The sequence below is a fragment of the Vicia villosa genome, linkage group LG6, assembly GCF_029867415.1.
Source record: "Vicia villosa cultivar HV-30 ecotype Madison, WI linkage group LG6, Vvil1.0, whole genome shotgun sequence".
NCBI classification, from domain to species: Eukaryota; Viridiplantae; Streptophyta; class Magnoliopsida; order Fabales; family Fabaceae; genus Vicia; species Vicia villosa.
In genome coordinates this window covers 80,169,440-80,240,973 of record NC_081185.1, presented here as the reverse complement: position 1 = coordinate 80,240,973, position 71,534 = coordinate 80,169,440, and the positions used below count along the sequence as shown (strand labels likewise).

Sequence of the window (71,534 nt, the reverse complement as noted above, 5' to 3'; positions counted from 1 at the left end):
TATTTTCCAGCTTCTGTGTATATCCGCAAGAGATATGATATAGTTAATTTCAAACAGAAGGAGGGAGAATCACTTGGAGATGCGTATAAAAGATTCAAGCGGTTGTTGGTTGCATGTCCTACTCATAACATGGATGCAACCGAGCAAATGCAGAATTTTGTGAATGGTGTTAAGCTTAAGACTAAACAATTAATTGACACAGCTGCTGGTGGTTCAACAAATTTTAAAACAGCCACTGAGATAAAGAAGATCATTGATGCTATTGCAGCAAACGAACACTTAGAGCTGTATGACCGCAGTGTAAATCAACCAGAAGGGTTAGTTGATTTGAAGTTGACGAATCAAGTTGTTAAGATGGAAGAGCAGATCGCAGCTGAAGTTGAGCGCAGATTAAAACAAATGGCTCTTGAAAAACAAACGGTGGCTCAAATTCAACCTGCACAACCGACTCAAGCAGTGAATTGTGAAATATGTGGGGGACCTCACTTTGCCGTACATTGTGTGGTCACAGCTCAGCAGGTGGAAGAAATCAATTTTTTGAAGCAGAACAACCCTTACTCTAATACTTACAATCCAGGGTGGAAGAATCATCCAAATTTCTCCTGAAAGGATCAACAAGGGAATGTTCCAAAACAAGGGGTGATTCCTTATCAAAATCAGCCACAACAACAACAGCAGTATCGATCACCGCAACAACAACCGTATCAACAACCTTATCAACAAGCTCAACAACAATTCCAACAACAAGGGCCAAGAAAAGCAGATTGGGAGATCGCCATTGAAAAAATGGCTGCTCAAGGCTCTCAATTTCAAGAAGAAACAAGAAGTAATTTTCGGAATACTGGAGCTTCAATTAAAAACCTTGAAATTCAGATGAGTCAAATAGCACAACAATTGGCAAATCCTCAACAACAGGGTGCTCTACCTAGTACCACAGTTACGAATCCCAAAGATCACAATAATGTGAGTGCTATAGTAACAAGAAGTGGAAAAGCGAAGGAATTTGTGGAGGAGAACGCTGAAGAAGAAGAACCATTGCTTGAAGTAGATGTAGAAATAAAAGAGAATGAAGCACAAGTGGAAGACTTGGGTGTGTTGGAACCAACAACTAAAGGGAAGACTAGTGAACAAAAACCGGAAATCAAATTACCCTTTCCAACAAGAAATAAGAAGAAAGGACAGCACGAGAAAAACTTTCAAAAATTCTTGGAAATGTTTAAGAAACTTGAGTTGAACATACCATTCCTGGAGGCGTTAGAACAAATGCCTACCTATGCCAAGTTCATGAAAGATATAATCTCCAAGAAAAGGACAATCGATTGTGATCCGATTATTCTAACTGAAACTTGTAGTGCTATTTTGCAGGGTATGAAGATTCCGGTGAAGAAGAAAGACCGAGGCTCTGTAACTATTCCTTGTACTATTGGAGATAGATCATTTAAAAAGGCTCTTATTGACTTAGGAGCAAGTGTTAGCCTTATGCCACTGTTCATCTACAGGAGATTGGGAATTGGTAAAGTTCAAGATACAAGAATGACACTCCAATTTGCCGATCATTCCGTATAAAGACCTTACGGGATAGTAGAAGATGTGCTTGTAAAAATAGACAAGTTTGTGTTTCCAGTAGATTTTGTAATTTTAGAGATGCCAGAAGATGAATAAATCCCGATCATTTTGGGGAGACCATTCTTAGAGACCGGGAGATGTTTGATAGACATAGAAGAGGGCACGATGACCTTGAAGGTGTATGATGAAGAGTTAAAAATTGATGTGCGAAACACCATGAAATACAAGGATGATGTTGCTACTAGTCAACATATTGAGGTGATTGATCAAATTGTTCACAATGAGAATGCTTTGAAGTCACAACAATTACCTTTAGAAAGAGTGTTGAGTTTATCAATTTTCAACGAAACTGAAGAGGGTGACGAAGAAGAGATAGAAGTGTTGAATATGATGGAGGCAAAACCTTTCTTTAAAAGTTCTCGACAAAATCGGTGGGAGGATTTAAGGCAACCATTAGTAGAGGAAAAGAAAGATGAACCAAAGAAGGAGGCTGAATTGAAACAACTACCGGAGAACCTCAAATATGTCTTCCTAGACACAGAAAACAAATGTCCGGCTATCATAAGTTCACACCTTGAAGTTATCCAAGAGAGCAAACTTGTTGAAGTTCTGAAAAAGCACAAAGGGGCCATGGGATGGTCGATTGACGATTTGAAAGGTATTAGTCCTACGGTTTGCATGCATAAAATTCTCATGGAGGATGATCACAAACCGGTAGTCCAACCTCAACGGAGGTTGAATCCAGTAATGAAGGAAGTAGTCAGAAAAGAAGTGGTGAAACTATTAGATGCGGGAATGATCTATCCTATATCTGATAGTGCTTGGGTGAGTCCTGTACATGTAGTACCGAAAAAGGGAGGAACTACAGTGATAAAAAATGAGAAAAATGAGTTAATCCCTACAAGGACAGTAACAGGATGGAGAGTTTGCATCGATTACAGAAGGCTAAATTTGGCGACAAGAAAAGACCACTTCCCGTTACCTTTCATAGACCAAATGCTGGAGAGGTTAGCAGGTCATGATTACTATTGTTTCCTTGATGGTTATTCGGGATATAATCAAATAGCGGTCGCACCAGAAGATCAAGAAAAGACGGCTTTCACTTGCCCGTTTGGTATTTTTGCCTATAGAAGGATGCCATTCGGGTTATGTAATGCTCCAGCTACTTTTCAGAGATGTATGCAAGCCATCTTTGAGGATATGCTTGAAAAGCATATGGAAGTATTCATGGATGACTTCTCAGTGTTTGGTAAGTCTTTTGATAATTGTTTAAATAATCTTGCTCTTGTGTTAGACAGATGTCAACAGACAAACTTGATCCTCAACTGGGAGAAGTGTCACTTCATGGTGCGTGAAGGTATAGTTTTGGGTCACAAAATTTCCCACAAGGGAATAGAAGTTGACCAAGCAAAAATAGAAGTCATATCAAGGCTGCCACCACCAATGAATGAGAAAGGTATTCGAAGTTTCTTAGGGCATGCGGGTTTCTACCGCCGGTTCATAAGAGACTTTTCTAAAATAGCCAAACCCTTAACTACTCTATTGGTTAAGGATAGAGCCTTTAACTTTGATAATGATTGTGCCGTAGCATTTGAAACAATTAAGAAAAAAATTAGTTTCGGCACCAATTGTTGTAGCCCCAGATTGGTCTCTTCCTTTCGAGATCATGTGTGATGCAAGTGACATTGCAGTAGGGGCAGTTCTAGGACAGCGTAGGGACAAATTGTTGCATGTTATTTACTACGCTAGTCATGTTTTAAACCCTGCACAGATAAATTACGCAACAACTGAAAAAGAGTTGCTAGCTGTTGTTTATGCCTTTGATAAATTCAGGCAATATCTGTTGGGTTCCAAAGTTATTGTTTACACTGACCATGCTGCTTTGAAGTATCTTTTTGCCAAACAGGATTCAAAGCCAAGGCTTCTGAGATGGATCTTACTCCTTCATGAGTTCGATGTGGAGATTCGTGATAAAAAAGGGCGTGAAAACACAGTCGCAGACCATCTTTCTCGAATGTCACCTATCGAGGAAACAGAGGAAAAACGTCCAATAAAGGATGAATTCGCAGATGAACATATCCTTGCTGTTGTTGGTGCACCTTGGTTTGCCGATTATGCAAATTATCTGGTAGGTGGGGTAATTCCAGAAGATTTTGATTCTAACCGCAAGAAAAAGTTTCTACATGATTGCAGGTTCTACTTATGGGATGACCCCTTCCTATACAAGAAAGGGATAGATGGGTTGGTCAGACGGTGCGTACCAGAGGAGGAACAACGGGATGTACTAAAAGCATGCCATGACTCAGACTATGGGGGACACTTTAGTGGAGATAGAACTGCTGCGAAAGTCTTACAATCTGGGTTATACTGGCCGACCTTATTCAAGGATGCTCACCATGTTGTTCGAGAATGTGACAGATGTCAAAGAACAGGTAACATCTCAAAGCGAAATCAGATGCCTCAGAATGCTATGTTGGAAGTGGAACTGTTCGACTTATGGGGGATTGATTTTATGGGACCGTTCCCACCATCCTTCGGGAAGAATTACATCTTGGTGGCAGTTGACTACGTATCAAAATGGGTGGAAGCTGTAGCCTTACCCACCAATGATGCGAAAGTGGTGGTGACTTTTCTCAAGCATAACATCTTCTCTAGGTTTGGAGTACCCAGAGCACTAATCAGTGATGAAGGTACTCACTTCTTAAATAAAATAATGGAGAATTTGTTGAAAAAATACAATGTGAAACACAAGATCGCCACCCCATATCATCCTCAAACAAGTGGGCAAGTCGAGGTTTCTAACAGGCAAATAAAACAAATTCTGGAAAAAACTGTTAGTGCCTCTCGCAAAGACTGGTCGACCAAGTTAGATGACGCTCTCTGGGCATACAGAGCAGCTTACAAGACTCCTATAGGTATGTCTCCATATCAATTGGTGTATGGGAAGGCATGTCACCTTCCACTCGAACTCGAGCACAAAGCGTTTTGGGCCACCAAACTCCTAAATTGTGATCTCCTGAAAGCCGGTGAAGCTCGAACAACTCAACTTCATGAGTTGGAAGAGTTTCGAAATCAAGCATACGAGAATGCCAAAACATACAAGGAACAAACAAAGAAATGGCATGATCAGAGGATTCAGAAAAAGGAACTGCGAGAAGGTCAATTGGTATTGCTGTTTAACTCCCGGTTGAAACTATTCCCCGGAAAGTTAAAGTCACGATGGTCAGGACCATTCCTAATTCACAAAGTATTCCCTCATGGAGCAATAGAATTAAAAAATCAAACAAACGGGGATACATTTAAAGTGAATGGACAGCGTGTGAAGCCGTATTATCAAGGACAAGAAAGTGGTCTGATTCACAGTGTTAGTCTTACAGGATAAGATGAACGATCGTCGAGCCAAGCGACGTTAAACGAAGCGCTTCGTGGGAGGCAACCCACGGATTTTCCTAACGTATTCTCGTTGTTTTATTTTATATGTGTTTTGTTTCTTTTTAATGTTTCAGGAAAAGCTGATCCTAGTGGTGGTCACAAAGTGAGGAAAAACAAGGAAAAATGAAGGAGAAAATTTTTTTTTTTGTGAAGTGGAACCAGGGGTGCAACACGGGTGGCCGTGTTGTGGAACACGGGCCGTGTTGCCCCAGGCGAAAAAAAAAGAGGAGAAAGAGTGAAAACAGTGGAGCAACACGGGTGGCCGTGTTACACAACCCGGGCCGTGTTGCGTCTACTGGGAGGAAGAATTTTTTTAAAAAAAAAACAGTGAGGCAACACGGGTGGCCGTGTTGCGCAACACGGGCCGTGTTGCCTGTGCGTGAATTTTTTTTCAAATTTTTTTAAATGGGCCCATGGACCCCACCCATCCCACCACTCTTCTATCCAATCAGAATCACTCTCTCTCCTTATATCCCTATTTTCTTTTTATTTTATTCTTCCTTTTTCTCATAAACCCTCTTCTTCAACCTCTCTCTGCCTTACAAAAACCTAAAACTCCATTAACCCCCATCACTAAAGCTTCCAACTTCTCCCTCTACACTACTCAAAACCCCTATCCGCCTTCACAAAAGTCGTTCCACTCCTCACGCTCTTCAACCCTACGGTGACTTTTTCTTCTAATTCTTAAATTTTTCGTTTTGTATTTTTGTTTGCTCTCTTTCTTGTAGGTACTCATCATGCCACCAAAGAAAAGAACCAACACGGGTAAGCAAGTTTCCGAATCTGCAGGCACTCGCAAAAGGCCGGTCCGCCAATCCAACCCGCATGACATTCTCTTTGAGGACCCTAAGCATCACCAAAGATATTTGAACCATGTCAAGCGGAAGCTCATCCCCACAAGGTATATCTGTGAAAACACTATGAATACCCTAGGCATTAAAATCGATATTGATAGGCTATTTCATTCTGTGGGTATGCTGGAATTTATGTATATGGAGGCACCATCCTATGAACGCCTCACTCTTGAGTTTCTAAGCACCATAGAGTTTCATTTAGAAAGAAAGTGGAACGGGGCTATTAAGTACTTCTTTGGTACTCTTAAGTTCCGCTTGTTTAACCAAGCTCATGAGTTAACAGTAGAGGAGTTAGGGGGTATCCTCAAATTGCCCATCTATGGACCAGGGGCTGTTCCGGATGAATTCCCGGGACAACAATTTTGGGGCGATATCACAGGATTGGAGGCGTATGTCGCCGCGAGTGCTAAGTCCTCATGGATTCAGAATCCATGTATTCGCTATGCCCAGAAGGGCCTTGCATACACTGTATTTGGCCGGGGTGATAGTCATGGCGTTGCGACCATGAGGGAACTCTTTTTCCTCTATGCAATGCTTCACCATGATGTGCTTAATGCCGCCGCTTTCGTGGCTGATTTTTTAGGCAAGGTAGGTCGTGCCTCGTCGGGAGGAATTTCTGTGGGTGGTCTCATCACCCAAATTGCGGTTCATTTTGGTTACAAAGAATTATTGGACACTGACACTCCTATTGCAGGTAAAACTAAGATTGATATGGAATCTCTTATTCATCAATCCATGATTACTATTTCTAATGGTGGCTATTGGTTGACAAGCAGAAGTCGTTTCTTGTTTGAATTACCTGACCCGGCAAAAGCCAGCTCGTCTAATCGTGCTAACTGGCTTTACACTAATGTCGCTCCGGAAGGAGACGACCAAGATGTTGATTTTGATGCAGGTAATCAAGGAGACGGCGAGGACCCGACTCACCATCAGTTTCCACAGGAGCCATCTCATTTTGATACCTATGGTTCAGGATCCTCTTCTATGGCTCCGAATCAATGGGAATGGGTCCAATCTGAAATTGGGCACCTGCGAACTGAGCAAACAAGGCAGGGAGAAGAGCAGACCCATCAAGGAAAAAAGATCACTGATATGCACGAGATGATGCAACGTTTGATGTTGCAATTTCCACCCCCTCCTCAGTAGGTCCGGTATGTACCTCTCATGCTTGTGCAAAAACATTGCGGACAATGTTTCGTTCAGGTGTGGGGGGAGTTCTTTTATCGCTTTCAGTATTTTCTTTTCATTTTCATTTTGATATCGTATCTCTTTTGAATTTGTCAGTATTTTTGATAGTTTGTGTGTAGCTATGGCATGTCAGTGCAGGATGCTGAAATTGTTAGCAGGAAAAGTGGTGAGAATTTGAGATAGTGAACCGAATCGCACCTCGCAATGGTGAAAGGAACCCCCAAAAGGTTGGTACTGTTGATTTCAATGATCGGACGCACTTTCAAGAATTGGACCCAATGATAGACTTGCAGACTCGGAGAGGTGATAAAGTGTACCAAGCAAGAAGTGTCTTCGGACCCTGTGAGCTTGACCAAACATGGTGAGGATCATAAAAAGCCAAATACAAAATCATCATGAGAGTTGTCAGGTATGCCATCGTCACTCTTGATTTGTGTAAGTTTTTGTTGAAATTTCTAATGCACATGTTTACACACTGAGGCACTTGTTTGTTTTACACCTGAGCCTTTCAAGCCAACCTTTTCACGTTATCCCTTGTTAACCCCGTTTGAGCCATATAGCCTTTTGTTTGTTTAATACATGCATGAATTAACCCATAACCCAAATACTTCCTTACCCTGCTTAGATAAGAGTTGTTATTGTTGCAAGCTGTGAAACAATTTAAGTTTGGGGTCGGTACACCGAAATCAGAAGAATAGATAAGTACATAAGAACCAAAAAAAAAAAAGAAAAAAAAAAAGAGAGAAAAAGAAATGAAAAATTACAAAAAGGGAGCACTTATCTATAGAAGAAACTGATCTGAGAATAACGATGCGCAAGAAAAGAGATATTCAAAGTAAGATATGCGTAGTCAGTCAAAGATCTTAAGAAACGGTGTCCGACATTTGTGATTGTGAACTTCATACTAACACAGTGAGCGAGATAATAACTCTGATTCTAAGCCAAAAACCTCTAGTTCTCCCGTTTGTTTGTTCATCCCACCTTGTCCCTTAGCCCCGTTACAACCTTAAAAGACCTCTAAAAGTGTGTCGTGTGCGCATGAGATGAAGATAAATGTTATACAAATCTATGAGTTGACTGTGCATGCCTTGATCATTGAGTGCAAACACTTTAACCTGAGAGTTTTGGTGAGAGTGTGAATAAGCTTACAGGTAAAGAGACACCGCAATGTGGAAGTATAACGGAGTCACTATATTTGGGGAAGAAGGAAATCATTGAAAGTTCAAGAAAAGGGAAGTGCGAAAAATCTCAGCAGTACTGTGGTAAGGTATCTGTGAATAAGTTGGGGGGGCCTTACTTGTTTATCGAGCATCGCTTGAGGACAAGCAATGAAATAAGTTTGGGGTTGTGATCGGTCACGATTCTCACTATGTCTTTGTCACTTTCCTGATGATAATCCAGGTATTTTGCACTGCTTAATGTCATAGTATAGTCTTTTTAAGCTGTTTAAGTAAGTTGGTTTGTTTTTGCAAGTTTTATCCGTTTGTTAGTTTTCGAGTTTATTTTCCCATTTTATGCGTTGGTTTGGTTGTTTAATGGTATTTCAGATCTAGGAGATTCTTCACTCGACACCAGTGCAAGAAATGTCGGAGGTAGAGCGCAAGACAAAGAAGAAAGGATAAAATCAGTGGTGCAACACGGGCGCCCGTGTTGAGTAACACGACCCGTGTTGCTGGGAGTGTAAGCAAGAAGGAAAAGTGGAAAAGCAGTGGTGCAACACGGGCACCCGTGTTGCCTAACACGACCCGTGTTGCTGCTACTGAGTGCAAGAATTATTTTTAGAGGAGCCAGAGGACCAACACGGGCACCCGTGTTGCCCAACACGACCCGTGTTGGCTTGCTACGCTGATTTTCATGTTTTTATGCTTTTTACTCAAAAAGAGATCCAGAAGGGCGTTTTGGTACTTTCCGACTTAAAAAGAAGGGTTTGCAATATATAGTGAAGGATGGAGAAGAGAAGGGGTATCTTTTACACAACCAAAGGAATTGAGTCTGAAGCAGAGCAACGTATGAGATTATTGGAGAAGGAAGATCATTCATGAGCAAGAGCAATTGAAGATCACAAATTCTCCAATTATCTGTAATGTTTAACTTTGATACTTTTGAATTTCTTTTGAACAATATGAGTAGCTAAACCCCCCAATGCTAGGGGGGTGTCCCTGATTTGGTTTGTAATAACTTTTGATATTCTGATTTGATCGACTTCATGTTTATGTTATTCAATTCAATTTTATACTGTTTTTAATGCCTTCTTTATCGGACCAATAAAGATTGTTCTATGATTAACAATTTGCCGGCTCGCAATTGTTAGGGTTTGTATTCAATTGAACCATAGTAGATATCACCTAGGAATAGGGATACCCTATGGTCACTAAGAATTCTTGATAGAAAACAAGCTTGGTTTTATCTGTTAGCTCTAAGGACTTAGTTTTATAGATGAAAAACCAAAGGTTTGCCCAATAAGGATTTAGGGGCAAACACTCTAAAGATTTAGTAATTGAATATCATGAACTTGTTGAAGAGATCTCAAATAAGAATTCAGGGTTATTACAGAGCAAATTACCCACCTTACCTTGGCATTTACTCATATCAGTGAAAAAGGCTTAAATTTACTTTCTGCTATTTTTATTTTAAATTTAGAAATTATAACTCAATCAAAAACACCCGTTGACTTTTTATTTAATTGAATAATTATAAAACTTATATTCAAACGCAGTCCTCGAGATCGATACTTGGTTTTTAACCTTTTATTACTACTTCGTAAAAATAGTACACTTGCTATTTTTCCGATCAAGTTTTTGGCGCCGTTGCCGGGGACTGCCAAATATAAGTTAAATAATAATTCAATTGAAATTTTGTTGCTCTGCAACCAAAATTTTATTTTCTGTTATTTGAATTGCTCATACTAATATTCATCTAATCTTTGTATGCGAGGTAAGGCCTCAGCTGAACTTCTTTTTGACGCAGAACCAGAAAGATTATTTCGAGCAAGACGCCGAGAAGCTAAACAAAGAGAACTGGAAGCAAAAGAAGAACCGCTGATAGTTTCAGATCCCGAAACAGAGAAGACTCATTCAATACATTCTGAGGATTCAGATTCTGAACCTGAAGCTATGGCCGAAGACCCACCTCCTGTGGAAAGGCTTTTAGGTGATTATGGAAGAGCAAATGCACCTCTTGGCCGGATGACAATTGTTAACCAACCGGTCAATGTTGCCCATTTTCAGCTACACCCGGCAACAATAAGACAACTCGAAAAGAAACCGTTCTCTAGAAGAATCAATGAAGATGCAAATAAGCACTTACAAAGGTTTCTTACTATGACAACGTCATTAAAGATAGAGGGGCATTCTGAAGAGGCCAAGAAATTGGTGATGTTTCCATTTACACTGTCAGACGATGCTGAAGAGTGGTTTTACTCTTTACCTGCTGGAAGTATCACAACTTGGCAACAAATGGAGACAACATTTCTGAATGAATATTTTCCAGCTTCTGTGTATATCCGCAAGAGATATGATATAGTTAATTTCAAACAGAAGGAGGGAGAATCACTTGGAGATGCGTATAAAAGATTCAAGCGGTTGTTGGTTGCATGTCCTACTCATAACATGGATGCAACCGAGCAAATGCAGAATTTTGTGAATGGTGTTAAGATTAAGACTAAACAATTAATTGACACAGCTGCTGGTGGTTCAACAAATTTTAAAACAGCCACTGAGATAAAGAAGATCATTGATGCTATTGCAGCAAACGAACACTTAGAGCTGTATGACCGCAGTGTAAATCAACCAGAAGGGTTAGTTGATTTGAAGTTGACGAATCAAGTTGTTAAGATGGAAGAGCAGATCGCAGCTGAAGTTGAGCGCAGATTAAAACAAATGGCTCTTGAAAAACAAACGGTGGCTCAAATTCAACCTGCACAACCGACTCAAGCAGTGAATTGTGAAATATGTGGGGGACCTCACTTTGCCGTACATTGTGTGGTCACAGCTCAGCAGGTGGAAGAAATCAATTTTTTGAAGCAGAACAACCCTTACTCTAATACTTACAATCCAGGGTGGAAGAATCATCCAAATTTCTCCTGAAAGGATCAACAAGGGAATGTTCCAAAACAAGGGGTGATTCCTTATCAAAATCAGCCACAACAACAACAGCAGTATCGATCACCGCAACAACAACCGTATCAACAACCTTATCAACAAGCTCAACAACAATTCCAACAACAAGGGCCAAGAAAAGCAGATTGGGAGATCGCCATTGAAAAAATGGCTGCTCAAGGCTCTCAATTTCAAGAAGAAACAAGAAGTAATTTTCGGAATACTGGAGCTTCAATTAAAAACCTTGAAATTCAGATGAGTCAAATAGCACAACAATTGGCAAATCCTCAACAACAGGGTGCTCTACCTAGTACCACAGTTACGAATCCCAAAGATCACAATAATGTGAGTGCTATAGTAACAAGAAGTGGAAAAGCGAAGGAAGTTGTGGAGGAGAACGCTGAAGAAGAAGAACCATTGCTTGAAGTAGATGTAGAAATAAAAGAGAATGAAGCACAAGTGGAAGACTTGGGTGTGTTGGAACCAACAACTAAAGGGAAGACTAGTGAACAAAAACCGGAAATCAAATTACCCTTTCCAACAAGAAATAAGAAGAAAGGACAGCACGAGAAAAACTTTCAAAAATTCTTGGAAATGTTTAAGAAACTTGAGTTGAACATACCATTCCTGGAGGCGTTAGAACAAATGCCTACCTATGCCAAGTTCATGAAAGATATAATCTCCAAGAAAAGGACAACCGATTGTGATCCGATTATTCTAACTGAAACTTGTAGTGCTATTTTGCAGGGTATGAAGATTCCGGTGAAGAAGAAAGACCGAGGCTCTGTAACTATTCCTTGTACTATTGGGGATAGATCATTTAAAAAGGCTCTTATTAACTTAGGAGCAAGTGTTAGCCTTATGCCACTGTCCATCTACAGGAGATTGGGAATTGGTAAAGTTCAAGATACAAGAATGACACTCCAATTTGCCGATCATTCCGTAAAAAGACCGTACGGGATAGTAGAAGATGTGCTTGTAAAAATAGACAAGTTTGTGTTTCCAGTAGATTTTGTAATTTTAGAGATGCCAGAAGATGAATAAATCCCGATCATTTTGGGGAGACCATTCTTAGAGACCGGGAGATGTTTGATAGACATAGAAGAGGGCACGATGACCTTGAAGGTGTATGATGAAGAGTTAAAAATTGATGTGCGAAACACCATGAAATACAAGGATGATGTTGCTACTAGTCAACATATTGAGGTGATTGATCAAATTGTTCACAATGAGAATGCTTTGAAGTCACAACAATTACCTTTAGAAAGAGTGTTGAGTTTATCAATTTTCAACGAAACTGAAGAGGGTGACGAAGAAGAGATAGAAGTGTTGAATATGATGGAGGCAAAACCTTTCTTTAAAAGTTCTCGACAAAATCGGTGGGAGGATTTAAGGCAACCATTAGTAGAGGAAAAGAAAGATGAACCAAAGAAGGAGGCTGAATTGAAACAACTACCGGAGAACCTCAAATATGTCTTCCTAGACACAGAAAACAAATGTCCGGCTATCATAAGTTCACACCTTGAAGTTATCCAAGAGAGCAAACTTGTTGAAGTTCTGAAAAAGCACAAAGGGGCCATGGGATGGTCGATTGACGATTTGAAAGGTATTAGTCCTACGGTTTGCATGCATAAAATTCTCATGGAGGATGATCACAAACCGGTAGTCCAACCTCAACGGAGGTTGAATCCAGTAATGAAGGAAGTAGTCAGAAAAGAAGTGGTGAAACTATTAGATGCGGGAATGATCTATCCTATATCTGATAGTGCTTGGGTGAGTCCTGTACATGTAGTACCAAAAAAGGGAGGAACTACAGTGATAAAAAATGAGAAAAATGAGTTAATCCCTACAAGGACAGTAACAGGATGGAGAGTTTGGATCGATTACAGAAGGCTAAATTTGGCGACAAGAAAAGACCACTTCCCGTTACCTTTCATAGACCAAATGCTGGAGAGGTTAGCAGGTCATGATTACTATTGTTTCCTCGATGGTTATTCGGGATATAATCAAATAGCGGTCGCACCAGAAGATCAAGAAAAGACGGCTTTCACTTGCCCGTTTGGTATTTTTGCCTATAGAAGGATGCCATTCGGGTTATGTAATGCTCCAGCTACTTTTCAGAGATGTATGCAAGCCATCTTTGAGGATATGCTTGAAAAGCATATGGAAGTATTCATGGACGACTTCTCAGTGTTTGGTAAGTCTTTTGATAATTGTTTAAATAATCTTGCTCTTGTGTTAGACAGATGTCAACAGACAAACTTGATCCTCAACTGGGAGAAGTGTCACTTCATGGTGTGTGAAGGTATAGTTTTGGGTCACAAAATTTCCCACAAGGGAATAGAAGTTGACCAAGCAAAAATAGAAGTCATATCAAGGCTGCCACCACCAATGAATGAGAAAGGTATTTGAAGTTTCTTAGGGCATGCGGGTTTCTACCGCCGGTTCATAAGAGACTTTTCTAAAATAGCCAAACCCTTAACTACTCTATTGGTTAAGGATAGAGCCTTTAACTTTGATAATGATTGTGCCGTAGCATTTGAAACAATTAAGAAAAAATTAGTTTCGGCACCAATTGTTGTAGCCCCAGATTGGTCTCTTCCTTTCGAGATCATGTGTGATGCAAGTGACATTGCAGTAGGGGCAGTTCTAGGACAGCGTAGGGACAAATTGTTGCATGTTATTTACTACGCTAGTCATGTTTTAAACCCTGCACAGATAAATTACGCAACAACTGAAAAAAAGTTGCTAGCTATTGTTTATGCCTTTGATAAATTCAGGCAATATCTGTTGGGTTCCAAAGTTATTGTTTACACTGACCATGCTGCTTTGAAGTATCTTTTTGCCAAACAGGATTCAAAGCCAAGGCTTCTGAGATGGATCTTACTCCTTCAGGAGTTCGATGTGGAGATTCGTGATAAAAAAGGGTGTGAAAACACAGTCGCAGACCATCTTTCTCGAATGTCACCTATCGAGGAAACAGAGGAAAAACGTCCAATAAAGGATGAATTCGCAGATGAACATATCCTTGCTGTTGTTGGTGCACCTTGGTTTGCCGATTATGCAAATTATCTGGTAGGTGGGGTAATTCCAGAAGATTTTGATTCTAACCGCAAGAAAAAGTTTCTACATGATTGCAGGTTCTACTTATGGGATGACCCCTTCCTATACAAGAAAGGGATAGATGGGTTGGTCAGACGGTGCGTACCAGAGGAGGAACAACGGGATGTACTAAAAGCATGCCATGACTCAGACTACGGGGGACACTTTAGTGGAGATAGAACTGCTGCGAAAGTCTTACAATCTGGGTTATACTGGCCGACCTTATTCAAGGATGCTCACCATGTTGTTCGAGAATGTGACAGATGTCAAAGAACAGGTAACATCTCAAAGCGAAATCAGATGCCTCAGAATGCTATGTTGGAAGTGGAACTGTTCGACTTATGGGGGATTGATTTTATGGGACCGTTCCCACCATCCTTCGGGAAGAATTACATCTTGGTGGCAGTTGACTACGTATCAAAATGGGTGGAAGCTGTAGCCTTACCCACCAATGATGCGAAAGTGGTGGTGACTTTTCTCAAGCATAACATCTTCTCTAGGTTTGGAGTACCCAGAGCACTAATCAGTGATGAAGGTACTCACTTCTTAAATAAACTAATGGAGAATTTGTTGAAAAAATACAATGTGAAACACAAGATCGCCACCCCATATCATCCTCAAACAAGTGGGCAAGTCGAGGTTTCTAACACGCAAATAAAACAAATTCTGGAAAAAACTGTTAGTGCCTCTCGCAAAGACTGGTCGACCAAGTTAGATGACGCTCTCTGGGCATACAGAACAGCTTACAAGACTCCTATAGGTATGTCTCCATATCAATTGGTGTATGGGAAGGCATGTCACCTTCCACTCGAACTCGAGCACAAATCGTTTTGGGCCGCCAAACTCCTAAATTGTGATCTCCTGAAAGCCGGTGGAGCTCGAACAACTCAACTTCATGAGTTGGAAGAGTTTCGAAATCAAGCATACGAGAATGCCAAAACATACAAGGAACAAACAAAGAAATGGCATGATCAGAGGATTCAGAAAAAGGAACTGCGAGAAGGTCAATTGGTATTGCTGTTTAACTCCCGGTTGAAGCTATTCCCCGGAAAGTTAAAGTCACGATGGTCAGGACCATTCCTAATTCACAAAGTATTCCCTCATGGAGCAATAGAATTAAAAAATCAAACAAACGGGGATACATTTAAAGTGAATGGACAGCGTGTGAAGCCGTATTATCAAGGACAAGAAAGTGGTCTGATTCACAGTGTTAGTCTTACAGGATAAGATGAACGATCGTCGAGCCAAGCGACGTTAAACGAAGCGCTTCGTGGGAGGCAACCCACGGATTTTCCTAACGTATTCTCGTTGTTTTATTTTATATGTGTTTTGTTTCTTTTTAATGTTTCAGGAAAAGCTGATCCTAGTGGTGGTCACAAAGTGAGGAAAAACAAGGAAAAATGAAGGAGAAAATTTTTTTTTTTTGTGAAGTGGAACCAGGGGTGCAACACGGGTGGCCGTGTTGTGGAACACGGGCCGTGTTGCCCCAGGCGAAAAAAAAAAGAGGAGAAAGAGTGAAAACAGTGGAGCAACACGGGTGGCCGTGTTACACAACCCGGGCCGTGTTGCGTCTACTGGGAGGAAGAATTTTAAAAAAAAAAAAAAAACAGTGAGGCAACACGGGTGGCCGTGTTGCGCAACACGGGCCGTGTTGCCTGTGCGTGAATTTTTTTTCAAATTTTTTTAAATGGGCCCATGGACCCCACCCATTCCACCACTCTTCTATCCAATCAGAATCACTCTCTCTCCTTATATCCCTATTTTCTTTTTATTTTATTCTTCCTTTTTCTCATAAACCCTCTTCTTCAACCTCTCTCTCCCTTACAAAAACCTAAAACTCCATTAACCCCCATCACTAAAGCTTCCAATTTCTCCCTCTACACTACTCAAAACCCCTATCCGCCTTCACAAAAGTCGTTCCACTCCTCACGCTCTTCAACCCTACGGTGACTTTTTCTTCTAATTCTTAAATTTTTCGTTTTGTATTTTTGTTTGCTCTCTTTCTTGTAGGTACTCATCATGCCACCAAAGAAAAGAACCAACACGGGTAAGCAAGTTGCCGAATCTGCAGGCACTCGCAAAAGGCCGGTCCGCCAATCCAACCCGCATGACATTCTCTTTGAGGACCCTAAGCATCACCAAAGATATTTGAACCATGTCAAGCGGAAGCTCATCCCCACAAGGTATATCTGTGAAAACACTATGAATACCCTAGGCATTAAAATCGATATTGATAGGCTATTTCATTCTGTGGGTATGCTGGAATTTATGTATATGGAGGCACCATCCTATGAACGCCTCACTCTTGAGTTTCTAAGCACCATAGAGTTTCATTTAGAAAGAAAGTGGAACGGGGCTATTAAGTACTTCTTTGGTACTCTTAAGTTCCGCTTGTTTAACCAAGCTCATGAGTTAACAGTAGAGGAGTTAGGGGGTATCCTCAAATTGCCCATCTATGGACCAGGGGCTGTTCCGGATGAATTCCCGGGACAACAATTTTGGGGCGATATCACAGGATTGGAGGCGTATGTCGCCGCGAGTGCTAAGTCCTCATGGATTCAGAATCCATGTATTCGCTATGCCCAGAAGGGCCTTGCATACACTGTATTTGGCCGGGGTGATAGTCATGGCGTTGCGACCATGAGGGAACTCTTTTTCCTCTATGCAATGCTTCATCATGATGTGCTTAATGCCGCCGCTTTCGTGGCTGATTTTTTAGGCAAGGTAGGTCGTGCCTCGTCGGGAGGAATTTCTGTGGGTGGTCTCATCACCCAAATTGCGGTTCATTTTAGTTACAAAGAATTATTGGACACTGACACTCCTATTGCAGGTAAAACTAAGATTGATATGGAATCTCTTATTCATCAATCCATGATTACTATTTCTAATGGTGGCTATTGGTTGACAAGCAGAAGTCGTTTCTTGTTTGAATTACCTGACCCGGCAAAAGCCAGCTCGTCTAATCGTGCTAACTGGCTTTACACTAATGTCGCTCCGGAAGGAGACGACCAAGATGTTGATTTTGATGCAGGTAATCAAGGAGACGGCGAGGACCCGACTCACCATCAGTTTCCACAGGAGCCATCTCATTTTGATACCTATGGTTCAGGATCCTCTTCTATGGCTCCGAATCAATGGGAATGGGTCCAATCTGAAATTGGGCACCTGCGAACTGAGCAAACAAGGCAGGGAGAAGAGCAGACCCGTCAAGGAAAAATGATCACTGATATGCACGAGATGATGCAACGTTTGATGTTGCAATTTCCACCCCCTCCTCAGTAGGTCCGGTATGTACCTCTCATGCTTGTGCAAAAACATTGCGGACAATGTTTCGTTCAGGTGTGGGAGGAGTTCTTTTATCGCTTTCAGTATTTTCTTTTCATTTTCATTTTGATATCGTATCTCTTTTGAATTTGTCAGTATTTTTGATAGTTTGTGTGTAGCTATGGCATGTCAGTGCAGGATGCTGAAATTGTTAGCAGGAAAAGTGGTGAGAATTTGAGATAGTGAACCGAATCGCACCTTGCAATGGTGAAAGGAACCCCCAAAAGGTTGGTACTGTAGATTTCAATGATCGAACGCACTTTCAAGAATTGGACCCAATGATAGACTTGCAGACTCGGAGAGGTGATAAAGTGTACCAAGCAAGAATTGTCTTCAGACCCTGTGAGCTTGACCAAACATGGTGAGGATCATAAAAAGCCAAATACAAAATCATCATGAGAGTTGTCAGGTATGCCATCGTCACTCTTGATTTGTGTAAGTTTTTGTTAAAATTTCTAATGCACATGTTTACACACTGAGGCACTTGTTTGTTTTACACCTGAGCCTTTCAAGCCAACCTTTTCACGTTATCCCTTGTTAACCCCGTTTGAGGCATATAGCCTTTTGTTTGTTTAATACATGCATGAATTAACCCATAACCCAAACACTTCCTTACCCTGCTTAGATAAGAGTTGTTATTGTTGCAAGCTGTGAAACAATTTAAGTTTGGGGTCGGTACACCGAAATGAGAAGAATAGATAAGTACATAAGAACCAAAAAAAAAGAAAAAAAAAGAGAGAAAAAGAAATGAAAAATTACAAAAAGGGAGCACTTATCTATAGAAGAAACTGATCTGAGAATAACGATGCGCAAGAAAAGAGATATTCAAATTAAGATATGCGTAGTCAGTCAAAGATCTTAAGAAACGGTGTCCGACATTTGTGATTGTGAACTTCATACTAACACAGTGAGCGAGATAATAACTCTGATTCTAAGCCAAAAACCTCTAGTTCTCCCGTTTGTTTGTTCATCCCACCTTGTCCCTTAGCCCCGTTACAACCTTAAAAGACCTCTAAAAGTGTGTCGTGTGCGCATGAGATGAAGATGAATGTTATACAAATCTATGAGTTGACTGTGCATGCCTTGATCATTGAGTGCAAACACTTTAACCTGAGAGTTTTGGTGAGAGTGTGAATAAGCTTACAGGTAAAGAGACACCGCAATGTGGAAGTATAACGGAGTCACTATATTTGGGGAAGAAGGAAATCATTGAAAGTTCAAGAAAAGGGAAGTGCGAAAAATCTCAGCAGTACTGTGGTAAGGTATCTGTGAATAAGTTGGGGGGGCCTTACTTGTTTATCGAGCATCGCTTGAGGACAAGCAATGAAATAAGTTTGGGGTTGTGATCGGTCACGATTCTCACTATGTCTTTGTCACTTTCCTGATGATAATCCAGGTATTTTGCACTGCTTAATGTCATAGTATAGTCTTTTTAAGCTGTTTAAGTAAGTTGGTTTGTTTTTGCAAGTTTTATCCGTTTGTTAGTTTTCGAGTTTATTTTCCCATTTTATGCGTTGGTTTGGTTGTTTAATGGTATTTCAGATCTAGGAGATTCTTCACTCGACCCAGTGCAAGAAATGTCGGAGGTAGAGCGCAAGACAAAGAAGAAAGGATAAAATCAGTGGTGCAACACGGGCGCCCGTGTTGAGTAACACGACCCGTGTTGCTGGGAGTGTAAGCAAGAAGGAAAAGTGGAAAAGCAGTGGTGCAACACGGGCACCCGTGTTGCCTAACACGACCCGTGTTGCTGCTACTGAGTGCAAGAATTATTTTTAGAGGAGCCAGAGGACCAACACGGGCACCCGTGTTGCCCAACACGACCCGTGTTGGCTTGCTACGCTGATTTTCATGTTTTTATGCTTTTTACTCAAAAAGAGATCCAGAAGGGCGTTTTGGTACATTCCGACTTAAAAAGAAGGGTTTGCAATATATAGTGAAGGATGGAGAAGAGAAGGGGTATCTTTTACACAACCAAAGGAATTGAGTCTGAAGCAGAGCAACGTATGAGATTATTGGAGAAGGAAGATCATTCATGAGCAAGAGCAATTGAAGATCACAAATTCTCCAATTATCTGTAATGTTTAACTTTGATACTTTTGAATTTCTTTTGAACAATATGAGTAGCTAAACCCCCCAATGCTAGGGGGTGTCCCTGATTTGGTTTGTAATAACTTTTGATATTCTGATTTGATCGACTTCATGTTTATGTTATTCAATTCAATTTTATACTGTTTTTAATGCCTTCTTTATCGGACCAATAAAGATTGTTCTGTGATTAACAATTTGTCGGCTCGCAATTGTTAGGGTTTGTATTCAATTGAACCATAGTAGATATCACCTAGGACTAGGGATACCCTATGGTCACTAAGAATTCTTGATAGAAAACAAGCTTGGTTTTATCTGTTAGCTCTAAGGACTTAGGTTTATAGATGAAAAACCAAAGGTTTGCCCAATAAGGATTTAGGGGCAAACACTCTAAAGATTTAGTAATTGAATATCATGAACTTGTTGAAGAGATCTCAAATAAGAATTCAGGGTTATTACAGAGCAAATTACACACCTTACCTTGGCATTTACTCATATCAGTGAAAAAGGCTTAAATTTACTTTCTGCTATTTTTATTTTAAATTTAGAAATTATAACTCAATCAAAAACACCCGTTGACTTTTTATTTAATTGAATAATTATAAAACTTATATTCAAACGCAGTCCTCGAGATCGATACTTGGTTTTTAACCTTTTATTACTACTTCGTAAAAATAGTACACTTGCTATTTTTCCGATCAGAGGGACATGACCAAATCTTTGTAGGAAATGGTCAAGGTCTGCCAATTTCCTCCACTGGTTCTAGTACCTTTTTCTCTACTTGTCAACCCCACACATCTCTCTCTCCCAATCATCTTTTACATGTGCCTTCAATTACTAAAAACTTAATCAGTGTTAGCCAATTCTGCAAAGATAATCATGTTTATTTTCTCTTTACTGCTGACTCTTGCCTTGTCAAATCTCAGGTGTCCAATGATGTTCTTCTTGTTGGCAAAGTTGGCTCAGATGGCTTATATGAATTTCCTCCTCTTGCTGTTTCCAAGTCTGCTAAGTCTTTAGTTAGTTCTAATAATATTGTACCTAGCATTAATGCTACTGCTGTATCTTCTTCTTTGTCCAATATATGGCACCTAAGATTAGGCCATCCCAATGTCAATACTCTTAAACTTGTATTGCAGAATTGTAATATTCCTATTCATAATAAAATGCATGATTTCTTTTGTACTGCTTGTTGTGTTGGCAAAGCTCACAAACTACATTCTCCTCTTTCCCATACTGTCTATAAGTCTCCTCTTGAACTTTTATATTGTGATCTTTGGGGTCCTTCACCCCAATCTTCCACTCAAGGTTTCAAATACTATATCTCATTTGTAGATGCCTTTTCCAAATTTACTTGGCTCTATCTGCTTAAGACCAAAGCTGAAGCCCTTAGTGTCTTTAAACAGTTTAAGGCATTTGTTGAATTGCAGCTTGGCTTCCCCATCAAGGCTATTCAGTCTGATTGGGGTGGAGAATTCAGACCTTTCTCCAAGTTTCTTGCTGAACTTGGTATACAACACAAAATTATTTGTCCTCATACACACCATCAAAATGGAGTGGTGGAGAGGAAGCATAGACATATTGTTGACTTGGGTCTAACCCTGCTGAGTCATGCTTCTCTGCCTATTTCTTACTGGGACTTTGCCTTTTGTACTGTTGTTTATCTCATTAACAGACTTCCCTCTTCATCTGTTAAGTTTCAGGTACCTTACACACTATTATTCAAGTTCTCTCCTGATTATAAGTTTCTGAAGGTGTTTGGTTGTGCCTGCTTCCCTCTTCTCAGACCATACAATGCCCACAAGCTAGAGTTCAGGTCTCATGAGTGCCTTTTCTTGGGGTATTCAGCTTCACACAAAGGGTATAAATGCTTGTCTCCTACTGGAAAGTTATACATATCCAAGGATGTCCTGTTTAATGAGTCCAGGTTTCCTTTTCTGGAACTCTTCCCTAACCCTCCCAACTCTTCTACATCATCTACACCTAAATCTTCCTCTATTTCTTCTCTGCACCATCTGCTGCCTCCTAGTGCAGCCTCTCCCTTACCCATGCCTAATCCTATTACAGCTGTACCCTTCTCTTCCTCAAAATCCTCTAATTCTTCTTCTTCCACAGATACATCTATTCCCTCACCTCAACCTACAAATAACCTGTCACCCTCTAATGACCTGTCCACTCCTCTACCCTCTACTTCCCCTACTGCTACTTCAGCATCCTCTCCTTCTATGTCTACAGGTGCTGATTCTTCTCCTTCTATCCCTCTCAATGCTGTCCCTGTTGTGCAAAAGCCAACTAATCATCATCAGATGATTACTAGAGCCAAATCAGGCTTTGTACAACCAAGACTTCAACCTTCTCTGTTGCTCACACAGTCTAAGCCCAAAACAGTTAAACAGGCCCTTGCTGATGACAAGTGGAAGTGTGCAATGCAGGCTGAATATGATGCCTTATGCAAAAACAAGACCTGGTCCCTGGTACCTCTACCTCCCAACAGACAACCTATTGGGTGTAAATGGGTGTTCAGGATCAAGGAGAATCCTGATGGGACAGTTAACAGATATAAGGCACGCCTTGTGGCCAAGGGATTTCACCAGAAGCAGGGGTTTGATTACAATGAAACATTCTCCCCTGTGGTCAAACCCATCACCATTAGACTCATTCTCACTGTGGCTTTATCAAGGAATTGGTCCATTCAGCAATTGGATGTCAACAATGCATTTCTGAATGGTCTTCTTACTGAAGAGGTTTACATGGAACAGCCCTCTGGTTTTGTTCAGTCTGACTCTTCTCTAGTTTGCAAGCTGCACAAGGCCCTCTATGGTCTCAAACAGGCCCCTAGACAATGGTTTGAGAGATTGCAACAAGCCTTGCTTCAGCTTCACTTCAAACCTAGCAAGTGTGACCCTTCTCTCTTTGTCTTTAAGTCTCACAAGGATACTATTTATCTCTTGGTATATGTTGATGATATTATCATCACTGGCAGCAACTCATATTTGCTTCAAGATGTCATCACCAAGCTCAATTCCTCCTTCTCTCTCAAACATCTTGGTGCCTTGGATTATTTTCTAGGCATAGAGGTCAAACATGCTTCTAATGGCTCCATGCTCCTCACACAGGCCAAATACATCAGGGACTTGCTACACAAAACCAAAATGACTGATTGCAGTCCTGTTAACTCTCCTATGCAAATCTCCTGCAAACTCACTAAGGCTGGTTCCTCTGCTCTTCAGGATCCCTTCATGTACAGGTCTGTTGTAGGGGCCCTCCAATATGCCACCATTACCAGACCTGACATAGCTTATTCTGTCAACAAAGTTTGTCAGTTTATGGCTCACCCACTTGAGGCTCATTGGGTTGCAGTGAAAAGAATCCTCAGATATCTCAAGGGTACCCTCAACTTTGGTTTACAACTGTCTGCTCTACCTTCCACTCAGCTGCCCTCCATTAGAGTCTTTTGTGATGCAGATTGGGCTTCAGATCCAGATGATAGAAGGAGCACCTCAGGTGCTGCTATTTACTTTGGCAATAATTTGATCTCATGGTGGTCCAAGAAACAGCCAGTGGTTGCTAGATCTAGCACTGAAGCTGAGTATAGGAGCCTTGCCCAAGCTACTGCTGATTTACTATGGCTGCAAACCTTGTTCACTGAGCTTGGTATCTCCACTCTACAACCTGTTGTCTTGTGTGATAATCAGTCAGCTGTCCTACTGGCTCACAACCCTATCATGCACACTCGTACCAAACACATGGAAATTGACCTTTTCTTTGTCACGGAGAAAGTGCTGGCCAAGAAGATCTCTGTTGCTCACATTCCAGGAGTAGATCAAATTGCAGATGTCCTTACAAAACCTCTCTCCTCTCCTAAATTTCTGGAATTTAGACACAAACTCAGGGTTGCTAGCTCCCCATGAGTTTGTGGGGGGGGGTATTAGAGTATTCAATAGCATAGGTTTGTAAAAGCAAGCCAGTCAGTTTAGACTGACACCTGGCAGTTGTAACTAGGACTACCTGCTACAGCAGGTCACAGCTTGACTCTATATAAAGCAAGTTGTGCACCATTTGTAACTAACTTTCCAGATCTACAACAAAGAGTTGTAACTGAAATACAAAAGTTCATCTATCTTTTCTCTTTCTAATAATTCTTAACACTAAAGAACATCTGAACAAGTTTGATTCTAAGGCTCAAAAGTGTTTTCTGATTGGATATTCTAAACGCTCAAAAGGCTACAGAGTATATAACACAGAGACATTAATAGTTGAAGAATTAATCAATATCAGATTTAATGATAAGCTTGGCTATCAAAAGCCAAAGTAGATTGAAAATCTTGCAGATACAGAAGAACAACCCTTGATTCTTGATGACTCCAAAGACAAATAAATATCAAAAACCACATCATCCATGGAGAACATGAGAACTTATGAAGAAAACTCACAGAAAAGATTTCCAAGACTAACTACACATCATTCAGAAGATGTTATCCTGGGCAAGAAAGATGATCCTATCAGAACTAGAGCATACCTAAGAAATAATGAAAATTCATTATTTGGATTGGTATCAATGATAGAGCCAACATCAGTAGATGAAGCACTTCAAGACACAGATTGGATCATTGCGATGCAAGAAGAGCTAAACCAATTCACCAGGAATGATGTATGGGATCTAGTTCCGAGACCTAAAGGATTCAACATTATCGGAACAAAGTGGGTATTCAGAAACAAAATGAATGAGCAAGGAGAAGTCATCAGAAACAAGGCACGACTGGTTGCTCAAGGGTATAGTCAGCAAGAAGGCATTGACTATAATGAAACCTTTGCTCCAGTCGCCAGGTTAGAGTCAATTAGATTATTATTTGCTTATGCTGCTCAATTTAACATAACTCTTTATCAAATGGATGTTAAAAGTGCATTTTTAAATGGTTACATCGAAGAAGAAGTGTATGTTCATCAACCCCATAGTTTTGAAGATCCCATTTATCCTGAACATGTTTTCAAATTAAATAAATATTTATATGGTTTAAAACAAGCTCCCAGAGCTTGGTATGAACGACTTAGTTCATTTCTCCTAGAGAAAGGCTTCACAAGAGGAAAGTTGATACAACACTCTTTCGAAAATCATTCAAAAATGATATCTTAATCTGTCAAATATATGTGGATGATATTATCTTTGGAACTTCTAATATCTCTCTTAGAAAAGAAATTGCTAAGTCTATGCAGGAAGAATTTGAAATGAGCATGATGGGTGAGTTGAAATTCTTCCTGGGAATTCAAATAAACCAAACTTCTAAAGGCACTTACATTCATCAAGAAAAATATGTCAAAGAACTTCTGAAGAAATTCAAATTATCAGAAAGTAAAGAAGCAAAAACCCCAATGCATCCTACTTTTATTTTAGGCAAAGATGAGGTTAGTAAGAAGGTAGATCAGAAGCTCTACAGAGGTATGATTGGATCATTGCTCTACCTAACTGCATCTAGACCTAATATCCTGTTTAGTGTGTGTTTATGTGCAAGATTCCAATAAGATCCTAAAGAATCACACTTGACTGCTGTCAAGAGAATTCTAAGGTATTTGAAAGGTACTACTAATGTTGGATTATGTTATAGAAAATCCAAAGAGTTTAACTTAGTAGGTTATTGTGATGCTGATTTTGTTGGAGATTGAATTGAACGTAAAAGTACATCTGGATGCTGTCAGTTTCTAGGAAATAACTTGATATCTTGGTATAGCAAAAAGCAAGCCACCATTGCTTTATCAACTACAAAAGCAGAATATGTTGTTGCTGCAGGATGTAGCACTCAAATGCTTTGGATGAAGAGTCAGTTAGAAGATTATCACATCTATGAGCGTAAGATTCCCATTTTCTGTGATAACACTTCTGCGATATGCCTTTCCAAAAATCCTATTCTTCACTCAAAAGCTAAACACATAGAAATTAAGCATCATTTTATCAGAGACTATATTCAGAAAGGGATATTAAGCTTAAACTTTACTGATACAGACCATCAATGGGCTGATATTTTTACAAAACCTCTTTCTGAAGATAGATTCAAGTTCATTCTAAAGAACATTAGTATGGATTTGTGTCCTGAATAAAATCATTGTTAAATTCTGAAGTGCAAGTTGAACTATCTACAAAGTTATCATCTAGAAATATCCGACCCCTTGGATCAAAAGTTTGTTTTCTAAGATGAATCAGAAGTTTAGCATATAAAACTGAAAAATTCATGTAAACCTGAGATTGTTGAGCACATGTTCAAAATCTGAAAGGGCGCACGTGTAAAGCAAAATGAGTAATAAGTCTTGGTAACTGTTGCATTAATTCTCTACGTTATCCCTAACCTGTTTTCAATCATAACACTACTATTTCCTTGGTCATTGCAATATTTCTCTCCTTCTATTCATTCCATAATGCATGCGAGGTCATACATTGATTACCTAGTCCAAACGTTTTCTCTTCTCATCAACCTCTATAAAAAGCCTTCCTTTTCTAACATCCATTCATTCAATTAGTATCAGTTTTCTGTTCTCTCATCAATACTTCCTTCTATCATGTCGTCCCAAACATCCCTCACTATCATCAAAGAACAAAATCTATGGCTAGCTAAAAGAGATAACTACTACATAAACCTCTGCCATAAGCAAGGATGGGAATCCTACATTTCTATCCTAAACGGTTATGTCCTTCCAAATCTTGTCAAAAACTTCTGGGTCAATGCGTCCAATGCTCGGTTAATCAGTTTTCTGTTCTCTCATCAATACTTCCTTCTATCATGTCGTCCCAAACATCCCTCAGTATCACCTCCTCCATTTATGGAACTCTCTTCACTATTTCTGAAGCATCCATTGCTGAAGTCATTGGTTGTCCATTCAGGCATGATGCTGCATGTCTCTCAGTCTTCGACTATACCAATGCATTTGTCATTCCAAACGATTTGAGCAGACTCGCTCGTCATATAAAAAACAATCCCTACTACCTCTCCTCATCCAAACAAGTCTGGTTCAAGATGATTCTTTCAAATATCATCCCTAGAGGAAAATTTCATAAACTCCTGTGTGCCAAAGACAGGTTCCTGATCAATCGCCTGGAATCAGGTAAACCGATAAATCTTGCTGCGATTATCTTTGGACACATTAGAGAGTCTCTAATAGCCTTCAAATGTGGACAAGAATTCTTCATTCCCTATGGACAAGTTCTGTCAGCATGTTTTAAATCTGCAGGAATCGTGAACACTCTCCGTACGTCAAAACTTCCAAACAAAAGGGAAGCACTGCATGTAGAGCGATGTGACCGTTTCTTCTTTCATGGAGGATATTATGAACCCATCTACTAGGAGTCTATGTGTTTTGAGTCTGTATTCTGTCATGTTTTTCTAACTAATGAATATTTTTCTCTTTATCACCTGCTTATTGTTTGGGATAACATGACAATTTGATGCCTATAATGGTCCTACCTGACTAAACTCATACATTTTTATTAAGCATCACTTCTTTTTGATTATGACAAAAAGGGGGAGAATCATATGTGTAAAAAGAAAATTATATATATCTCCAAAAAATTTTTTTAAGTAACAGAACAAGTTAAGGTCTACAAATCAGAGACAAAATCTTTTTAACTTGTGCTCCAAGAAGGTTCTGTTAAAAGGAATGCAGGAATATTTTTAGAACTTCTGAGAAGATGCGTGTATACTAAGCCACATTCATCAATCTTCTGAAAGATAATGTCAAGAAGAAATTTCAGGGAAGTTATCCAACACATTTCTATTTAAATATTTATTTCAGGGGGTGATTATACATCTCAAGGGGAGATAAATTTTCTTATACAAAATTCTGCTTTAGAACGTAAATGTTTTGTCATCATCAAAAAGGGGGATATTGTTAGAACATAGTTTGGTTCTAATTATATTTTAGTGTTTTGATGATAACAAGCAAACAAATTGTGTATAAAGAAAACATGGTACTCTAATAATATGTTTCTAATTTCAGAAGATGTACCAGTACCAGCAATCAGAACTTGAAGAATCAGAACTTAAAGCTAGTGAAACTTCTGATACCGCACGATGCAAACATATCTACAACAGAAGTTGAAGAACAAAGCTGAACAGAAGATTATAAGGAATGATTCAAGTTAACACCGCAGAAAAGCAACTTCTGATACCGCACGCTGAAGACATATTCACAACAGAAGTTGAAGAACAAGACTGAACAGAAGTTTATATTGATTGATTCAAATTAAACCGTTGAAGACATAATCATTAGCAAAACGGATGCAACACTCCAAAAGCGTAATTTCCAAGGTTGATTGAAGAAGCTATCCACATGAAATTTCTTGGAGAAAGCAAAAGCAAAGACAACACGTAAACCATTTAATGCTGAATGAACTCAACAAAGCTTTGGAGATAACGGTCAAAAATTCTGAAGTTATATATATACTCATGATCGTTTGAAGAAACATAAGACACAACAAGCAAAATAGAAAGAAACAAGAAAGAACACACAAGAACGCTGCAACTCTGATAAATCATCAAGTGTGAAGAAAAAACTCTCAGAAGCCAGACTCTCTTATTCATATTCTGAGTTCATTATTCTGTACTTAATATTAGTGAAATATCACATTGGTGATTACAACTTTCTAGAAGCAAATCTATACACTATCAACTGAAGTTACGTGGTAACTAAGTCCTTGTGAGTCACGAAAGTTGGTCGTGCAAGTGTAATCAGGTGCTGATTATAGTGGATTATGACCTCTATTGAGAGAGGCAAATCACCTTGTTGAGGGTGGACTGGAGGTAACCTTATTGAGAAGGTGAACCAGGATAAAAATAATCGTGTTCTAATTATCGTTCCGTCATAAAGTTTTAAAAAACACTTATTCAACCCCCCTCTAAGTGTTTTCTCAACCTTCACATTGTTGTGTTTGTTCCGATTGGAATATATTTTTGAATGACATAGGGTGCAGCACAACCTGGATGTGGCTACTTTCAATGGCTCTATGATGATGCTGAGGGTGAAAAAGATCACTTTATGAGGAATCAAAAGAGTAGGTTGAAGGCTTGAACAAGAAATTAAGTTTGCAAAAATGGAGGTGGAGTGTTTAAAGAAGAAGATTAGAGAATTACAAAATCAATTGAAGAAGAGCATGAATCTGGAAAAAAATTGGAAGAGATTGTTTTGTTTTCTTTTAGTTGATGTTGTTGTTAGGATGTTGTAATAAGGTAAACCAGTTTAACATAGTTTGGGTCAGATGCTACACATTGGATTTGTGTAGTAAAAGTTTGTAACAGATGTATCATTTTCCATTTCAATTAAAGGATGATTTAAGTGTTTCAATAATGAGTTTCACATTTTCATTATTTTTCCATCTCAAGCTTAATAACAACAACAATCATAAGGTTTAAGATGCATAATTAACACTGTTGCTTAACACCAACATAAGTTGTCAAAAAAGATCTTACATAACACAATTGCTTAATAGCAACAGTAGTTGTCCAAAAAGATCTTACATCAGATTCAAAATGCATAATTAACTTATTTTCTTAAGAGTGCTAAAATGTTCATAACATAAAAGAAACACAAAAGACCCCACAATTTAAGATTGCTACAATATAACTAGATTTTCCAGCTTGGGGTGGCTCTCTTGGTAGGAGTTGTCCTTCTTGTTGTTGGGCCAACAACTATTCTGGCTGCATTCAATCTTGTTGTAAGACCAGGTAGTATGAAACGGGTAGCTGGCCTTCTAACTGGCAACTTCTTTGATTTTTGAGTCACTTTCTTAAGGTAACTGGCTTAGATGCTTGAAAAGGCACTAATGTGGATGCTTGAGTAGGCAATGCTTGAGATGCTTGAGCAGACACTGGTTGGGAAGCTTGAGTAGGCAATGCTTGAGATGCTTGAGCAGACACCGGTTGGGATGCTTGAGCAGGCACTAATTAGGATGCTTGAGTAGTTGATGGAACCTTACAAGTAAGCTTGTTGTGACCTTGTTTTTTACACCTGCTGCATGAAACAATAAATCCATTCCTTCTCATTTTTCTATCAGACCCATCAATTTCACCTTGCTCTAAATTCCTTCTCTTTTTGGGCCTTCCAGGCATTTTCCTATATGTTGGGGGCATAACATCAGGATACTCTGTTCTTACCCAAAGATTAGAGCCATTAACAGGAAAAATAACAGGTTTGTAGAATTCAACATATATTGACTTTCTATAATAATCAGGTATGTAGTCATCAACCTCATGGTTCCTACTCTTCATGGCTGAAAGTGAATGCACACAAGGTAGGCCTGTCAGCTCCCATCTTCTACATGAACAAACTCTATCCTTCAAGTTGACTGTGAACTTTTCTACAGAATTTTCAAGATGCCTCACTTCAAAGATATGCTCATCAAACATCCTAACAATACATACAATATTCATAAATGTGCTAAAATCAAGGTTTAATGCAATAATAAAAAATGTTCTAATGAGGTTGAATACAATAATCAGAAATGTGCTACCTGACTAGCCACATGTTTATGTATGAGTTTGTTTTCTCAATATTCCTTCTAATGTTTGGTAGCACCTCTTCATCTGCTAGCTTTTCAAACCTCAACCTGTTTGTAGCCCATCTCTCCATCATGTATGTTCTGATTTCCTCCACCATGGTTATCAATGGTTTAGACCTAGAATCCAAGATGACACTATTGAATGCCTTTGACATATTATTTAGAACAACATCACACTTGTTACGTGTCTTGAAGTATGATCTACTCCAAAATCTTGGAGGGGTGCCCATCATGTGCTTGTATGCTTCTACATTGACATCCTTCATTACCTTCATCTCACTTTCCCAAGCTTGGTAGTAAGTAGACTTGGCAGCTTTCCATATGATTTCCTTTAGTTTTTTTCCAGGATACCTCTTCCTAAAGTTGTTGTATAAATGTCTGACACAAAATCTTTGTTCTACTCTAGGCAGAAGTTCCTCCATTGCAGGCAATAATCCCTATGACACAAGCAAAGTGTATAAGCAAAATGTAAATGCAAAGTGTAAAAGAGTACAAGTCATACCTTTTGCTGATCACTGATAAACGTGTATGTGAGACACTCTTCCCTTCCACCAAGGTCAGCAATAAGCAACTCCAAGAACCATGTCCAGCTATCCTTGTTTTAACTCTCCACCACTGCGAATGCTATGAGTAACATTTGATCATTTGGATCTCTACCTATGGCTGCAAGGATTTGACCTCCACAAAGTCCTTTCAAGAAACATCGATCAAGGCCAATGAAATGCCTGCTTAATTTGAAACTTTCCTTACAAGCAGCAAAACAAATGTACAGCCTTCTGAAGTTTATCCTCTGATCATCAGAACCTTCTTGAGCGGGTTGGACATTCAATTTCATAGTTGAACCTGGATTTGCTCTTAACAACTCATGGCAGTAGTAAATAATCCTTGTATAATTCCCAAGGAAATCCTTGTATAAGTAAGAGCATGACGTTGAGTTTGCGCAATGTTGAGGTTGTGGATCTATAGTTCAAAAAGAAACCCTGTTGGGCAAGAGAATGACGTTGAGTTTGTTCAAAGTTGAGGTTGTGGATCTATAATTGAAAAATAAATCTTGTTAAGCAAGAGAATGAAACATCAAAACACAAAAAGAACCGGGACCATAGAAAAGTGAAGGCCTAATCCCCAAAAGTGCATAGTCATATCCCTTTATGACAAAAGTTAGCTTCTACTCTGAAGCAATAATACAACTGCGCTACATGTGATACAAGGGTTTTTGTGTTAATAAAAACTAGAATCTATAGAAATATATCATTATTACGCATAGAAATAAACAATTCTCACTTGCAAAATAGTTATAAATTGTTATGGGCGTAATTAATTCGGCATATCGAAGACAGAGTTAAAGAAATAATTACAAATGAAACCAAGTACTTGAATCAACATCATTATTGATTTGCAAAAACATTATATGCTAAAAATATACACAGATAACAAACTTCTAGACATGGTAATAGGATAAATCCATTGATTCAACATATTTATGACAATTTTGAGGTAAATCAAATGATCACACAATTGAAACAAATTCGATACCAAGTACATAAAGTAACATAAATTCACCCAAGTGTAGAAATTATTAGATAGGAACTTATTTTCAAGAAGTTGAAACCAAGCTTTCAACATAATCCTTGAGGGAGGGCCAACATATCTTAGTATTAAGTATAGTTTTCCTTGCTCTGTTATTTCTCATGTTATAGAGAATTACTCGGTGTTGTCGGTTGTTCGCTAATACCACAGTTTCACCATTCTCAGATAGATGCAAAGGCATCAATTTCAAATGCGGACGTCCAAATTCATAATTCATTCGAACACTGTGGTAACTAAATTTAAGAAACTGAGTCCAAGACTTCTCATCTCCAAATCCCGTCATCTGCCATATAACAAAATCCGTCAAATCCAAATCATGACATAAACAAAGCGAGTCTTTCAACACACAAACACTTGGCCCTACATATGACTCCTTCTCAAAACCTTCCGGGAGCAAAAACTGCCTGTTTGTCTCCTTACCAAGATCAAGAGAAACAATCACATATTTCTCAACCGGATTATCCTTCCTAAGGTTATCCTCATCACGATAGGCTAACCAATTAATACTGCCACTCAGATAAACACCATCATTCTCCCTCGGAACACCATCATTCTCCCTCGGATCAAAAACCAATTGAAGCGGAACCACAGGAAAACTCTGAATGTTTCTCCAACCATTATCACCCAAACTAAACGTTTTCACACTGACTTTTGATTCAGGATCACTCTCACAACCCGACCGCAACATCACTACCTTATAAGTATCAGCTGAATTATCATAACCGAACACAAACTTAACAGATTTCCTTTCATTATTATCAAAATAAGAAAAATACCCTAATTTTTCTGATATTGATCGAGTAGCTGGATTCCAGAAACGGAACCACACCCTTTTAAACTTAGTCCACTCGTTAATCGAATAACCAATCAAACAAACTAATCCATTACATGTTCCAACAACATCGCGACACTCCTTATCCCTCAATCGGAAGTAAGGATCCCTCGGAACGGTGATATAACGGTTATCGAGTAACCGATTAACGGGAACAGTTACGAAACTGCAATCACTGTCCCGTACGCATAAATTATTAGAGATTAACGAGAAAAATGGATTCAACGCAGATCTATTGAAGTGCATTTTGGTGAAAACAGGATCGGTTATGAGAGTGTTCCAGGACTTACTCACGCATTTCATCTGCATCAGATGTTTGACAGTGAGGCGGGAGAGGATATTGGTGATGAGCTCGTTGGGGAGAGTTGGTGGTGTTTTAGGAGTGTTGGATTGGCGGTGACAGTGAGATTTTGGTGGCTGGGGAGTCATGAGTGCGGCGTTGATGGGAAGGAAGCTAACGAAGTGTTGTTATTAGAGTTTCTGCGCAACTTCGAAAACGGAACGGGACGAAATGATAACTTGGGTAAGTTTTAATGCCGCAATGCTTTTGTTTTCTTGGGTTGATTTGGTTTACTCTCTCATGGACACTATTTATAAAACTCCAGTACGCATTTTACACATGTTAAAATAATTTTTTATATTTAAATATTATTAAATTACTTTTTATGTTATAAATATGTTAAAAAATGATATTTATATATATTTTTTAAATATTTTCCTTTTAAAAAAATTGTATTATATCTTTAAGAAAAATAAAGCAGAAAAGTATTTACAGTAAGAATACAATGTACATTCCTAAAAAAACAAGACAATACAGTGTATACAAAATGAAAGAGAATTAAAATATTTTTATTTTTTTTCTATTCGTATATATTTTTCCTTAAAATAATATTATATAATATATTAATTATTTAAAAAGTAATTCTTATATAATTATATACATGTTCCATTTTATATTTTTGCTGGAATAATTGAATATTTTAATATGGAAATGCATTAAATTTAAAATTTATTTGTAATACATGGTCAATTAATCATAGCTGTTGAATATTAAAAAAATTAAGTTTTATTTTAACTATATTGAATATTAATTTTTTTTTATTTTAACCACATACAAAACACGGATGATAGTGATGAATTGACGCTATAAAACAAAATAAAAGTGTGTGGATAGTAATTGATCTCTTCAAACTTATTTCTCTACATATTGACATATTGAGATATACTTAATTTACTTGTAAAATTGAATTGTAACAACTATGCATGAATATTGAATTTATTTAGTTTTTTATATTATATTAATTTAAATATTATTAAAGTACTTTTCATTTATAAATATGTTTAAAAATGACATTGCATATTTTTTTAAAACAAACATTTTCCTTTTTCAAAAAATGATATTATATCATGATTCATATATCAATTCTACAGAAAATAGAATATACTTGTTTAAAGTAAACACATTGGTAACCACTCCTCCATAGTATTTTGCCAAATTATATTTAAATTTCAAAATTAATTTTATTGATATTATAAAATATTTTATATTATTTTTTGTTTTATGCACTCTGATTCTGGTGCCCTAGTAATCTAAAGTTCATGTCGACTATTTTACACTATTAATACATATGAATTAAACTCTTCATTCTAATACTAAATTTTGAACAAACATTTTTATTTATACTATTCAATAAATTGTAGGTATAAAAATGGTCAAGATTTCATATATAAAATTAATTAGTGTAAATAATTTTTATATTGTCAATTAAATTATAACATTAAATTGTAATTAAAAAATAATTTAACTTTGATCCTAATCGTTTATTAAAGGTTATACTTTTTTTTTTAGTTTATTAGCTCTATTTTTTTATTAAAAAAGTATAAATAATTCGGAATTCAATAAAAAAATCTAATATTATTCTACTCAAAATTCGAATTGAACGATTTGTCTTTAAAGTCACTCATATGGACGTTGTTGTGAAATATGGTATTGAAAATAAAGCTGAAAAATATTTTCAATAACAATACAATTAATATTCCTAAAAAACAATACAATGTATAAGAATTAATAGAAAAAAAAACAGTAACAATACAATGTATATTTTACTGTGGTGGTAATGCATTAAAACTACACATTAAGATATTCATGAATGTATGTGTAAAATTGGTTTATGACAACTATGCATACATATTTAATTTATATTATATTATTTCACTAAAGATTATGAGAGATAAGAGATTAATCTACAATATAAGAAAATTATATGCTCTGGAAAATATCATATTGCCCTTCTGTTATCAAATTCTGCCACGTGGATGTCTTAACAATCTTCTTTCTCTTTTACTTCTACTACCAACCCTAATTACTTCTATTTTGAAAAAACATCACGTTCTCTATCTTCCTCTACCTCTCTCTTCCTCTTCCTCTTCCTCTTGTCTCTGCTACTCTATCTTGATCTTCTTTCTTCTCTCTTTCGGCCTCTCTCTTCTTCATCTTCTTCTTCTTCTTCTTCTTCTTCTTCTTCTTCTTCTTCTTCCTTCTCGTCTCATTCTCTCTCCAAAATCATATTTCTCTCTCGTCTCTCTGGTCTGGTTATCGACATCTCCAGCTTCTACTCATTCAACCCATCTTCACTCATGCAAGAAATCGATTCCTTTAAGCTTGACTTTTATTTTGCCGATATAAATGGTATGTTGTGGTGTTGTCGTTTTATCATGGATTCATGTATTGTTATGTTGTTGTTTATCACCGAAAATGATGTTGTTGTTTTTATAATACTGTTTACAATTGAAAAGCTCAGATCTCTTATTTACCGATTGTCTTTCGTAATGATGTCAAATATTTGTAATTAGTTTGGTGCTGGTAAGTTGCTTCAGTAAAACTCTGCCTCAGTGCTTCAGCAGTGATGGATTAAGATCTCTGGCCTTTGCGACACGAAGCCAAAGTTTTATGGATCGCGGTGTGGCAAGACACCGTATCAGTGCTTCTAAATCCAACAGAAGGATGAACTATGGATTTTAGGATAAGTGTTTAAGGTTTGTTTTTTTAATTTACATCATTTCACTTTCATTGATTTATTTCAACTAAAAATTATTATTTTCTATTTACTTATGTTCATTTATTTCAGACAGTTCTGCTATTGACTTGTGTAAGCTCCTCAAGGATAGGTTGCAAATGTGAGTATGTTTAGTGTGTTTTTTTTGCTATTCTTATTGTTTAATACATTGAGATGGTATAACTTGATTTTGATACATAAAGGTTATTATTATTGTTATTAATTACCGTTGTAGATGTGATTTTCTCCGAAGATTGACAAGGTATCGTGCTCATCCTTTTACTCTTGCGTTCTATGTGTGCGGCAACGTGTGCATCGGCATACATCACATTGCTCGTCGATATCAATCTTGGTAATTGTTATAGATCTTGATTTCTAGATTTCTAGATTTATAATTATAGATAAGTTGCAATTTTTCTTTTATATCATCTGCGGTAGGTAACTGCACATATTCAACCGTTGTTAGATTGGAGGTATGCATCACTAGGTTTCTTTACTGGAGGTACCCTTAAAGACGTCGCATCGTATCGGCTAAAACCTATGGTTTTAGGTCTTGAAGGTAAAACCTGTTATCTTCGCAACCTTATTTCTTTTTGGTTTGGAAGTTTATTCAATTTCTGTGGTTGTTAACGAGTTATGAATTTGAATCTCATTGGTTGTTAATGCACCATGTGCTTTCTGGATTTCAGTGTGAATTTCTTTAAGTGTATTTTTATTTTTAACTTAACAAGGTTTTTCTACTTTGTTCAAATGCCAATGTTTAAAGGTCTGTGTATTTTGTTCAAGTGTCAATGTGTATTTCTCATTATGTACTTTATTCAAGGTTTGTGTGTATTTTATTTAACTACTGATTTATCATTTTGAGCAAGCGATGTTAGAGAAGCTGGAGATCAATTCGAAATATAGTGACATATGAATAAAGCGCGTGAGCTGTTTGAAGAAATGCTGCAGAGAGATAGTGTTCCATTATCTTCTATAATTTCGGGTTATCTACGTACAAAAGCTGAGGTAACATTAATGGTACTGATATGTCACATAACACAGGTCATAGAGCATCATATGATCATATAATAAAATTTTCAGAATTTTGTAGTGCATAAAAGTATTTTTAAACTAATTAAAATGCACGCAAAAGAAAAAAATTAAATAAAAATTGTAAAATAGAAAATAAAATTCTCATAAAATTACACAAAGTATAAAATTAGAAGAAATATTTTTAGAAATTTTTTCATAATTTTTGGACCAAAAATGAATTTAATATGAATTTTAGAAGTTAAAATAAAATTAATAGAACAAAATAAAATAGAAATAGGTCAACGGTGCATGCGTTAATTAACATAAAAGACCCACATGTAAAGAAAAAAACATAAAGGACTGATTTGTTACAATTAAATAACTTAAAGGACCGTGGAGATAATTTAGCCTACCTAAGATAAAGTAAAAAATGTATCAATACATTCAAAAAAATTATTTAAATAATACTAATAAAAAACTTGAAACTAAATCGACAGATGTATTTCTAATCTGATCAACTATGGGAGTCCTGAATAGAGAGGCAAAACAACCAATCATGTAACAAAAGAACATTTAAAATGTGGGAGTCGTGAATAGAGAGGCAAAACAACCAATCATTTAACAAAAGAAAATTTAAAAGGGTTAATACATATTTTCACCCCTGCCATATGGGGTTGATTTGAAAAACCCTCTGCCAAAAAAAAAGTTGCAAGAATTTCCCAACATTTGCAGATTCTCTCGTTTTAAACCTTGTAAAATATTTGTTTTTAAAACCAATCTTACCATTTGAAGATTCAGTCATTTTGAACCCTATAATCTTGTAGATTATGTCATTTTAAACCCTCTGAAATATGACGGGCAAGGTTGGTTTTACTAAAAAATAATAATTTACAGGGTTCAAAATAATAATGTGCAGATTCTCTCGTTATATATATATATATATATATATATATATATATATATATATATATATATATATATATATATATATATATATATATATATATATATATATATATATATATATATATATATATATATATATATATATATATATATATATATATATATATATATATATATATATATATATATATATATATATATAATTTTAAAATAAATTTTAATTTTAATTTTAAACTTATTTCTTGATACATTTGTCAATTTAAAATAATTTTGTACATTGGTAATTCGACGTCTCAAAATTATATCACATATAAAAAAGATATTGCCTATTCAAAAACTATATATTTTAATATAAACATTTATATTTTGGAAATATAAATACTTTAATATACTTTGGTAAAAAAATATATATTTTATATATTTTGTAAAAAAATTATAAAGGTGACCAAACAATTTTGGTGGTTTTTAACTCAAACATCATTATAAGATAAGATTTTAATTTTTAAAAAATATTGTATAAGGTGGCAAAATTATTTAACATGTTTTTTACATATTTTATTTCATAAAAACTTACTTTTTAAAAATGGAATAATAACTCTTAAAAGTTCACGTCCGTTATAATTTAAACATGAAAAGTTTTTTTATGTAGCTTTATAAATTTAATCATTTTTTTGTAAATGGCCTCATCTGAAAGGAAGTGAATTTCGTTTAAGTAAACAAATACAAAATAGCTGTTTATACTAGAAAATCATTTTTAAATTACTCTATATTTGAGGTGATATTTCAATAATAACACTTTGCATTGTAATTTCAAGATATCAAATTTAAAACTTATAAAAAAAATTGCGTAATTGCAATTAATAAATAATAACAAAATATTTTCTCTTTATTTAAAAATAAATAAACTACTAAATATAAAATATTGTCAATCAACTACCAGACTAATAATAAAACATAGCACTAATCACCTTAAAATACCCTTAATGAAAAAATAATTACCCCTAAAAAAGTCCTTTATGATAATTTGTTGAATCAAAATTTTATTCCTGATCGTACCTGATCAGAATGGATCGTCAGGATCTGCAACTGTAGTCTTCAGTGAACTATGGGGTGTACCTGCAAGGTACTCCGATGCTAAAGTAAGTATAAGAGCAAGGAGAGCAAGTACATAATAGGTGTGAAAGAGTGAATAATGAATACCCGACCCTCTAATGAAAGAGAGTATTTATAGTCCCCAGCGCTGAGCCAAGATTTCCTAATTGAGGCGGATCCATTGGAGGGCCACGTGCTAGAAAACTGTCAAAATCCTACATGACAGGACTGAGTCAGCAAGTTACTCATATTGTGGATGAGCAAAGCATAGGGTTCGGAGGGAGTTGTTTGAATCCTTCACAAGCGAGTCTGACCACATGCTCTTCGTGTAACACGTGGATTGAGTTCATAACAGTCGTAAGGAGAGGGTGCGAATTGGGCCTAGAGCGTATTTGGGCCTGCTCGGCCCAGACCTTGTGGATTGGGCCTAGAGCATGTTTGGGCCTGCTTGGCCCTGACCTTGTGGCTTGGGATTGGAATGTATTTGGGCCTACTCGGCCCAGACTAGAATAGGAGCCCCCAAGTCTTTGTTTCTGCCAGAAGCAATGAATTTACGCTATTCGGCCAACGGGGAGCACCATAGAAACCTCGAGGCCGAGCTTGCTTTGTACCACTGTGATCGCGATTGTTATCCATGGAGGATTATACACACGCTCCTAGTTGGTCGGGCATCATGTTGGGACAAGGAAGTATCCTGACGGGCATCGTGTTAGGACGAGGAAGTATCCTGAAGGGCATCGTGTTGGGATGAGGACGTACCCTAACGAGCATCATGATATCGGCTTTCCAGAATATTTAATTGGCACGTGTTTTCGAGACCTCCCGAGGAGTCATAGGGCCGAGGAGGCAGATCGTTCCAGTTGCCTTTATGTGTTTAGGAAATACGAACCGTCTGAGTCCCAACAGGTAAGATGTTAGGTCATTTATCACGCGTTGCAACTAATTGCGGTGCCATCATGAGCTAGGGGAGTCTAGCAGTCTAGGTAATAATAGCAATGATGGCTCCCTTTCACACTTCCCCGTAATGCTTCGTTATAAATGAGGAAGGAGAGGATCATTTGCGCATTTCACTAAGTTTTTCTTCTCCGTTGCTCTACCATCAAGAATAGAAGTCCCTTCCGTCGTTGCAACCATTTTCCAGCTTTTTATTATCAGCAAGTAAGTGAACTTCTCTTTAACTTTGTAATGTATTACAAGCGTCCTGAGTTTTTAGGGGTTGTTTATGGGTTAGATAGTTGCGTAGCAGCAGATTGTTTGAATTTCCTAGCTTAAACGTCCAGAAATTATATGAGTTCCCTGAGCACACCATGAATATGCCGATGACAAAGTGGATTGCTGAGGGAATTTGCATGAGTGGGACGAACAACTTTTAATTAACCCGAAGAGGCTATGAGTAACACGGGGAGGATTTATCATTAATTGCATATTCTCGCCGAGCGAGGTATGAGTGTGACGAGGATATTAGAGGATATTTCGAGGAGGATCCACCTCCAATTAGTACTGCGTGAGCGTTGATGTTAATTCCTGCTTGTGGGTCCTTCCGTACGAGAGGCTTGGCCCGACCAACTATCCTCGCCTTTTCACTTGATTTGTAGTGGAAGGATGGATTTGATTCTCAGTCGAATTCATTATTTCCTCTACTTTTTAGGTAAAATGGCCGATGAACGCCCTGAGGTTGACCTCCCAGTAGATGTGAAGGATGATCCCGAGGAGGGGGCAGTTCCTATCAAGCAGGAATTTCCTACAGTGCAAGTAATTCCACCGAGGAGACTCGAGGACTGGGTGGCTTCCGATCCCTTAACCATAGCCTCACGCTTCTCTATGAATCCTGAGGAAGCTTTCAATGTCTTCGAGGATCTAGAATCGGGCACGAGGGAATCATTGAGGGGTTTTGCCCATAAGCCTCATCAGCGGGTTTGCTCGAAATTCCTTTTAACCGTTTCACTATGTATGAGTTTGCTTTCAAGGAGGCGAGGATGCGGCTGTCATTCATGGTCCTACAGACGAATGTTTTCAACTGGTTGCAATTATCCCCTTCCCTACTCCATCCCAACGCACTTGCCGTTCTTCGGGCATTCGACCTCGTTTGCCGCTACCTTGAGGTCGAGCCTACCATAGGTTTGTTCTTTAGGGTGTTCCATTTATAGAGGAAGAGGGAAGTTGAAGGGAAATATGGCTGGGTCTCCTTTAAGCAGCCGAGGAAGCTGTTCACTATTTATCAGATTTCCGTCAAGCACTTCAAGGACATATTTTATGGAGAAACCCCTTACCCGGGCTGCAAATATGACTATGTTCAACACTGTGGAGTATAAGGAGGAATGGGATGTGAGGAGTGGGCTAGCCTGCAGGTTCCTATTTGAGTGGCAGTACGAGCAATTCGAAAGGGGAATGGAGGCTTACATTTATAAGGACGAAGACATGAACGACCGTGACCAGTCGGCCTACAACTGCTCGTTTGATATGTTGGTGGTTTTACTCTAGCGAGGTGCACGACACCTGAAGAAAAGAATATTTATGACTATCAGGGGGAACCTGTTTATGCTGCGCGTTACATCAATACGGAGGCGCTTCTCAACTGTAGCTCAGACGTGGAGGACATTCATTTGTTAGTTATAATAATGAGTCTGTCGTGTGTTCGTGTATCTTTCATTTAGTTGATCTAATCTTGTTTTGTTTTGCAGGAGAGATGGCCGACTTGCATGAGCGAGTAGTCAAGATGCGGGCAGCAAAAGGAGGGAAGGTGGGCTCGAAGAGGGACCGTGTCTCTCATCTCCGTAATGACGCCCAAGGAAGTTCACCCAGTGGTTCGCCCACGCCGACTGAAGAGAGCCCGATCAAGAGGGGAAATGCAGTGAAGAAACAAAAGGATGATCAGGTTGAGAAGCCTTCATCGGTCCTCCAGTCCTTGGAGAAACAGGTCGGCCTTGCAGAGGAATTCCTTCTGCCTCTTTTTACTCTACATCGAGGGCTTTTCTCTAGGAAGAACAAGCTTCTGTTGCACAAGGAGGAGCCACGACATATCTTGGCTCGACACAAGGTGGCTAGGGGTGTCGAACTTGTGAAATATGCAGAGGGTACGATGAAGATATTGGCACTGGCTCTTGCTCTTAATAACGCGAAGACTGTTCCCGAAGAGGAATTTGATCGGCTGAGGACCAAAGATGTGGACCTCGGGGCTAAGTACGACAAATTGGAACTGGACTTTGAAACTTACAAATTTAAGCATGAGATCCAAGCCGGCTTGGTCGAGGACTTCAACAAGAAGGAGAAGGAGCTGGAGGACATGACCAAAGAGCGTGACTGACAGAATGAGCTGGTCAAAAAGCTGGAATCTGCTGCACATCCCGATGAGGGCGAGACCGAGGAAGAGAAAGCTCTTTCTACTCGTGCCCAGCTGATTGCTAAAGTCAGGGGGCTCGAGCAGGATGGTATGGACACTTTAGAGGTCAGGTTAAAGATAGAGGTAGAGTAGCTCAAGGTCGTCAATCGTGAGGTGGATCTCGTTACCATGGGAATCAGACCCTACTACAAAGTGGTGCGCGGCGAGATTGTTGTCCCGAGGATTTCGACGAAGAGGATGAGCAAGAAGGAGATGCCGGTGTTTGATTTTGTTAAATGGCCAGCTGTAGCGGTGAATTTGGTGAGACTAGAGTCATGGGAAGACTTAGCTCATTTTAAACAGAGTTGCCATCGCGCTTTATTGTTTCCAAAAAGGAATGGGTGAAAGAGCGAATAAAACCCACAGAAATTTTTAAAATCAAAATTAATAAACTTATCAGAGTTCTGGCTACGGAGGGTTTGTTATACAAGGGGAAGGTTTTAAGCACCCCTTATATCCATGGTACTCCATGGGAACCTCTTTGTTTTTGTGTTATTATCTTTTGTTTATAAATAACCATTTTTTTTGTGAAAAACCTATGTGAAAATTTGTTTGAAATAGAGGGTGGGGATGGGAAGAGAAGTTTTTGAAAGTGAGCTCGATAAGATATCGCATCTTAGGCCTACATACCCCTTAGGTGCAATAGGGAAGTCAGAGCTTCTGTATTTCCTCTTTTTTTAAAAAGGGAAAAAGGGGGCCAAAGTGGCCAAAATCTTTTTGGGTGTGAACTTTAAAATACTCACAAGTTTTTTTAAAGAGGGTTAAGCTTTAAAATACTTGACAAGTTTGAAAGAAGATTAGGTTTTAAAATACCTAATAAGTTTAAAAGGTTAAGCTTTAAAATACTTAACAAATTAAAAAGGGATTAGGCTTTAAAATACCTAATAAGTTTAAAAGGTTAAGCTTTAAAATACTTAACAAATTTTAAAACAAATCAAAGAAGGACCAAGCTTTAAAATAGAAGATCCATGGGTTAAGAGAAGTTTCACCGGGAATAATTCATCTCTTAACACCAAGGTTTAAAAACAAGATCAATGGAATCAAGAATAGTTTCACCGGGAATAATTCTATTCTTAATACCAAGGTTTCAAAACAAAGGGGTTTTTGGCTAAGCTTTAACAATACTAAACCATAAACAAGTGAAAAGAGATTGGAAAAGAATTTAGGTACCTTGACAATTTAGTCAACATCATTCACATCCTTTGGATAAAATATAAAGCTTAAAGAATTAACAATAAATACCTCATGTATGTACAAGAACAAACAAGTGAGTGTTAACAAGCAAGAGGGATATATCCAAACCCTTGGATTCAAATCATGTATGAATGATGAATGATTAATGTGATGATTAAACATTTTGTTAGGTAAACAAAGATAATAACAAGTACAAATCACATGGATATAAAATCAACAAGTCTATGTACAAGACAAAGTTTAACATTTAAGTACAAAGCATGGATTAGAAAATCAATAATTATGTACAAAGATTAATAATTAAGTACAAGACATGGATTAAAATCAACAAGTGTGTACAAAGATAAACATGGATAAACAAATATCAACATGTTGCAAATTTTTTGGTTAGGGTTTTAAACCTAAGGATTTTTCAAATTAGGGTTTTAGAAATTAGGGTTTGGAACATACACCTAATCCTAATTAATTTTAATTGTTAAATACCAAATTCTTTAAGAGAATTGGTTTAAGGGCACATGAGAGAGTCAATGACATTCTAACCTAACCCTAAACAAGTATTTACAAAAATATACTAAGTCACCATAGAGAAATATTCGAAAAGAAACATATTTTTGTTGATTTTTTTAATATTAAAAGACTTGTTTTTTTATTAATTTTTAAATGATGATAAAATAAATATTTTTGTGATTTTTAATCATGATATTAAAATACACAAGATAAATGATCATACAAAAAATAACAAGTTAAAAAACTCAATTTTTCAATTTGCTATGATTTTTCAAAGTTTTATAAAAACTAAAGAAATAAGTGATAAAAAATAAATGGGGTGTGGCCACAAGGGCTTGAACCCACGCCCTTTGGTTCACTACTCAAAACAACAAACAACTCTGTTAGGCGTGCGTAGTGACAACATGATGCAAACAGTTCAAAATATATGAAAACAAGTGAATGCACAACATAAAAAAAATAAAATCAAAAGGTCTAGGGCGAGGGGGATTCGAACCCCAGACCTGTGGCAAGAGTGTCTTAAGGGCGCGCTTGTTACCAATTGGGCTATTACGATGTAGTCGTAAGTGGAATGCAAGCTAACAAATATATTTTAAAACTGCGTGCCATTTTTCAAATTTAAAATTAAGAAGATCTTCATCTTCTTCCTCACGACAATCAACAACACAACAATGGTGATTTTGTAACTTTCTCAAATATGCATCATTTTTGACAAAATAAAACTCTAAACTGATCAAAAAAACATCACGAATTCAACCATCCCATTTTCATAAATTTATTCACACTGTAACTCGTGAATTTAACTAAAACTCGTATGAACCCTAAAATATGAATTTCAAATTAAACTCTGACTTTAAACAATTAAGCCCCAAAAGTTTAGGGCTTTCAATCCTCACATTATTTCAAACAGAATGGTATCAAGAAGCAACCAAAACAATGATAAAATGAGCAAGCTCGAGTTTAAGTTTAGTACCTCTGAAAATGGCTTCGAGCAGAGCAATGTGAAGGACCTGGGAATGACTCAAGTATTCAGAAAGCTTCTATGAACCTCAAGGAAGCTTTTGAAATGCTCAAAAGTTCTTGATTGTACCTGCAACCACAAACTCGAATTCCACTTAAAACCAAAAAATTTATGATGAGTTAGCCATGGAAATGATGTTCCAGATGCAAAACAGAAGTTTGGTTAGCTTCTATATGATGTTTAGAAGCTAACAAACACAAAAGGCCTCAAAACGCACGAGTGGATTTTGTTTTGGCAAGTTTGGTTCAAAGGTTCTTTAAAGTGAAAATTTGAAGGGTGGTTTATGGTTATAGGTGTTTGGCAAGTGTTTGGGGGTTCTGAATAGCTTCAATATGGTAAATAGAAGCTATTAGAACCATTGGTTTGGTTTGAAAGTGTTTGGTTTGAAAAATGACAAGTTATGAGCTTAAAACGATCTTTAATGGAGGTTGAAAAGTGAAATTTCACTTGGGGACCTTTGAGAGGCTAAGGAAGGTATAGACACCTTCTAAATTATGTTTAGAAGTTGTCTAAACCATTGGTTGACACCCATAACTTATGGAACAAGATTTCACTATAAAAGTGAGAAGATGAGAAAATGGAGAATTTCAAGTGACTATTGTTAGAACAAGATTTGTTCTGATCAATATTCTTAGTTTTGATGATAACAAGGATATGAATTTTGTGTGAGATAATGTGGTACTCTAATACATTGCAATTTCCCTTTCAGGAAATATATAAAGAGTATGCACCAATCAGCGCTCAGAAGCTTTGTCTATGAAGGTTCAGCATGCAACATCGGAACATGGTCTGGCAAGACATCAGAAGATGGTCAAGGCAGAATCAGAACATGGGTCTATGAAAGCATCAGAAGAACTTGAGATCAGAAGCAGAAGCACTGAAGTTCTCATGGTATCACGCTCAGAAGCACTTCAAGGTCAGAAGACAAGAAGATGCTATGCACCAAGCTGTTTGACTCTGATGATATTCAAATATTATATTCACAAACATCAGATCAGAAGAAAGTACAGGTGGCAGGCTACATTGACTGACAAAAGGAACGTTGGAAGCTATTAAAGGCAACGTCAGTAGACACAGCGTGAACAAGGCTCGAGGTAGTTGACAAAAGCGTGAAACATTAAATGCAATGCTGTACGGAATACGCAAAGCATTAAATGCACCCAACGGTCATCTTCTCAAACGCCTATAAATATGAAGTTCTGATGAGAAGCAAGGTTGACGATTTGCTAACAACAAACTTGCTGAAACGCTGTTCAAATTCAAAGCTCAGAAACTTCATCTTCATCAAAGCTCACTACATTGCTGTTGTAATATATTAGTGAGATTAAGCTTAAACGTTAAGAGAAATATCACTGTTGTGATTATAGCTTTTAAGAAGAATTGTAAAACTCTTATTTGATTACATTAATTTGAAAGTAACTAGAGTGATCAAGTGTTGATCAGGATACTCTAGGAAGTCTTAGCTTGAGTCTAAACAGTTGTAATTAGAGTGATCACGTGGTGGTCAGGATACTCTAAGAAAGTCTTAGCTTGTGTCTAAGCATTTGTTCCTGGAGTGATCAGGATACTCTAGAAGACTTAGTCGCAGACTAAGTGGAAAACCATTGTAATCTGTTACGATTAGTGGATTAAATCCTCAGGTGAGGTAAATCACTCCGTGGGGGTGGACTGGAGTAGTTTAGTTAACAACGAACCAGGATAAAAATAACTGTGCATATTGTTTTTATCGTTCAAGTTTTTAGACTACACTTATTCAAACCCCCCCTTTCTAAGTGTTTTTCTATCCTTCAATTGGCATCAGAGCGCCGGTTCTAAGGTGCAAGCACTTAACCGTGTTTAGAAAAGATTCAGGAAGAGAAAAATGCTTCAGTAAAAGATGGCTGGTGAATCTCAATCAAATCCAACTGCATCTACATCTGGCTCTGCTGAGCAATACAATGGTAACAATGGCTATACTAGACCACCAATATTCGATGGTGAAAACTTTGAATATTGGAAAGATAAACTGGAAAGTTACTTTCTTGGTCTGGATGCTGATCTATGGGATCTTCTGTTGGATGGTTACAAACATCTTGTTAAAGCTACTGGTGTAAGGCTCACGAGAAGCGAAATGAATGATGATCAAAAGAAAGATTTCAAGAATCATCACAAATGCAGGACTGTTTTGCTGAATGCTATCTCTCATGCTGAGTATGAGAAGATATCTAACAGGGAAACGGCCCATGACATATATGAGTCCTTGAAGATGAATCGTGAAGGAAATGCTCAAGTCAAGGAGACCAAAGCTCTTGCACTAATCCAGAAGTATGAAGCCTTCAAGATGGAGGATGATGAAGACATTGAAAAGACGTTTTCAAGATTTCAAACTCTGACTGCTGGATTGAGAGTTCTCGACAAAGGCTACACCAAGGCTGATCATGTAAAGAAGATCATCAGAAGTTTGCCCAGAAGATGGGGCCCTATGGTAACAGCATTCAAGATTGCCAAGAATCTGAATGAAGTTTCTTTGGAAGAGTTGATCAGTGCCCTGAGGAGTCATGAGATTGAACTTGACGCTAATGAACCTTAGAAGAAAGGTAAGTCTATTGCTTTAAAATCTAATGTTAAAAAATGCACTAACGCTTTTCAGGCTAGAGAAGAAGATCCTGAAGAATCAGAATCTGAAGAAGAAGATGAACTATCCATGATCTCCAGAAGGGTGAACCAACTCTGGAAGAGAAAGCAAAGGAAGTTCAGAGGCTTCAGAAGTTCAAAGAGATTTGAACGTGGAGAATCTTCTGGTGACAGAAGATCTGACAAGAAGAAGGCTGTCTGCTATGAGTGCAATGAGCCTGGACATTACAAGAATGAGTGTCCGAAACTTCAAAAGGAGAATCCCAAGAAGAAGTTTCATAAGAAGAAAGGTCTTATGGCAACATGGGATGATTCTGAATCAGAATCAGGATCAGACTCTGAAGAAGAGCAGGCAAACTTTGCGCTGATGGCGACAGAAGATGATGGATCAGAATCTACATCAGAATCAGATTCTGAAGAGGTATTTTCTGAACTATCTAGAGAAGAGTTAGTTTCCAGTCTAACAGAGCTTCTTGAATTAAAAGCTCATCTTAGTATCAAATACAAAAAGCTGAAAAAGCAATTTGAATTTGAAACTAAGAAGCTTGAGTTGGAAAATTCTGAATTAAAAGAAAAAGTTTTAAAATTATCCAATAATGTTGGATCTCCTTCTGACTCAGAAAAATCCACTCCCAGTCTGAATCATATTCTGAAAGAATATGATTTAAGTTTCAGGAAGTTCTTATCTAGAAGTATTGGCAGAAGTCAGCTAGCTTCTATGATATATGCTGTGTCTGGGAACAAGAGAGTTGGCATTGGTTATGAGGGTGAAATCCCATACAAGCTTGAATCTGTGGATGATATGAAAATATCATACAAGCCTCTGTATAACCAATTTAAATTTGGCCACTCCCATGATATTAAGCACACATCACATGCACAAAGTTTTCACATAACACACACCAAGAAGCATGTGACACATCCTAAGAAATATCATGCTGACAAACCTAAAGAATATCATGCTGTTCCTCCTGCTAAATATTTTGCTAAACCCAAGTTCAATCAGAACTTGAGGAGAACTAACAAGAAAGGACCCAAGAAATTGTGGGTACCTAAGGAGAAGATAATTTCTGTTGCAGATATCCTTGGCGGCAAAGAGGACAGAAAGCAAAATGTCACGGTACCTGGACTCTGGGTGCTCGCGACACATGACGGGAAGAAGGTCTACATTCCAAGACCTGGTGCTTAAACCAGGTGGAGAAGTCAAGTTTGGAGGAGATCAGAAGGGCAAAATCATTGGCTCTGGAACCATAAGTCTTGGTAACTCTCCTTCCATAACTAATGTACTTCTTGTAGAAGGATTAACGCATAACTTATTGTCCATAAGTCAATTAAGTGACAATGGTTATGATATAATCTTCAATCAAAAGTCTTGCAAGGCTGTAAGTCAGAAGGATGGCTCAATCCTATTTACAGGCAAGAGGAAGAACAACATTTATAAGATTGATCTTTCTGATCTTGAGAGGCAGAAGGTGACTTGTCTTATGTCTATTTCTGAGGAGCAATAGGTCTGGCACAAAAGATTAGGACATGCTAGTTTGAGAAAGATTTCTCAGATTAACAAACTAAATCTGGTCAGAGGACTCCCAAATCTGAAATACAAATCAGATGCTCTCTGTGAAGCATGTCAGAAGGGCAAGTTCTCCAGACCTGCATTCAAGTCTAAGAATGTTGTTTCTACCTCAAGGCCGTTAGAACTCTTGCACATTGATCTGTTTGGCCCAGTCAAAACAGCATCTGTCAGAGGGAAGAAATATGGATTAGTCATCGTTGATGATTATAGCCGCTAGACATGGGTAAAATTCTTGAAACACAAGGATGAGTCTCATTCAGTGTTCTTTGAATTCTGCACTCAGATTCAATCTGAGAAAGAGTGTAAAATCATAAAGGTCAGAAGTGATCATGGTGGCGAATTTGAGAACAGATTCTTTGAGGAGTTCTTCAAAGAAAATGGTATTGCCCATGATTTCTCTTGCCCCAGAACTCCACAGCAAAATGGAGTTGTAGAGCAAAAGAATAGGACTCTACAAGAAATGGCCAGAACCATGATCAATGAAACCAATATGGCTAAGCATTTCTGGGCAGAAGCAATTAACATTGCATGTTATATTCAGAATAGAATCTCTATAAGACCTATTCTAAATAAGACTCCTTATGAATTGTGGAAGAACAGAAAGCCCAACATTTCATATTTCCATCCTTTTGGATGTGTATGTTTTATTCTGAATACTAAAGATCATCTTGGTAAGTTTGATTCCAAAGCACAAAAATGTTTCCTTCTTGGATATTCTGAACGCTCTAAAGGCTACAGAGTATACAATACTGAAACATTGATTGTAGAAGAATCAATCAATATCAGGTTTGATGATAAGCTTGGTCTTGAAAAACCAAAGCAGTTTGAGAATTTTGCAGATTTTGATATTGATATATCAGAAGTTGAAGAATCAAGAAGCAAAGCTGCAGAAGCTGGCAGTCTCAGAAGCAATGGATCAGAAGATCAAGTTGCTGCATCTTTAGAGAATCTTAGGATTTCTGAAGAACCAACTATCAGAAGATCACCTAGACTTGCTTCAGCTCATTCAGAAGATGTGATCCTTGGAAAGAAAGATGATCCCATCAGAACAAGGGCATTCCTTAAGAACAATGCAGAATGTCAATTAGGTCTTGTTTCTTTGATCGAGCCAACTTCTGTTGATCAAGCTCTAGAAGATCCAGACTGGATAATTGCCATGCAAGAAGAACTAAATCAGTTTACAAGGAATGATGTATGGGACTTGGTTCCTAGACCAAAAGGATTTAACATCATCGGTACTAAGTGGGTTTTCAGAAACAAGCTAAGTGAGAAAGGTGAAGTGGTAAGAAACAAAGCCAGACTGGTTGCTCAGGGTTATAGTCAGCAAGAAGGGATTGATTATACAGAAACCTTTGCACCAGTGGCCAGGTTAGAATCTATTCGTCTATTAATTTCTTTTGCCACTCAACACAACATCACTCTTTATCAGATGGATGTCAAGAGTGCCTTCTTAAATGGTTATATAGATGAAGAAGTTTATGTTCACCATCCTCCTGGTTTTGAAGACTCCATGTCTCCAAATCATGTTTTCAAATTAAAGAAATCATTATACGGATTGAAACAAGCTCCCAGAGCTTGGTATGAACGTTTGAGTTCTTTCCTTCTGGAAAATGATTTCACTAGAGGAAAAGTGGACACTACTCTCTTTTGTAAAACATTTAAAAAGGATATTTTAATTTGTCAAATATATGTTGATGATATTATCTTTGGAACATCTAATGCTACACTTGGAAAGGAGTTTGTTGAGTCTATGCAGGCTGAATTTGAAATGAGTATGATGGGAGAACTCAAGTATTTCCTTGGGATTCAAATCAACCAAACTTCCGATGGAACCTATGTCCATCAAACGAAGTATGTGAAAGAACTTCTGAAGAAGTTTAATCTTTCTGAAAGCAAAGAAGCCAAAACTCCTATGCATCCAACATGTGTACTGGGTAAGGATGAGGTAAGTAAGAAGGTAGATCAGAAGTTGTACAGAGGTATGATTGGATCTCTTCTATAGCTAACTGCTTCTAGACCTGACATTCTCTTTAGTGTTTGTTTGTGTGCTCGATTTCAATCAGATCCAAGAGAATCTCATTTAACAGCGGTTAAGAGAATTCTAAGGTATCTGAAAGGTACTACTAATGTTGGTTTAGTTTACAGAAGATCTAAAGATTACAACTTAGTAGGATTCTGTGATGCTGACTATGCTGGAGATAGAATAGAAAGAAAGAGCACTTCTGGAAGTTGTCAATTTCTTGGAAGTCATCTGATCTCATGGTACAGCAAGAAGCAAGCTACTATTGCCCTCTCAACAACAGAAGCAGAATATGTTGCTGCTGCTGGTTGTAGCACACAAATGCTCTGGATGAGAAGTCAGCTGGAAGATTATCAGATATATGAGAGTAACGTTCCTATTTTCTGTGATAATACTTCTGCTATATGTTTATCTAAGAATCCTATTTTACATTCAAAAGCTAAACATATTGAGATTAAACATCATTTCATAAGGGACTATGTTCAGAGGGTGTTATATCTTTAAACTTTGTGGATACAGACCATCAATGGGATGATATCTTTACAAAACCCCTTGCTGAAGATAGGTTTAAGTTCATTCTGAAGAATATCAGTATGGATTTATGCCCAGAATGAGAAGATGAGAAGATCGTATGTATGAGTATCTTCTGAAATGAAATTGGATTTTTTTTATAAGAAGTTCTGATTGAAATCAATTAGAAATTGTGATTCAGTTATTACTAACGTTTCATTGTCTAAGTTGACTCAGAATCTCTTTAAAAGAAAAACAGCTGTAACTGGCTATCCAGATGGTAAACACGTGTTCACTATTTCTGGACAAGCGTGCGTGCAGTTGAGGGGATGTCTACTTAGGTAACTGTGCAAATCTCGTCTTTTGTCATTATTATCTCTCCTCACGTCATGTTACATTAAATACCATTCATCATTTCTTTTATTGTCCTTCTTTTCTTTTTTATATTCCTCGAACGTTTCCCTCTTCTTTTTCCCTCTATTTATTCCTTCATTTCGTTGCATTTTTTCAATAAGTCTTGGCTCTCTTTCTCTTTCTTTTTCTCTCTTGTCCAACAAAGTTTCTCTTTGGCATAAACCCTAGTTCATTCATCTTCAACCTAGCGTTCATCATGAATCCTTTCAACTCAATGAGAACGGATGGAAGGGTTAATCAGTTACAGGATGTGAAGCATATCTTGGGATGGCTCTCCAAGTCTCTTTCAAAACAGATCTCTTCTTCAATGCTGTTATCAACATTTATCCAAAGGAAGAAGACCTTCTTGAGTCACTGGAGCCCGTTTGCAACATTAGCTCCCTGTCTATGAACTGTCCCTCACTTCCTCTTTGGTCTCTTGGATCTCTCCTACAGTGGAGGTTCTAGTCTGGACAGGCATGAAGAGTTTTCAAGCTTTCATGGCTGAACAAACTGAAGACCAGAGGGTTCTTGAGTTGTTTGCGCAGTCTTTGCGTAGGATAGAGTCTTAGGCTTTAAGTCTTTGTAGTTTTCTTTCCTTGTTGCATCTGTTTTTCTGCATACACCTTTTGTAATCCTTCTTGTTGAAATCAATGAAAAGTTATTTATGTTTCTTTCCTTTTGTCTCTTGCTTTACATCTGAATCTTTTATGCTTTTTGATGTTATGACAAAAAGGGGGAGAAATATATGATAAATGATCTGATTAATATCAGTTACCGAGTAAAAAGGCTCCACATTTACTAACAGAACTTGCAAAGTTCTATGTTTTTAAGTTGTGTTGTTGCATGAATCGAAGATTCAAGATCAACATAAGAAGCAACGAGATGATGAAGCAACTCTTTAGAGAATCAAGCTCTTGGATTCTTGAAGCAAGCTGAGTGCTAGGAAGCTTCAGAATCAGAAGCAAGAAGGAAGAATGATTAGAAATAGCTCTTGGATTCTTGAAGCAAGCTGAGTGCTAGGAAGCTTCAGAATCAGAAGCAAGAAGGAAGAATGATCAGAAATTCTGATAATAGAATATGATCCAAATCATTGTCTATTTGCTCTGATACATTGTCTATTGGATCTGATATATTCTATATGGCTTATATGGCTCTGATACATATTTTGTGTTCTGATACACATTTTATGTTCTAACTCATTCATGCTGACTTTTGTCGTTTAGTTTTGTTCTGTAACATTTCAGGATGTAGAGATGCTCTGATGATGCTCTGGTACATTCAACAATGTTCTGATACAATCTAGCATGAAGTGATGTAAGAAGAAATTCAAAGCTCTGAAGCTATCCGAGGGAAGCAGAAATCAGAAGCTGTGAATGTTCTAAAGATCCAGAAAACTCAAGTTCTGAAGCTGTCCTAAATGGAAGCATGAATCAGAAGCTGTGAATGTTCTGAAGATCAAAGAAATTCAAGTTCTGAAGTTGTCCTAAATGGAAGCAGGAATCAGAAGCTGTGAATGTTCTGAAGATCAAAGAAATTCAAGTTCTGAAGTTGTCCTAAATGGAAGCAGGAATCAGAAGCTATGAGTGTTATAGGGATCTAAAGAAATTCAAGTTCTGAAGCTGTCCAATGGAAGCAGAAGTCAGAAGCTATGAATTATCAAAAGACAGAAGCTTATGTGATCGTCTCTACCGAAATAATCAGGGAAGTCTTTTATTATTAAAGTTCTTCGAGTATTTATTTTAGGGGGAGATTATTCATCTCAGGGGAAGATTGTTAATCTTAGGGGGAGACATATTCACATGCTTATGCTATAGCTGTGTAATTTGTCTTTAGCCGTCTGCTCTTTCTGATCGCAAATTCATATCATTTATATATGTTTTTGTCATCATCAAAAAGGGGGAGATTGTTAGAACAAGATTTGTTCTGATCAATATTCTTAGTTTTGATGATAACAAGGATATGAATTTTGTGTGAGATAATGTGGTACTCTAATACATTGCAATTTCCCTTTCAGGAAATATATAAAGAGTATGCACCAATCAGCGCTCAGAAGCTTTGTCTCAGAAGGTTCAGCATGCAACATCAGAACATGGTCTGGCAAGACATCAGAAGATGGTCAAGGCAGAATCAGAACATGGGTCTATGAAAGCATCAGAAGAACTTGAGATCAGAAGCAGAAGCACTGAAGTTCTCATGGTATCACGCTCAGAAGCACTTCAAGGTCAGAAGACAAGAAGATGCTATGCACCAAGCTGTTTGACTCTGATGATATTCAAATATTATATTCACAAACATCAGATCAGAAGAAAGTACAGGTGGCAGGCTACGCTGACTGACAAAAGGAACGTTGGAAGCTATTAAAGGCAACGTCAGTAGACACAGCGTGAACAAGGCTCGAGGTAGTTGACAAAAGCGTGAAACATTAAATGCAATGTTGTACGGAATACGCAAAGCATTAAATGCACCCAACGGTCATCTTCTCAAACGCCTATAAATATGAAGTTCTGATGAGAAGCAAGGTTGACGATTTGCTAACAACAAACTTGCTGAAACGCTATTCAAATTCAAAGCTCAGAAACTTCATCTTCATCAAAGCTCACTACATTGCTGTTGTAATATATTAGTGAGATTAAGCTTAAACGTTAAGAGAAATATCACTGTTGTGATTATAGCTTTTAAGAAGCATTGTAAAACTCTTATTTGATTACATTAATTTGTAAGTAACTAGAGTGATCAAGTGTTGATCAGGTTACTCTAGGAAGTCTTAGCTTGTGTCTAAGCAGTTGTAATTAGAGTGATCATGTGGTGGTCAGGATACTCTAAGAAAGTCTTAGCTTGTGTCTAAGCATTTGTTCCTGGAGAGATCAGGTTGTGATCAGGATACTCTAGAAGACTTAGTCGCGGACTAAGTGGAAAACCATTGTAATCTGTTACGATTAGTGGATTAAATCCTCAGGTGAGGTAAATCACTCCGTGGGGGTGGACTGGAGTAGTTTAGTTAACAACGAACCAGGATAAAAATAATTGTGCATATTGTTTTTATCGTTCAAGTTTTTAGACTACACTTATTCAAACCCCCCCCCCCTTTCTAAGTGTTTTTCTATCCTTCAACTATGGACTTGGAGAATTCTGGTGTAGTTCATCAAGGGAATGATGCCCTCTATTTATAGGCAAGATTTAGGGTTTGTGGAGGGAAAAATCTCTGAGATTTGAAGCTCCCATGTGACTTTGTACTTGGTTGCTTACTTGTGAAGAAATGAGAAAATTGGAGTTCCAATGGCAAGGTACAAGTTCAAGCATGCTTCCATGAATTTATTCTGAGTTTGGAGATCTTGCTTGTGGTGTTCAATTTGCTTTTGGTGCAGAAGAGACATTGTAGTGGCTCAAGGAGTGGACTTTGTGCATAAAGCTTGCTTTACTAGAGTGGAGTCACGACTTTAGTCCATAAATGGCATGAATTTTGTACAAAGCTTAGAACACTTGGTCCATAGCTCAAAAGCAAGTGAAATCATTTGAGTTTGGCCATTTGAACAAGTTAAAATGGTTTTACTTGAGAGATTCTTTCAGATTTGCAAGGGTTTTGGATTTGGTTCTTCACTTTCTTCACAAAACTTCATTTCAGGTGTTCATGGTGCCATATTGACAAAATCATATCCCATGGATAGAGCCATGGATTTTCATGCTACTTAGCTCCTTAGAAAGCCCTTGCTACATACTTCAAATGAGTAGTTAAAAGTTTCCTCAAACTTCTTTTGAATCTTGGAGAAAAATGGACTTAAAGTGGAGGAAAAACTAGGTAAAACACTTAGAAAATTTTCTAACATAAACCTTGTTTGCTCAAAATCACTTATAAATAATCACTTTTTGCCAAAATATGATGCTGACAAAATGATTTTTATTTGAAGAGATCTACAACTTTCATGTTGGAAGTTTTTTGAGTTGTGTAGGTGAAATTTTGAGATCCATGTACTAAGTCAAAATGTACTTAAAAACCCTAGTTTGACTTTTTGTTGACATTTTGATTCTTGATGAATTCTTTGAATTTTATTTGATCAAATGTATTCAATATCCATATGATGATTTGGGCCCTTAAAAGTCCATGGTTGACTTTTTACCTCAAAAGTCAAAGGTTGATTTGTACAGTTGACTTTTTCCAAGTGAATGGATGTCTTGTGATTTCCAAATGAATCAAGATCTCCTATTCAAATGAATGATGCGAATGGACTATAATGTTGATTTGGATGCCTTTGAATCATATTTTGAGTCTTGGAACCCTCTCCTGATTAAAAGTCAACCCTCTAGTGGAATTAGGTCAAAAACCCTAATTGGAGCTTCTGATGAACTTGAAGGTGATTAATCTTGTATTGAACCATCTGTGGGCTTTGATTTTGATTGGAAAACTCCTTTTAATCATAGAGGAATGTTGAACTCCTTTGTGGGCCTCAAATCCCTAATTTGTTCAGTCTTCCCTTGATCATTCTCCTGTCTTGGGGACACAAGCAGCAAACACAATTTTTTTTGTATTTTTGGTTAGCAAATGATAAATGCATGATGATTATAATGACAATGATGATCCTAATGCTTAAGATATGGTGGGATCTCAGTGGTCAAAAATTGGGGTGCAACGGCTGCCCCTATTTAAGTTCCTGACACCTGATGAAGGGAAGATAGAATCTTCGTCTCAGCACGGTAGGAGGGACTTAAATACAAAAGATAGCACAATTTTGGACCCTGAGAGCTCACATGCATGATATGAAAGCAACATATATATATTTTTGATTTTTATATGGAATAAATAAACAAACAACATCCTTCCTTTAAACTGGGAGGAGGGAAACAGATCTACTGGGGACACGTAATGAACAGTCCTTGACTCTAGGAAAAGGACAATGTAACAGATTTTGGCAAACTCATGATTTTACAGAACAGGGTTTAAAGGGGTTCTGGATTCTCTCAGAACAAAAGGGCCAATTACGGATTCTCTCGTAATGACAAAGATATGTTATGGGTTCACACATAACACAACACCAAGCTATGGATTCACACATAACAAGGTTAATCTTCTCCATGGGCTGCTTTCACATGTTGGGGAAGGATATCAATGAACTTTCTTAATGAAATGTCTCATACGCTGGGGAGACTCACCATTCATAAGGGATAATAAACTTCAACATGAATTGTCCTGACGCTGGAGGGACTAACCATTCATAAATAACTTCAACATGAACTGTCTCGACGATGGAGAGACTAACCATTCATAATCTTCAACATGACCTGTATCGACGCTGGAGAGACGAACCATTCATAATCTTCTTTAGGTTCTTCAATAGAATGTCTTCATTATCTATTGTGAATCTCCTATCGTGAACTGTCTTCTTGCACCAAGAGACTAGTCACTTGCAAAATCAAGTTCTTCAACAGACTGTCTTCATCATTTTGAGAAGGCCAACCATCTATTGTGAAACTTCTATCATTCCCAAACTTCTTTTCTGGAAATATTTTTCTTGCTCCGTAGAGATTATCATCTTCTCTCAAGAAGGAAATTGGGGACATACAAGCTGCTCAAATAAAGAGATCATGACTTGTCGTCAGGTAATATTTGCAATAGTAATTGCTGGGGATATAAATCCAACTTTTTGGGGAAAACATCAGGTCTTCAATCGTGCAAAATAAATGTACTCTGGGAATCCAGGATTCGCTAATCCAAATAATCATATCTGTTGGAGACAAAGTTCAATCCAAGGCGGAGTTGGAATAAAACACCAAACAAGACACTTCCTATTGAGGAATAAGCTCAAAAATGGGGGATCCATCCTATCTACAGACAGGTGAATAAGCTGAAACAAGATCTTCCCATGAGGAACAGACTCTCTGGGGGAACATAAAAATTAAGGGTCTTTCTGCCTAAAGCTGACGCTTAAATGAAAGGAGTAAAGACATTGCTTGGGGAATAATAAGCTTATCATATCAACAAGATGCAAATAATGTGCATGAATATATGATGCATGAGTGCATAAGTGAGTGTTATGTGCATACTGACAAAACAAACATAAGATGACCACGTTGGGAAATGACAACACCAAGGTATATACTCGCCCGATCGTTAATAACATCTTCTGTTGGGGATGCAATTCCTACAGGAGAAGAGAATACTCTTCAAATAAATCTTCATTATCAAGGGATTCATTCCGAGAAGAAAACCCGTTGAAAAGGGGAACACACTTCGAGAGGAAAACCTATCTCTGGCTGGAGACCACTTGTATCAAGACTTAGCTGCTCTATGGGATAAAATTTGTCAGTGCTTTTGCTTCTTGCTTCGAGAACCAACTCTCCTGGGGATTTAAGGTCCACATTTACCTCTGTGTTCAAGAGTCTTAAGAAAATGTTCTATCTTTATTTTGAAAAACAACTTTTGACTTTGTTTCAAATCCATTAATTTTTTAAAACAATATTTTGCAAGATAGAAAAAATAAGAATTCCAAGAAATGAGATAAGGCTCAAATTTTCATTAATGGAATGGTAGCCCGCGAACGGCAAGACTCCATGGACTACTAAGTTTGAAAATGGTAACTTTTTCAGGAAAGGGTATACTGAAATACAATGATCACTAGTCTCCCTATCAACTCTGAATATCATGCGTACGCTGATATCAATTGAGAGTCTTCATAAAATCTTAATTGCCTTTGCGGGTTTTAAGTTCATCGGGATGTTTTCCTTTTCTTTTTATTGTCTCTAATTTTTGCCTGGACCGCCCTTTCAGGTTTTTAGTCCACCGAGACGCTCATTTTTGCCTAAGTCGCCCTTTCGGGTTTTCAACTTAGCGAGCTTCTTTCTTTTTCCTTTCTTTAGGAGAAGTATTTATTGACCATATCCGTATTCACGGGACGTGGGAATTCTTCACCATCCATAGTCGTAAGAGTCAAAGCACCACCTAAGAAGGCTTTCTTAACAACTCATGGGCCTTCATAATTGGGAGTCCATTTGCCCCTGGGATCTGGTTGAAGAGGTAATATCTTCTTGAGCACGAGATCGCCTTCCTTGAATCTTCGAGGTCTGACTTTCTTGTCAAAAGCTCTCTTCATTCTTTCTTGGTAAAGCTGACCGTGGCATAATGCGGTCATTCTTTTCTCTTCAATAAGATTCAACTGATCATACCTAGCTTGGCACCATTCGGCTTCTGATAACTTGGCTTCCATTAGGATCCTTAAGGAGGGAATCTCAACCTCTATCGGGAGTACGGCTTCCATGCCATATACTAAGGAGAAAGGGGTTGCCTTAGTTGAAGTGTGAACTGTAGTACGCTACCCATGCAAAGCAAGAGGGAGCATTTCATGCCAGTCCTTGTAAGTTGCAACCATCTTTTGGACAATCTTTTTGATATTCTTGTTGGCTCCTTCTACCGCTCCATTCATCTGAGGACGGTAGGGAGAGGAATTGTGATGCTCAATCTTGAACTCACCACATAACTCTGACAACAGCATCTGCCAGCGGGCAATTCTTCCAGTCAACGCAGGCTTTTCAAACAAGTATTTGATTGGATCCATTTTGGATATGAGATATGTCGTATGAGTCAACATGTACTGCCTTAGCCGGCGAGCAGCCCATACAAGAGTACAACAAGTTTTCTCGAGCAGTGAATATCTTGTTTCATAGTCGGTATACTTTTTGCTCAAGTAATAAATGGCATACTTTTTTCGACCAGACTCGTCTTGCTGACCCAGGACACATCCCATAGAATCTTCAAGTACGGTTAAATACATGATCAAAGGTCTTCCTTCCACTGGAGGGTTTAAGATTGGAGGTTCCAGCAGGTATTCTTTGATATCCTCAAAATATTTTTGACATTCTCCTGTCCATTTATATTCTTGGTCCTTGCGAAGAAGCTTAATGATCGGTCCACAAGTTGCAGTCATGTGAGATATAAATTTGGAGATATAGTTCAATCATCCAAGAAATCCTCTGACTTGCTTTTCTGTTTTTGGAGGAGGCATTTCTTGAATGTCTTTGACTTTGTCGGGGTCAACCTCAATACCTCTTTGGCTGACGATGAAACCTAGCAGCTTCCTAGAGCGGACACCAAATGTGCACTTACTTGGATTCAAACGCAGCTTATATTTTCTCAAACGTTGGAACAACTTCAGTAGGTGTCCCACATGTTCTTCTTCTGATGCAGACTTGGCAATCATGTCATCCACATAAACTTCAATTTCTTTGTGAATCATGTCATGGAAGAGAGTCGTCATGGCTCTTTGGTAAGTCGCTCTAGTCTTTTTCAGACCAAATGGCATTACACGGTAACAAAATGTGCCCTAGGGTGTGATAAAAATAGTTTTTTCCATATCTTCAGGTGCCATCATGATTTGATTGTAACCTGAGAATCCATCCATAAATGAGAAGAATTTAAACTTAGCAGTGCTATCTACCAGCATATCAATGTGGGGTAGCGGGAAATCATCTTTTGGACTTGCTTTGTTTAAATCTCTGTAATCAACACACATTCTGACTTTTCCATCCTTCTTGGGAACGGGCACTATGTTGGCTAACCACTGAGGATATTCTAATGTGACGAGGAAACCAGCGCTGATTTGCTTTTGTACATCTTCTTTGATCTTGTCTGCCATATCCGGGTGAGTTCTCTTCAACTTCTGCTTGACAGGCGGACATTATGGTTTTAATGGTAATCTGTGCTCTACAATAGTGGTATCCAACCCAGGCATATCTTGATAGCTCCAAGCAAAGACATCCACATATTCTCTCCACAAATCAACCATTTTCTTTTTGACGCTTGCTTCTAATAATGCCCTAATTCGCACTTCTCTTTTCTCTTCTTCAGTACCTAAATTGATTACTTCCAAAGGCTCTTTGTGCGGCTCAATGATCTTTTCCTCGTGCTCAAGTAGACGGGTGATCTCTTCAGGGATCTCTTCATTACTCTCTTCTTCAGCTTCGTACACAGGGCATTCAAAGTTGGGAGAGGGCCTAGGATCATTGTTTTCAGCGGGTTTATCAAGAGATAATCTGCACATGATTTATGTTTTGCATTTTAGGAACAAATAAAAGAAAAGGTGTATGTACAAATTCGAAAAACAATTTTGATTAATTTTATGAGTTTTTTAGATGTTACCATTTTCAAAAAAGATAAGTGATAAGCGAAAGGGAAGCAAAAATTGCTTTTTATTAATGATTTAAAACAAAGCCCTACATAAGCTCACTTTTGTCTTGGGCAGAACAAAAGGAATTATTTTAAACAGCCCGACACATTACTCTTTCGCCTTGGGCAGAGCGAAAGGTTTTTAAAAGATAGAAAATTACTGATCGGAAAAATAGCAAGTGTACTATTTTCACCGGTGTAGTTATAATGGGTTTTACCCCAAGTATCGATCACGAGGATTGCGTAGTAAATATAAATTACTGTAACGAGTCAATTAAACAAAATGGAATAGGGGTGTTTTTGTTATAATGAAATAAGTGAATTAGATTAAATAAGCTGAAATTAAAGTTGAACTTTTTAATAAAATTAGAGTAATGCCAAGGTAGGTGTATGATGTGCTTTATAACTCCTCTGAATAAAGATCTCTTTAACAAGTTTATATGATGCAACTATTTGTTCTTAAGAGTGTTTTCCTAAGTCCTTAGTGAAAACCTTTTGGTTTACAATCCTATTGCCTAAGTCCTTAGAAACACAGGAGTAAACCAAAGCTGTAATTAATCAAGAATTTCCAAATAACCTTACGGTATCCCTAGTCCTAGGTGATAACTATAAGATTTAATTGTCTAAAAACCTTAACAACCGTAGTCCTACAAATTGTTAATCGGAGATCAATCCTTGTTCGGCCGACAAAGAAAGCATAAAAAACATTAAACAATCAAATTGCATAATACGAACATAGGATTAAATAAATACGATATTCAGAGTCATTACAAATCAAATCAGGGACACCCCCATAGCATTGGGGGGGTTTAGCCTCTCATAGTATTCAAGAAACACAAATTGAAGAGTTTAGACATTACAAAGATTAATGAAAACTCTGATCTTCAATGGTGTCCACCGTTGAATCTCTTCGTCTTCCAAACCCTTGATGAAGCTATCTTCTCCCCTTGTTGAAATTCTATCGTACGATCTAAAAAGTGCCTTCTCCTTGTCTTTCCAATCACTTTTAACCTCTCTAGGTTTTCAGGTCCAATGCAGAATACCAACAATGCCCCTGGGACTTTAAAAAATGTCAAAACCTCAAAAATCAGAATTTCTGTCCGCACCAGCTGACACGGCCGTGTCACTTGACACGGGCAGACCGTGTCAGCTTCTGGTTTTAGGGGACTTGCTTCAGGAGGCCTGACATGGCCGTGTCAGGTGACACGGGCAGACCGTGTCAGCCTCTGCCTCTTCACTCCATTTTTTCTCTTTATCTCGTTTTTGCGTACCACTTGGACATGCGATCTTTCATCAATCCAAAGCTAACCTAAAACAATCACCAAACGAGATCAAAAGCACCTAATAGACAACGATAAATGGCACTAAAACAAATTGCAAACAAATAAATTACAACTAGATAAATTAAAGAAAAACACTTAAAAACAACCACAAAGTGTTACCAAGCATGCCGATCTTGTGCCAAATTCATGATGAAATTAAGTATAAATGGTGACCGATCAATTACTTAGACTCATGAACAACATAAGAGATGCTGACGGAAGTCCAGTTGGAGTTGTCCTCTCTACGCGTCACGAAGCTTGAACATTCTGGAACATGTTCAATGATAGCAGCTATGTCTTGTTGATTTGGGTTGAAGTATCCAGCACTTTGAAACGTCTCATGCAGAGTCTTGTTGTAGCTTCCATATTCAGATTCTTTTCCTTTTAACTTCTGGGATGTGAATCCTAGACCACTTTTGTTCTTGTTGGTGGGAAGTTCAATAACTTTCCCTTAGCCTTCGTATGATCCTTGGGAAACCACTTGTTGGGCATCTTTCCAGGATGAAATAGACGCACCAGCTTTCTTTCCATACTCAGGATTAACGACTCCTAAAGCCTAAAATTGCGCTGTAATTTCTTCGATATCAGGAATAAAGGATAGTTGAAAAATAAACACGGTCTGTTCTCCATAAACAGTTATTAATTTATCCTTCAAAGGGTATTTCAACATTTGGTGAAAAGTGGAAGGAACGGATTTAACATTGTGAATCCAAGGTCTTCCCAACAAACAGTTGTAAGCGAGATAAATCTCCATCACTTGAAAGGTGATATCAAAGTCATGAGGTCCGATGCGGATAGGAAGGTCAATCTCTCCAATCACAGTGCCTGAGAACCCTTTAAAAGTCAGCACGCTAACCCCATTTGGTCTAAAAGGTGCCCCTTGATAAGACAGACTTTCCAAGGTGCTCCATGGCATAATGTTCAGAGATGAACCAGCGTCTACTAGTACATCTGTCAAAATGTTGTCTTCATACTTTGCTGATATGTATAGGTAATGGTTGTGCTTTAAAATCCTTTGAGGGACTTTTCGCATCATACTGTCAAGTGGACCATACGTCATTTCTTCCTCAATGTAATTGTGTCCTTTTATTCCTTTGATTTCTTCGTCTAACAAACCTAGACCTATCAGAGTTAGAATGTCTTCTTGCAGATTAGCACAACCTTGTGTGCTTCCTTTACAAGCAGGACAACTATCATGGCTAAAGTCAAATAATCCATTTTGGACCCATTTCTCGTGTATCATTCGTAAGGATCCCCGCACAGTGCGAACATCGGGTACATACTTCACAGTGGAACATTCCCCAATCATGTTGACATTATTCTCATCTCTATCTCGGAGAATCTGGATAAGTCCTCGGTCCATGAGACTCTGAATCCCTGCTTTCACCAGTGCACATCCACGGGTATCTCTGCAGCAGATTCGGCAAGAGCCATAATTGTGTCGAGTTAATCCTCCCATCACCCATAAGGTGGCATGCAATTGCACTAGGTCACATCTCGACTGGTGTACGTCATAGATTAGATATTGGCCAGGACAACCATGTACCATGTTGACGGAGTGAATTTCTTCATCCTTTTTCTTTCTTGATATGCTGATAATTCCTTGGTCTAGTAGTTTCTGAAGGTCTTCAAACACGAGAGTACGTTCACGAATAGTGTTGGAACATATTGGACAAGCATTGTAGTCATGTGGAGGAAAGTAATCAAGTTCACACAAGACAACATGCATATTCACCAAGGATTGAGTGGATTCACAAACATCCTGGAGGTGTTCATAACTAGCTTGAGTATGGGTTGCAGGAACCTGACGAGTCTCTATCTCGGAGATCACAGTAGTCTGAGCTTGGGTTAGTGGATGATTCTGAGCATCCACCATGTCTTGAAACATAGATGTTAATCTTTCAATACCAGAGCGTAAGACATCAACTTCTTCTTGCCACTCTTGATCATCAAAAATACCGTCTTCCATTCTTTGACGATTGGCGCGAGTATTATACCGGTGCGTCAGCTTGACTCTGAGGAGAGAGGGAGGAATGAATAAGACTCTGACTCAGATGTGAATGTGAATATGAATGTGGTATGATGCATGCAATGCAAAAGACTCATTTTATTTTAATTTTCAAAATATATCACAATATCTTTCAAGGATTTATTTAAGAGTTTTGTAAATGTAAACACTATATAGTAACTTGAAAAAGAAATTTCATTCATTAATTAATAAAGGGACAAGGCATCCTTGTTACATATAAGGGTCATCGAGGTACCATTTTCTTTTGATAGCATACAAAGGGACAAGGGACAACCAAGTCATAAATTACTTTCAAGAGTTACAAGGTAGAAATAAACAAAGAAAGTTAGTAAAATCCAAGAGTGATCATCAAAGCTTAGTGAGAAGTATCCATATCATCTTGAGTCTTCTTCTTCAGCTTGACCTTTTTTAGATTATCAATAATACTCTTCCATGCAGCTTCTTTTGGAGGGAGAGCTTCTTCCTTCTGCTTCCTCTTCTTCTCTCTTTCATATTTGGCAATAGTAACATCCTTAGCTATGAGCCAAGTGTCTTGAAGGAACAATTGATAATTCTTTTCTTTCAGCACATCTTCATGAGATTATTTCGACATTCCTAAGTCAGCATCAGAATACTCAAATTTCTTCTTCCAATGGTCTCTTGATTTCTTCATTTTTCTTAAAGCTTCTTGGAGACTTTCAATTGTTGAAGGAACTACAATGGGTGGAACATACTCTTCAATTGGGGGTGCAGATGTTCCAGGGAGAATAGGCATTCTCATTTCAGTAGCTCTGGTAGTGACCCAACTATCAAAGGGCTTAGGAGAGAGATCCCATTTGGTCTTCCAATCTTTGATTTCTCTTTTATGGCTTGGATGCCAAGCATTAGCAATCCTTTCTCTAAACTCTTTGTTCTCAACTCTTTCTTCTAGAAAGAATCCATCCAATAAATTGCTCCTTGGTCTTTTGTCCATAGGAAACCCAAATTGACGACGAGTTAACACGGGGCTATAGCTGATTGCTCCTTTTGTACCAATGAGGGGCACATTAGGGAAATCACCACAGCAGTCTAAGGTCTTCATTCTACAAAAGTGATTGTTTGTCCAAACAATCTCAGTGTTGGTAAGGGTCATGATCTTGTGTGACCATTTCAATCCTTCTTTCTTGCTCCAGAACTCAGAGGTGTCAGGCAGATGAGATATGTACCACTTGTATAGCAAAGGAGTACAACAAGTAACCATTCCGTTTCCATAGGAATTTCTGAGGTGAATAGAATAGTACATGTCCCCAAGTAAGGTAGGAACAGGATTCTTCTTCATAAAGATCTTGATGGCATTCATATCAATAAAGTTGTTAATGTTAGGGAACAAGAACAATCCATACACCAACAAGGCAAAAACAGCTTCAAAGTCTTCTTCCTTTCTTTCTTGTGACAAGGTGAGAGCTTTCTCAACTAAGAACTCAGCAGGTAATCTAGGTAATCCTCCTTTAGTAACCATGTTCTTTTCAATTTCTCCCTTTCTCAAGTGAGTAGATTTTGCAATATCACAAGGCTTGGGATGTTGTTCTAAACCAGTGAAAGGAATTCTTCTAGTAATAGGTAACCTAATGATGCTTGAATACTCTTCCAAGGTAGGCAATAGTTGATAATCAGGGAATGTGAAGCAATGATACAATGAATCATAGAATTGAATCAAAGTGGAGAGGATTCCTTCTTCCATCTTAGTTCTGAGGAGATACAAAAATCTTCTATACTTGCTACAAAACTTGTCTTGATCAACAATCAAGTATCCTAGCTTTCTTAATTCTTCCACCTCTAAACTCTTGAAAGTATATTTCTTGGTTTTTCTTCTTTCAGGTTCCATTCCTATAATGTTTATAAAACAAAAGGTTTCTTTTAATTCCTCGAAAGATATTACGTTTTTAGATGCATGGATGAATGAATGCAAACATAGAAAAAACATGGGCTTGAGGGTTCAAAGTCACGAGCATGGAGCCAAAGGTCTACCCATCCCAAAGGTGTTTACTATGGTTATTTTGTACCTGTAGATCAAGGTTCTATTATTTCCTAGACTCAAGCAGCCCAACTTGGAGATTGTAAACTCTGTATCAACATACTCATTTGAACAAAATCCAAGAGAACCTTATCTGAGCGTAGCCTCGTGTAACAACTATTCTGAAAATGAATCATACATAGTTTCCACACTACATCTTAATGGCCAAGATTGGTTAAGGGTTTCTAGTCCCCAGCTTCTATAGCCTAGTTGAATGCAACGATGTATTCCCAACTACATGGTCAACAAAGTTACTTCCAAAGAGGCCTCCACTAAGCGATGGATCTAAAATTGACTTCTTTGGGATTACTCCCTCGAGATCAAAATGACTATACCAGTCTCCTATAATAAGTGTACACTCTAAATCCGGGTTAGGATTTGTCTCACCACAAGGGGTATGACTCCCTTTCCTAATACAACCCATTAAAGTAACAAATATACACATAGGAAAGATAAAAGATGCAAATAAAAGGTTAAGTATAAAAACAAAGAAAATAACAAAAGGTAATAAAAAACAAAGATTGGGTCGACCCTACCAAAGATACACCAATAGTTTGATCAGTATCCCCAGCAGAGTCGCCACTTTTATGTAGCGGTGAATTTGGTGGCGAGACCGAGGAAGAGAAAGCTCTTTCTACTCGTGCCCAGCTGATTGCTAAAGTCAGGGGGCTCGAGCAGGATGGTATGGACACTTTAGAGGTCAGGTTAAAGATAGAGGTAGAGCAGCTCAAGGTCGTCAATCGTGAGGTGGATCTCGTTACCATGGGAATCAAACCCTACTACAAAGTGGTGGGCGGCGAGATTGTTGTCCCGAGGATTTCGACGAGGAGGATGAGCAAGAAGGAGATGTCAATGTTTGATTTTGTTAAATGGCCTGCTGTAGCGGTGAATTTGGTGAGACTAGAGTCATGGTAAGACTTAGCTCATTTTAAACAGAGTCGCCACCGCGCTTTATTGTTTCCAAAAAGGAATGAGTGAAAGAGCGAATAAAACCCATAGAAATTTTTAAAATCAAAATTAATAAACTTATCAGAGTTCTGGCTACGGAGGGTTTGTTATACAAGGGGAAGGTTTTAAGCACCCCTTATATCCATGGTACTCCATGGGAACCTCTTTGTTTTTGTGTTATTATCTTTTGTTTATAAATAACCTTTTTTTTTGTGAAAAACCTATGTGAAAACTATTTTGAAATAGAGGGTGGGGATGGGAAGGGAAGTTTTTGAAAGTGAGCTCGATAAGATATCGCATCTTAGGCCTACATACCCCTTTGGTGCAATAGGGAAGTTAGAGGTTATGTAGTTCCTCTTTTATAAAAAAGGGGGCCAAAGTGGCCAAAATCTTTTTGGGTGTGAACTTTAAAATACTCACAAGTTTTTTTTGAAGAGGGTTAAGCTTTAAAATACTTGACAAGTTTGAAAGAAGATTAAGTTTTAAAATACCTAATAAGATTAAAAGGTTAAGCTTTAAAATACGTAACAAATTAAAAAGGGATTAGGCTTTAAAATACCTAATAAGTTTAAAAGGTTAAGCTTTAAAATACTTAACAAATTTTAAAACAAATCAAAGAAGGACAAAGCTTTAAAATACAAGATCCATGGGTTAAGAGAAGTTTCACCGGGAATAATTCATCTCTTAACACCAAGGTTTAAAAACAAGATCAATGGAATCAAGAATAGTTTCACCGAGAATAATTCTATTCTTAATACCAAGGTTTCAAAACAAAGGGGTTTTTGGCTAAGCTTTAACAATACTAAACCATAAACAAGTGTGTCGCACGCTCGCGAAAAATGAACAGAGTCGCCACCAATATATTTATCCCATAAGGGAAAGGAATATCAGAAAACCTAACAAAGTAAGGAACAGGGTCTTGCGATCAGAGAATCAAGGTACGGGAGTCGGTTACGCAAGGGGAAGGTACTAGCACCCCTCGCGCCCATCGTACTCGATGGTATCCACCTATGTTTGTTTCTATCTAAAGGGTGTATCTATGTCTACCTATATGCGAATGCATGCAAAAAGAAATACGGGGAAAAGAAGGAATTATTTACAAATGTGCTCGTTCAAGCCCCGCGACTTGATGCCTACGTATCCTTTTCAGGAATCAGAGCGCCGTAGTTCGGCTCAAGATTTTCTGTTTGTTTTTGTGTTTTTTAGTTGGGCGGAGTTAACGCTCGCGCTCTTGCATAAGGGGACAGCCTAGAATGCAATAAAGCGGAGATAACAATGCCCTTAAGAAAGGAGAGAAGAGAGAGAGTTTGAGTGTTTCGAGGAAATCCCTAAAGCAAGGGAAACTCGAGTTACTCTTTGGTTTGTGTCTTTTAGAATTTGGGAACTTACGCCCGAATGGAACCCTAAAGCAAGGGAAATCCAGGCACTCGAATGATTCCCTAAAGCAAGAGAGATCCAAGCTTCCATTCCCTTTTTAATGATTTTCACTTTTTTATTAATGTTTTTTTAAGTATTTTCTTTGTATTTTTTAAAGGGGATTTTATTTGAATATTTTTAGATGTTTTAGTGTTGTAAAAGGAAAAGAATGAGAAAAGTGGGGGACTAGCCTAAGAATTAGCCTAGTTGTTATTGTTCATGTACAAGGGATTATCTACCTAAGGTTAGGATTTAAAAGAAATATGAAAATTAAAGCATTAAGTAGAATATTGAAAATAGCATGAAGGCATGGAAAAGAACAAGTCAAAATGTAGCACAAAGTGAATTAAAAGTACTATTATTTTTATATGATTTTTTATGAAAGAAGTTGAATTCTAATTCAATCAAAAAGACTAAAAGAAAATAGCCTAATTACTATTATTTAGTTTTTATGAAGGAAATTGAATTCTAGTTTGAACAAAAGGAATTAAAATGATTAGCCTAAAGAAAACTAACATTTTTTATGATCGTTTTTTATATCAAAAATTAGTATTAAAGCCTAAAAGTGATGGTAGAAAATTAGTAATTTTATGGCCTAAAAATAATAAAAAATCTAAGTAAGAACTTGAAAATATTAATTGAAAACAAAAGGAAACAGGGGGTGCATATTGATTTTATGGTGGTGAATAGCAGAAGGGACGCTGGGCTCATTAGTACTGGCCCAAACAGATTATTGTTTTCAGACTTTTTTGTAGTGAAAGGAAATGGTACACGAGCCTAAGGGAGGTGCGCTAGCAATTCTGGCCCAGGGAATTATGTTTGTTATTGTTATCAGCTTTTATGGCTGCCAAAAACGGGCCAAGAGGGGGTACACGGATAGCAAAATTGGCCCAAGGTGTGTTGATCCAGATTATTTTTAGAATTAGTCTAATTAAGCCTAATTAATCCTAATTAACTCTAATTAATACTAAGCTAATTAAATGAAAAGAAAGGGGAAATTAGGGTTGAAGTTTATGTGACCTTTGAGCTTTCTCGTGAAGCACTCTTCACTCTTCTTCTTCACGAACGATGAGCTACGGCGGCGGAGATTCGCTTTTTTCCGATCAGAATTCCGGTCGTTCCCTTCGTCACGATCTCGCCTCCACCTCCTATCTTTCGTTCATCTTCAATCCGATTCAAGCTCGTCTCCTTGCCTCAAATACCCACGCGACCGGAGAAGTTTCCGGTGACTCTTCGGAGGTGATGAAGATGAACAGAGAATATCGCGTGTTCAGGTACGGATGCCCTTACTCCTCCCCACGACTTCTTCTTCTTCTTCTACTCTTTCTGTTTTCTGTGTGGATGCATCGTGATGTCTCACGAGGATAATGGATGCGGTGATGGCTCGTATCTTTTTGCAGATTGATGATGATATCGGAGAACGGAGATGATCATGTGGTTGAAGATGATGATGGTGTGAAGGCTTGATGAAGATGAGGATCGAGAGAGTTTTGTTACTGATTTTCTTTGGTGATTGAAGGTGAAGAAGAATGGTTGAATGTATGAGCGGTTATGAAGATTGAAGGTTGAGTTCTGTGAAGGTTGAAGAACTGAGGTGTGAATTCTGAAGATTTGAAGTTTGCGAATTGAAGAAGATGAAGAAGATGGATGAAGGTGGGAACTCTGTGAAGACTGAATCGAGAGATTGTGAAGATTGATGAATGTAGAAAAATGGAGGAGTGAAGGGTTGAATGAAGGTTGTGGAGAAAGAGATTGAAAGAGAAGAAGAAGAAAAATGGTGAAGGGGGTGGAAGAAGAATGGTGGTGAATGGGAAGTGAAGAATGAGCGTGTGTTGTGGTGAAGATGATTATGGCGTGGAGCTTTGAATTATGGAGGGAGTAGAAGTTATATAGAGATTGAGGTGGTGAGGAATCAGTTAGGGATTGAGAAGCTTTATGAGCCCTTGGATTGAAGAGTTAGTTAGGAAATTGGATGGAGGAGATTGAGGGTTGAGAGGTTAGTTATATTGGTTATGATTCTGTTATAAAAGTTGGTTAGTTAGTTATGAATGAAAACTGAATTAGTTTGGGAAGTTAGGAGTTTGTTAAATGGCAGTTGGGAAATGTTGGTTTGAAGTTCTGTTATGGTTATTTGTTTTTCCTTTTTTGAATCTGAATAGAACTTCTCTTGGCTCATGTATGCAGGTTATTGAAGAATTTGAAGTGTGGGGCAGAACTGATATGGAAGTGATGCTGGCTTGAATATGAGGCTGGCTGTAGGCAGAGCTTGAACACATTGATAAGTCTGAGTCCGAATTTGATTGTATGTATGGCTGAACTGGTCTTTCATATGCAGGGTTGTTTTGTTTATTTTTCTGGATGATGAATGACGGTAGCAGGGACTGATTTTGTGTAGGTTCTGATTCAATGAATGGGCTGATGTAAACGACATTACGATGCGTGTCTTGAACTGTATGGAACTGTTTAAGTTTACTGACGCCGAATTTGATTGTAGGTGGTATGGGACCGTTTTTTTGATGATTTTCTTGAATCCATTTTGTGCGGGATTGTGAATTGTTGAACTGAATTGTGAGCGACTGTGCAAAGCTGATATGTGTGTGTATGCTGCAGGGGTGACCTCGAACAACTGCATGATGGAGCAAAGTATGGCTGCAACAGTAAGGCATTAAAATAGAAGATCATGGGAAAACTTGGTTGGAGATCTTTTAGGATATATTTTAGGAAGTTCAAAATTTTGGTTGGCATCAC

General features: G+C 37.9%; 5 protein-coding genes across 5 annotated transcripts; 2 read left to right on the top strand and 3 right to left on the bottom strand.

Annotated features, from left to right (window-relative positions):
* The first annotated feature begins 873 nt into the window (after positions 1-873).
* Positions 874-1,566, top strand: LOC131613972 (uncharacterized). The gene is made up of 2 exons (XM_058885608.1): positions 874-1,251; positions 1,366-1,566. The coding sequence occupies exons 1-2, from the start codon at positions 874-876 to the stop codon at positions 1,564-1,566; spliced, it is 579 nt and encodes a 192-aa protein (XP_058741591.1).
* A 9,826-nt stretch (positions 1,567-11,392) lies between these two features.
* LOC131613971 (uncharacterized) lies at positions 11,393-12,181 on the top strand. Its single transcript, XM_058885607.1, has 2 exons — positions 11,393-11,770; positions 11,885-12,181. Exons 1-2 carry the CDS (start codon positions 11,393-11,395, stop codon positions 12,179-12,181), a joined length of 675 nt encoding a protein of 224 aa, XP_058741590.1.
* A 17,256-nt stretch (positions 12,182-29,437) lies between these two features.
* Positions 29,438-30,311, bottom strand: LOC131611723 (uncharacterized). Its single transcript, XM_058883624.1, has 2 exons — positions 30,141-30,311; positions 29,438-30,037 (listed from the first exon to the last, which is right to left on the bottom strand). The coding sequence occupies exons 1-2, from the start codon at positions 30,284-30,286 to the stop codon at positions 29,575-29,577; spliced, it is 609 nt and encodes a 202-aa protein (XP_058739607.1). The 5' UTR covers positions 30,287-30,311; the 3' UTR covers positions 29,438-29,574.
* A 1,471-nt stretch (positions 30,312-31,782) lies between these two features.
* Positions 31,783-32,508, bottom strand: LOC131611722 (uncharacterized). The gene has a single exon (XM_058883623.1). The coding sequence runs from the start codon at positions 32,461-32,463 to the stop codon at positions 31,783-31,785; it is 681 nt and encodes a 226-aa protein (XP_058739606.1). The 5' UTR covers positions 32,464-32,508.
* Positions 32,509-64,970: 32,462 nt separating this feature from the next.
* LOC131613970 (uncharacterized) lies at positions 64,971-66,233 on the bottom strand. The gene has a single exon (XM_058885606.1). It carries the CDS (start codon positions 66,231-66,233, stop codon positions 64,971-64,973), a length of 1,263 nt encoding a protein of 420 aa, XP_058741589.1.
* Positions 66,234-71,534: the final 5,301 nt, after the last annotated feature.

What these genes read in the sequence shown, in the direction of transcription:
- LOC131611722 (XM_058883623.1), bottom strand. Translation starts at nt 32,463, where the DNA reads ATGTTGCGGTCGGGTTGTGAGAGTGATCCTGAATCAAAAGTCAGTGTG.
- LOC131613972 (XM_058885608.1), top strand. Translation starts at nt 874, where the DNA reads ATGAGTCAAATAGCACAACAATTGGCAAATCCTCAACAACAGGGTGCT. An exon ending in TGAACATACCATTCCTGGAG is followed by an intron (nt 1,252 to 1,365) that starts GCGTTAGAACAA and finishes GCTATTTTGCAG; the next exon opens with GGTATGAAGATTCCGGTGAA.
- LOC131613971 (XM_058885607.1), top strand. Translation starts at nt 11,393, where the DNA reads ATGAGTCAAATAGCACAACAATTGGCAAATCCTCAACAACAGGGTGCT. An exon ending in TGAACATACCATTCCTGGAG is followed by an intron (nt 11,771 to 11,884) that starts GCGTTAGAACAA and finishes GCTATTTTGCAG; the next exon opens with GGTATGAAGATTCCGGTGAA.
- LOC131611723 (XM_058883624.1), bottom strand. Translation starts at nt 30,286, where the DNA reads ATGGTGGAGGAAATCAGAACATACATGATGGAGAGATGGGCTACAAAC. An exon ending in ATAAACATGTGGCTAGTCAG is followed by an intron (nt 30,038 to 30,140) that starts GTAGCACATTTC and finishes ATGTATTGTTAG; the next exon opens with GATGTTTGATGAGCATATCT.
- LOC131613970 (XM_058885606.1), bottom strand. Translation starts at nt 66,233, where the DNA reads ATGGAACCTGAAAGAAGAAAAACCAAGAAATATACTTTCAAGAGTTTA.